This window comes from Battus philenor, unplaced genomic scaffold, assembly GCF_028537555.1.
Source record: "Battus philenor isolate CCGP_79_NKW_IND1 unplaced genomic scaffold, ilBatPhil1.0.hap1 SCAF_12, whole genome shotgun sequence".
NCBI lineage: Eukaryota > Metazoa > Arthropoda > Insecta > Lepidoptera > Papilionidae > Battus > Battus philenor.
In genome coordinates this window covers 10,765,143-10,821,059 of record NW_027181674.1, presented here as the reverse complement: position 1 = coordinate 10,821,059, position 55,917 = coordinate 10,765,143, and the positions used below count along the sequence as shown (strand labels likewise).

Genomic DNA, 55,917 nt, shown 5'->3' with positions numbered 1-55,917 from the left:
AGAACTTACGGCCTTATGTGATCGGCACATTAAAAGACGTCTGCGAGGAATTTTCAATTTAAAATTAGTTCCAACTGTCTGTAACAGTTTTTATTGCTTTCACGTTTCTCGTTGCCATCTGTCGCAATTTTATTACTGAAGTTTGATAGGAACCGCTGTTTTAAAGTTTTACATGAATTCCTCTCACGTGACTTTATTGTATCTGTAAAAATAAATCGTCGGTTCAACTCATAGGCGCCCACTCTAAAGCACAACAGGTCTACCCCAAAAATATCTATATCTAAGTTGGAACAAACCATGATCGCCACGCTTGGCAGGCGAGTGCGATAGCTGTGTCTACACAGAGGACGCTGCTGTCCATTCTCTGAAAACTTGTTTGTGAGCAGTGACAATCCTATATAAATAATGTACAAAGTTTGAGTTATATAAGATTGCAGCCCGTGAATTGAACCCGCGGGTTCGAATCTACGATCGCAAGTCTCACTCCTTTCCTACCCACCTACCTACCACTACTTCTCAACGCCGGGCTACCACGTCGCTCTACGGCTGGGCTACCACTGCTAACGAGGTAGAATTCAATAAAATTTAAAGAATCAATATTTCTTAGACAAGACAAACTGAAATGCGATGGACTAGTTCGTTCATCGTGTAATCGTGATTTTATGATAGGGGAAATTAATTGACAGCGAATGCCATTTACTTCTTTAAAACTTTTGTTCCTATAACCAGTCACTCTATAAATTATAATTTATTACTGCAATATTTGCTAGATTAGACCTTAACACAATAATATAAAAACGTTTGAAATTTACAAAAACAAACTCGATTAAGTTTATTATGGTCCTTTAAATGTTGAGGCCAGTTATCAATACAGTCATGCACCCTAATCATAACAAAATTCTATATTGCTAATGTTATGGTTTGTTACATGACCTCCAAGAAAACTTTAGCCAATCTGTTGCCAATATTAAGATCGGAACTAGGTGTGAGGCCATTCGTGGTTTTTGAAAAGTGTTGTTAACAAGCTTAATAATCTCTTCATCTTTATATATAACGTGACAACATTACGTTTTGACACTACTGACTGATTTTCAAGCTTAAAGATAATGCCATGTTAAAGTTCACGAACTTAACAGCTCGTCTTCACAACAGATAATCTCATCCTGACACGCGAAGTTAAAAACCTAAAAAATATTATGATAAAATACTATTCATTACTGCTTTAAAATTTAAACGGTATTACATCGTCATTTAGATATTTAATCGTTTGACATGTTATGTTTGTTTTTTATTTCGTGTATATTGTATTTCCTCCTTCAATAATTCAAAAAAAATAAGAGATATTTACGTTTAACTCATCCGGAATTATTGATTTTACACCATTAATTAGTTTATTTATAATTATTGTAAATTCTAATCATTTTATAACACACGGACAGATGTAAATGATAAAAGTATATTTATTTGAATAATAATGGGAGCTGGATTCAAGGTTACCGAATACCGATAAGTAAATTTATAAATAAATAGAAAACAGTAATACAAATAAACAGATAAGATATTTGTGTCGATTCACTCCTATAAAAAATAATGAAAAGGGGATTATTTGGCTCAAATCACTCTAAACACACATAATAGTCAATGAAGTAAACAAATCAGGATAAATTAATTTGTCACATGTGCAGCTGCTTCTGACTGTTGTACACTGTGACGGTTGATAGCTCGCTACATTGTCAAATGTGCGATCCGAAAGGGGCTACAAGATAAATTTTACACAGATTGGATCACTGACGAACTTGCGAAGCGATTTTAATGTACCTAAAGTGAAATACAGCTGGAAAAGGTCAGAGTGCCATAAGTACGCGTATTTACACGGCTTTTTAATATCTAGGCATTAAATTTTAATACCCACTATATTCCTATATAAAGTAAAAATATATTTCAATATGATTTAATGAATATTATTTATCGCACTTTATTATTTTCAATAAAATTACAGCGTTGTAACTCTAGCAACCCCACAATTTAATTGTCATTATTATAATCGATCTTGACGGCCGTTATTTGATTTTTAGTACCTGAACATGTACGAATTTATCAGTAAATGCCACGTTCTCGTTATTTAATGCGATAACCATTTCTTACAATACAGTCAACTATAAACATTATGGATTACGAAGACTATTATGAAATAACTTCTCAGGTAGATGCTAGAGAAATATTACGATACCTTAATAATTTGGGAATACACAACATAAGCGGCGAAGTCTTAAAATACTTCATAACTGGTAAAGAAATCTGTGATCATCAAGTTTAACAATATCATAGTACTTGTTTTAATAAAAAAATCTGATTTTCAGACTTAAAAAAATTAATCAAATATGACTTGCAGCAAAGAATTGAAAATGTAAACACAAAAAATTCCTTTGCGCTAGGCCCTGAAAGATTACATAGCGCTAGTACGTTCTCTTCTAGAAGCAGATCAAGGAGTGCAATTACTGATACATGCTGCTCTAAACAAAGTGGAAAACGGAGTATTAAACTTGACATCCGAAATATTCAGTCAGCACCTGACATTGCACATTCAAAACAATTTCTACAATCCAAAAGGTCATGTTCTTGTACAAGAAATGAAAATAAATTAGTTGCTGCAAATAAAGAACCTAGAAAAATAACACCAACACTTACAAATAATTGTAAGTTCAGTTTTAAATCCATGTATCAATTCCTTAACCTTTTGAAGTGATTCCTTTTATAGAGATGTGCTTTTTTACATACAACAGTTTTAAATATTTGACTTCTTCTGTTTGTGTTTTTATATGATCACTAAGGCAGCGGCGAAATCAATGGTTTATTACTTTTCCCATCAATCAGGATTATTATTGGTGACATCCATTAAAAATACTGGCATGAAGCACTTTCATGGAAACTAAATTGTTGACTGATATTTTTTTCAGTAATTAAGATACCAAAACAACCAATAAAGAAAAAATGTGATCCTGTTTCCTTATATCATTATTACACTTCTTTATGGGCAAAATTTAAACCAAACGTCCCCGGAGAAAATAATTGGTCAGAGCTTCGTTGGAGTATTAGACAAAAAATGGCAGGAAATTCATCTCAAGCTTTACTCAGCAATAAAGTAAGTATACAATATTTATCAAACAATTATTTAGTAATGAATTTTTACATTGTGGTATATATGGTGAATATATTCCACTATTACTACAATTCATTCAATAAACACAACATTTTATGGATTACTGCTGAATCTGGTAAATGTTGTCTTCTCAGTTGTTGCCATATATTGTGTTCACTAACTGCTTTTAACACAACAATTTAAATTACTAATGCACATGGATAAAAAGTATTATTTAAAACTTTATATGATGTTTCTTTTCATAGCTTTTCCATCTCATTTTTTCGTTTTATAATTTTGTATGTCTATTACTGAACTGATTTAATAACAACTGATTATTTTTTGTCAATCACTCTTGATTTTACTAAAAAAGGATAATAAGTACACTCTTTCCTTTAAAAAAAAAAAAAACAAATTGATAATTTCAATGCAATGTGACAAATTTTATTATAAAAATCTTGTAATTTACATTAAGGTGGGATTAGATGTGGATCTTCTATTGAGATAAATCAATGTGGATAACAAATATACAGTATCTGCAAACAAATAACAAACCAAGTATATACAAAAATTTTCATGGTGATCAGTTGAATAGCAGTATCTTCACTATCTGATGCAAGATACTATGATAGTGTTGACATTTAATTTTTTTTTTATATATACATGCTAATTTACTTAGATATTAATAAAATTATTGTTTATTGAGACAAATTCTGTTGTATTAATATCTTCCTATGTTATACAGGTTGTAAAACAACCAGTGTATCATGCATGGCTCAGGGGTGGTGGGCCTTAATATTTGTGATTTTTTTTAAATACCAGAGACTTTCATGGTCCTTCAGAAAACTTGATGATACAATGTAACTCTAAGGCCTGTGATAATGATTTTTTGTCTGAATTTAACTGAATACTAGGTTCTGTTGAACAAAAATCTCATATTTTTCCAGCCTATCTTTAAAACTACCAGGGTTCATTGTTAATAATACCTGAAAATTTCATTTTACCAGCAATACTTCTTGTTATAAATTGTAATTGAGTGAAGGAGCAGCAAAATTTAAACATGTTAATTATGCTCATTTATGGTAATTACCTACCCCCGGGCCACCTGTATGAGACATACCTCACAGATCATCTCTCTATATGTACAACTAGTATCTAGAGTTGTAAGAGCTGTCCTCAATTTTTTTTAAATTAAAATAGAAAACTTTGTGAATAGGAGAAGTATTACTCCTAAAGGCAAAGGCTTCACAGAGGCTTGTCTTTCCCAAATCTTAAGGATTTGGAAAGCCTCCTCTTTTCTAGTAGTAGTAGTGTGTTTATTTTTTGCCACAAGATGTACAAAGACCTCTTTGTAATTTGCAAACTGGTATAAAAAAAATTATATCATAATAATACCTTAATTGCCTTAATTAGATTCTGATTTTTATTTATTTATTGATATGGATTAATCATTTATTTTACAAATTGCAATAGTCACATTATGCTTTTTAATGAATGTTCTTAGTTGCAATTCTTCTTATCAATAATAATTTTTTACAGATAAATGACAAACATGTTGCACAAATTAAAAAGTAAAGGCGATGATCCAGTTCCACAATGAAGATTTGCCATTTATTTTTATAGATTTTAGTTTGTTTTAAACTCTAAAAATACATGCATGTATTAATTTAAAATACAAACTGACTAGAGATAATTAATTATTGTTTTTAATTATAATTATCATTTGTTTTGACCAATTGAATTTATTCTAAGATGTCAATAATAACAGTTTGGTTATTCTTTTGTATCCAAAAATCATTTTAATTTACCAATTGTGCTTTAGAAGAACATTATAAATTTACATCTGACTATATTATGACTGATGAATAAATGACATTATTTTAATGAAGTTGCAAGATATGTATGTAATAGATTTTTTTTTCAGTTCTAATCTTTGATAATGCAATAATGCTATGACTAACATAATGATAATGGTTTTTCTAAATTTTATCTCTTTCTGTAATAATTATTGTCAATATTTTCTTAGTCTAAATATATCAATATTATTAAGCAGATGTTAGTATAAGAATAACTTTTATAATGAATTTGATTGATATCATAATATCATAATGATAACACATAGCAGAATGAAATAATATATCCATTTTGTAAAAATGGCTTTAACACAGTCAGCTAAAAGGGCAAAACAATGCAAGGCTTGTGTGATGTAACTAAAATGACAATTGCAAAAGGATTTTGTTCCATCCAATAAAACAGTGTTTATAACATACATTTAATTACAAGTTGTACATATTACCTACAGATTATTAAAATCAGGTGTAACCTACACCTGATTTAATTTAAACTCGGCACTTTGGTCTCTAGTAATAGAATTAAGGTTATGCAATATTCTTTCTTCAATTTTTTCTGCAGCAGACATTGTCAGCACCAGTGTGTCATGTTTTAGCATTGAATAAACATTCAATCCATACACGGGCATGATGTTCACATGTGGAAGAGAATCAGTGGCAACAGTTATGTTTCTTGGAGCAATATCCGAACTGAAATTAAGAAAATTGTATGTTATTAGTTGACAATATAAATTGTATAAATAATGGTAGCCTATCATAAGTCTAGACTATAACAATAATTGAATTTGTTATGTTAACTTGTTATTCATTATTAAAACAATTGATAACATCAGTGGATGAATAAAATCATCTGGTATTTTTTTTGTAGCATTTGTATTCATCTTCCTTGCCATCATTATACTAATTTTTTTATGTTTATTTTTGATAAAAAGAAGCAATTGATAATTCTTCACTTTTTACCAACTTATGTAATCAGGATAAAAGAAAAAAGGGTATGCAACACTGCCATACATATTAGTTAATTTTTTATTTTATATAGAAATCCTGTATTAGGTATACAGGTTTTATTGTTAATTCAGAATCCACTTTAATGTAAATATATGTAGAATACGTTTTTAATGTGAAGTAAAGCACTTATTGGCATATGAACACAAAAGTATTGATTTTTTCACTGGTATTACATGTTATTTCTTTTTGTGTTTCTTGATATACAATAAAGATAATGAAATCAAACAGGAATACAGTGAAATACAATTATCAATAATATATTTGCTAATCATAAATTTAAGTAAAAAAATTAACTTACTCATCAACAATTAACACAGATGGACCCCAATTTCTTTGCTCAATCAAGTCGGCTAGGTAGTTAGGTTCGTCAGATGGTAACTCCAAATTATTGACTACATGTAAATCATCTTGTGCAAGTTTTGCTGACAGTGTTGATGTTAGACCTTGTATTCGAACATGAAATGGCAACATAAAGAAATGTGTTTTACCAGAACGAGGCCCGTGAGCCACTCCTCCGCCGCGCCATAGGGGTGACCGTATAGATCCATGACGGGCGCGACCTAATCCTTTTTGAGGCCATGGCTTTCTGCCGCCACCTCTCACTTCGGCTCTAGTTTTCGTATTCGCCCACGAAACCCACCTATATTTCCTCTGCCATATAACATTACGATGGATAATATCTATCCGAGGTAAAGCAGCGTACACCATCGGATGTAACTCAAATAAGCCTAATTTCTTTTCTTCGATTGAATCTAAATTTTCAATCCATACCTCTCGTGGTTTAGTATACGTAGGTGGAAACTTCCATTCTTTTTGGGTAATACTTAATGTATTAATCGGTGTAACTGCAGTTGTATATTTAGAATTCCAAATTTTCGGTGTTAACGTCAAATTAAGTTTTCTAAAGGCATTTATTAAAATGGACGTCATAACTTTACAATTTTAAAAACACATCGACAACAAAGACAGTCCTTTCTTAAAGGATATAATATAGGACTAATTATTGAAAAATTAAAATAACATAACCTAATAATTTATTGTCAATATGAAAGTTTTTTAAAGAATCTTGACAGAAGTTAGTGATTCATTGAGCCAATGTTTAAAAGATGGTATTTCTTACAATCGGAATAAACTAGAAACTATCTAGTAAGAATAAAGAAACCAAATTTATTTAAATGACTACAAGGGTATTTTAAATGACTACTAAGACTTAGTTTCAATTACACATACTTTGAATTTAGGCCGCCGGTAAATCTCAACCAACGCAAACTACAAATTACATTAAATCATTAATTTACAATTAGCTAAAAACATCACGGGAAAACAGAACAAATAGATTAGATGTTTGGTCTATTTTTTAATATAAGATTGTAACTTTGAGTTGTGATTGCCATAATGTTACCTACGTGTGTAGTACGGTTTTATGTGTGTAGTAAAATTACGAGGTGTACAATATTTAGTCTTCATATTAAGATCCTCTTTTATAAATATAAAATTAGGATATTCATAGAACCATGAATTAATACTTAGTTTTCTTAAAATCACATCGGCTTCGGTAACATAACGGTTACACAGATCCAAAAATTAAAAATTCTTCTAGTCAAGAAAATAATAATGTCCTCTTTTAGTTATTGAGATTAACAGAAGTATTGTCAATAATTCTTTACAATGGGTTAGTCGTAATTATTATTGATTCAGCTTTAGGACTACTGGACATAGGCCTTCCCCATAGAATTGCAATAGGACTTGTTGTAAGCATATTGAATCTAGCGTGTTCCAACGACTTTAACAAGTTCTACTTATATTTAGTCAAATTAATTAGATCTCTTCATTATTTATATAAATTTGATAGTGCGACGGTAAATTAGAATAAAAAAACCATATTAAAAATAACAGTTAAATTAAAGAGGGGCAACTTTTTAAATCAAATGCCATATCCTTATTTTTTCTCATTGAGAAAAATATTTTAGTACAAGCCTTTGGTTATTCTATAATTTTATCGCCAAGCTTTAGAACAAAGTGGATAATTCCATCAAAGTTTTTCATAAGCTTGTTCATTGAAAATTGTGATAAAAATTTGATATTTATGCATTAATAGCAGCAAAATGTAGAAGAAAGAACTTTATTTAAAAATAGATTATGGTAATACAAAAAAGTAAATATAACCAAAGTTAGGAATATTTTGTTAGCTTTAGTAGACTATGTTTAGTATTAAATGTGTAAAAGTAGAGGTAAGTAATGTTAAGGGCAAGGTAGAAAATGTTTGTAAAATTAATTAATATGGAATTAAATGGAAATGAAAGAGCACTGGGTCTCCATGCCAGCGAGAAAAGAAAAAAAGTATTATGTTGTTGTTTATTGTTAGTATAAGTGTAAAGACATTTTGATGAAGATAGACAATATTTTTATAGTTTCGATAGCACAATGTTTATTTAAGACTATATATGTATATATATATTCTAAGTGTATAATGACAGTCAAACCATTGATGGCATGAGTAATGAAATTAAAAATAACGAGTATCTAAAAAAGGTAATATTTAATAAGTTTTTTCTTATTTATTTTTACAAGTTTTGTTAAAACTTATTTTAACAACTAACTTTTAATTACTTAATAATTCTAAAACGGAAAAAAATAGTGTACAACTTATAGTATGCTAATAAAAGTAATATCATAGACTGTTAATGGCCTCGGACGTTCAGATACTAAATATAACTTAACTACCATTTGAAAACTCTATATATATACATATATGTATATAAATATATATACATAATATATGTGAAAAGAAGTCATAAAGTCGAAAGCGGTAAGTCTTCAGTCTTTATTATACTTAATACAATTGTGTGAATTATATGATGTACTGCAGAATGTAGCTCGTACCACAGCCAACTTTCTTCTTGCGCTCATCTTGAAAAGTGCAAAGTTCTCCGTTCAAGCCAGAACTACTAGCTTTTTGCGATGATGGAAAAAGGTCCACCTTCGTCAACAGCAAACACTAATGCCTAATGGACGAAATTAAAAGAACATATCACAACTGCGCTGGTCAATTTTAGATCCGTCAGAACATCCTGCCTCTGAAAGAGAAGAAAATCACTAAAGATGAAGAATTGTACCACTAAAGGCACCTAAGAACTTATTCAACAGAGGAAGAACGTGCAAATTGAAGAACTGCAAGATCTATAAACCGCCAACGAATACTCACTTTATGTAAACACAAGGAACGTACGGAGATTGAAAGATATGCTAATAAACTGCAATCCGCAGATCTCTGCGTTCGTTACCTAAATAGTTAAACCTATAGTTGAGCTTCCCCATACTTAAGCTTGGTTTTTTCTACATAGAAGTTGTAGCGGCCCGCAACACAAACGCAAACCACGTAATACGTATTACATATTTGGCGTACTGACAAATGACCAGATCATTGCACCGAATCTGCCATTACTTACTGCACAAAAAAGTTCAACGTACAATTGTGTTAACTATCGAACACTCACTCATATGTAATGCCAGTAAAACCTCTTGCGCCCTAAAACTCGAAGTCAATATGAGTCACAGAATGGCGAAAATGACATAACGACTTCGAGGTTCTTCAGCTGTCAAAAAGGTGTTCGACATGACACTTCTATTTAACGCAAGTATTCCTCACATTGATAAGAGTGGGAATAAAATTAGACAAACCGTGGATGGCTGGGAAGCAGGAGTATATCTGGGCCGTGACAAGATAACTTACCTGTGGTACGCAGATGATACCACCCTCCTAACAGACTCGAAACGCTTGCTGGATCGGTTGGAACGCATTCTGTCTAAACCTCCAAATTAACGAGGACTAAGTCTAGAGTGATGGTGGTAGACCGCACGGACAAGCATGAGCTCACTCAATCTTGAAACCGTTAACGACTCTCTATACTTGGGTTCTAGTATGTCAAACATTGGTTGCTGTGACATCTAAATTAGATATAGAATAGGAATGGCCAGATGTGCCATCCGCTAGTTTAAGATTTTATGAAAGGATAGAACCATTTGCGAAATAACCAAGCAGGAACTCCTGAAAACCTTAGTTTTCTTTATCTTACTCTATGGGGCCGAGATATAGTCCCTGAAATGTAATTATCGTAAACGCGAAGACAAACATCGCGAAGTAGTTCTGGAGGAGAATTCCTGAACTTCGCTTCCCCTGGACAGCTGTTCAAGGAACTCGAAGAGACAATGAGTCTTTCATATATTTGGCTACAAAGACTCCATGAGTATTTTGGTCACATTACCTGCAAAGACGGTGGGAACGTCAAGAAGCTGTTCATTACAAGCAAGATCGAGATAGAAGACCGCGGAGCAGAAATCCAATGTGCTGGACAGATCAAATTTACAGCGCAATAGATAGTAAAGTTTACGATGCTATATAGGTAATCAATAATAGCAACTGATGGCGCAGGTTCGTCAAAGAGAAAGTGATCCGTGGAGTGCGTTAGGACTCTAAGCGATAAGCATTACTTCGCCAGGAGGATATAATAGATGACACCAAGAAAATATAGTGAGGAAATTGAAAGTACTATATTTTACAACACTTCCTTAAATATACATTTAGGACAACAAATAAGTAAATTATTCGTAATCCGCACAAAATATAAAACTTACAGAACTTTGTCGATTAACCACGCACACAAAACTTGAACACAATAGGTCTTAAAGGTAAAAATGTAACGAGAGAAATCTTTGCAATTCGAGTCAGAGTACCAAACTTCCATTATGGACAGGGCGTATCATGTACCGTAAGGTGAACACTCGCTATGTATGTGAAATGACGTCTGTATTATTATAGTTTCTTTAAATTGCGCTGTAACCAACATAATGAACAATACAAACAGGTTAAATTAATTTGTTGATAATATTTACGATACGTCAACAACAAAACAAGTCCAATACTATAGCAGGCAACGGCTCATTTAAACGCATGTTGCTAAAGGTGAAACATGTCGACCGCGTACGAAAATAATTCAGCTGTTGCAAACTTCGTTGAATATTTGAGAATACCATCCGTTCAGCCGGACATCAATTACGGTAAGTTTTATTAATATTAGAGAGTTAATCGCTACTTTTTGGTACTATTTGTTGAACTATTTTAAAGTTCAATTTATAAACTGTTTTCACTTTGAGGTTAGAAAATTTGTTTTTCCACATTGCCTAAAAAATCCTACGTATACCAAAAATGCTTACAAGTTTTTATTATACACATAACAAAGTATTTTAACTGCAAACTAAAACGTGTACAATAACAACTTTGGGATTGTATCCTTTTTTTACGTATTATAATAGCACTGCCTCTTTTAAATAAATTATGCATTTTCTATTTACTTATCATCCTAATGATAAGGCTTGATATGGTATATGTAGTTAGTATGTTTTATTTTTCTTTTCCTGTACAAAATTTAAAATTTATTTTCAGGACGGTTCTTTATAAATAATTAAAACCTATATTAAAAAAAAAAAAACTTAATTCGTGAACTTTATCAAAAATAATATTATTTTTATTAAAAATTCATTGAAATTTGAGCGATTAAAGTTATTTAGATTTAGGTCATCAGGTATCAATTACAGACTTCATTTCGTTTTTTGAGGTACGAGTGTAAACAATAAATACAAAGAAAATGCAAACAAGTGGTCTCTTGTCTACGTTAGGGGCAAAAAATCTACATGCTAAATACTAAGAAAATTATAAATTGCTTTTTCGATTAATGTACAATAAATAATTTAAGAAATTAATATATTTTTATATACATGTAAAACAATTGCAGCAATAAGCAAACCATTGTTTTCTAAACTGAATATGGCTATTTATTAGTGATAATAATGCTTGCTTGAAGTTTTGGTGTTGCGAATTAGTTACACGAAAAATTAGTTCAGTTCAGATTAGATTTTAATTTGAAATGAACTTCACTTCGAGTAATTTGTTTAATAATAAAGGATCTTCTTACGAAGCTTCTGTACTTTAGAAATTAGATACTAAATTTTCATTCCCTTTATTTCTTGTTATAAAATTTTTGGCGTTAATAAGGATACGACAAATTTCCTCCTATTGCCGGCTGCGTTCGTCTCATTCGTAGGGAGGCCGTGATAACTAGAGGGTTCTCTAACAGCTTCCCGTCATTACTTTGAATACTATCAATTTAGCTCACTTCCATTGGATGCACTATTGCACAGCCTTGGTGATGATATGTCCCATTAAACAAGATTAAACTCTATTGGATCTGTTTCAGCCATTATTTTGAAATAAAAACAACGTTAAAATTAAAAAGTATTAAAACTAAAACAATTATGTATAAAACTTAAGTCATTAGATTGTCTTTTATATTAACAGAAAAATCCATATCTAAAACACCTTATGCCAAATTATTCACCACTCGTAAAGATCTGATATTGACAAAGAGTTACTATCTAACAATAAATTCGAGAAGTTTGTTAGATTTCTTAGCGATGTTACACGAAAATCTAATAAATATTAAAAGTCAATTAACATTAAATAATCTTTGATTGCTTCGAGATCTATAATTATATTTATTGTTTTCAATCTTACATTTCATATGTTGATTTTAGACGTAAAAGTCGTTTTGGAGACGTTTGGCGATTTGTGTAACGTCCGAGCCTTTTCGAACAACACAGTAATATAAATATGGAAGTCTATTATATCATCTTGTATCTTACAACTAGTAACATCATGATATATTCAGAAATTTTCACGTCTTTGGCATATGATAGAAATTGAAAACGTACAATACAAACCACAATAGGTTTGTACCTATTGTGGTTTGTATTGTACCGTCATTCGTAAAAATGAAACAAGCTAATACGATGTCCTTTGTGTAATGTAACAGTAATTTTTGTGTTTAGGAAAAACCCATACTTTATTATCTCTTATGTAATCGAACAATTATTCCATCGATTTTAGACGATAGTGTTGTTATCAACTACTTTTTAATTTATATCCTTTCGTTATAAAAATATTTTTATATCGTTAATACTTAATTTTTAAAATGTATCATTTACGCAATTTATTCTTTAAATTTCTCAATCTATTTAATTTTGTTACATTATTTTTCAATATTAGTAATGATCAATGGCTATGTACATTTTGTGTCGTTAAAAACTTTTTATAATTATGTTGTTCTTACACATGACGTAACATCAGCGGGTTTAAAAAATAAAGAACAAGTTAATTAAAGAGCTTTCAATACAATAAAAACATTCAAAATTTTAGTTCTGATAAAAAAAAAATCTCTTTCTATAGATGATGATAGTATAGGTAGATGAAGTGAAATCTATAGTAAAAATGGACTATAGATATCTGTAAGTTATAAATTCATTTTATAATATAATTTCACCCGTAACTTTTTCACATTTCTCCTAATTTATAATCTAACAAAAGGATTAATAGCTCTACTGCGTCTATTAGATTTATGAAGATATTTAAATAAAATATTAAAACGACTTATGAATTCACCAATACTAAACCATAAAGAATAAATTAAATAATTTAAAATTCTCGGGATTAATAAAATAATAAAGAAGTTATAACAATCACTATTTAGTGTCGTAAACTTTTCCCTTCCTTTACAGTTTCGTCGTATCTCATTTAAGCTAAATAGTTATAATGAAACACCTTTCCCTTATTACAGATGAATGCGTTAACTTTCTCAAGCGACAAGCTAATGAAATCGGGCTAGAATTTCAAATATACGAAGTGGTACCATTAAAACCAATTGTTGTGTTGACATGGCTGGGACAGGAACCCAACTTGCCATCCATATTGCTTAACTCACACATGGACGTAGTCCCTGTATTCGCAGTGAGTATTGGTTTGTATTGCGGACTGATAAGTTGAAGGGCCAGGCTACACACCGCACACACAGCACGGCAAACGTTGCATAGGACCTCCAAGATCAACGTGCCTAGACATCATTGTTAAAGTGGTCTGAAAACGCTGGATGCAGACCGCTTCCATCGGGTCTTATTAGAAATCTATCAATTATTATTGTGTCGATCAGGGACGTTCTAAGGCTGAATTGATAATGGGGTCGATTTACTTATATTTCAGTTGGAATCGGTCTTGTGCCAAGGTATTTTGACTTTTTTCCACTACAAACCTTGATAAAGTGAAAATTGACGTTGCCTAATCACATCATTAATCAGGGTGTCTGGTATTTTCACACATCTTCTGTCGAGTTTTACACACTGTTTAAAACGGAGTCTTGTGTTCTGCGCCACACGCTGGAGTAAACTTGGTTCAATTGACCTGATTTTTTTTTCTAAATTTCTCGTTACAATATTTGTTTTAAAATTTTCAAGACTTGATAGCCCAATCAAAATCCATTGGAGTTAAGTCGGGTGGCCACGTGATACCTACAAAAGAGCTGGTCATTTTTGGGGGAAAAACTTCTCGAAGCAAATTAATTGAAGTCCTAGCCATGTGTGCAGTACACCATCCTGCGTGTCTGATAAGAAAAATAGTTGAGCTCGCAGGTTCGGCAAAAAGAAATTCATAATCGTGCGTCGATAGTTCCCACTATTGACATTCGTCGTCTGGCCTCGAGCATTTTTGATAGAAATGGTTCAACTATCTATGTCGTGGACAGAACACACTAAACAGTTACCTTTGGACAATGTTATGGTTTTCTAAGTTTTAATCAAGAGTTGACTTGTTTAATTTATAATGTGCCACGTCGCTTCAAAATGATGTTTACAGTGCGAAAAGTTACAACTTCATTTAACCAAAAAATTTTCGTGAAACGGAGTAGCCTTTTTTTTCTAAAACATTTTAAATTTCAAAGGATGGAACTTCAATGTTTTTTTTTTTTTTTAAATTTCAAAGTCTTTGTGAGACTGCTCTTTTTCGCATTGAAAGTCGTAAATTTTCACGAAACTGCTTTCAATCGTATCAATGTTAAGAGAGTACTTGAAGATCGACTCGGCCCTGGCTGTGGAGTATTCACAGCCGAAGCAGCTGTCTCGATTCTCTTCACCCAGGAAAGAACTGAATTTGCACTCGACCCATCACTTATCCATCGAATACCGAAGTGTGAACAAAGTTATCGACGACTAATTCCATAAGAATCATTACCCTTAAAAATGCCTCTACGGTTTACGCGCGATGCTCACTTGAGCAACTTGTTAAGTGACATAACTACCTTTTCAAGAATGGTATCTTGATACACTTTTGCCGAAGTTTTGATAATTTTTTCACAAAAATATTTCTCAATCACTCCTTCATAACTAACACCCCACTAAACCATCACTGAAGTCGGATAATGCACACGTTTTACTCTGTTGACTAATAAGAAAGCTTCTTTAGAGCTTTTACCATAAATTTAATTTTCACATTCGTAAACAATTTTTTTCTAGGACTTTCCTTTGCGTACCGCATGAGTAGTTGTTTGGATTTTGGATGCAAGTCATTTTTTAAACTACGCGCCATTTATACTAATCTAGTCGTAGTAGTTTAGGCGCTATCTTCATATCTCGAGATAAAATCTTTTGCTTTCGGACAGGATTTCTTCGATTTTTTTACCTTACTGTTTGACAGCCTTTTTCGTGCGAATCAAGTAAACGGCCAGATCTTTTTTTTTGTCACAATCAGAGGAGATTTTATTATACCTATCAATAGTATAATATACAAATAAATAAAATATCAATAATATAATATACAAACATTTGACTAATACAAAGCGCATGGAAGATTTTAAAAATTATATTAGGCATCATACCTACTTTTTGTAATTCAATCACAGCGATGCGGTTCTTTTTATTACCTCACTCTTTTAATATCACAAAATATTTTACAATGAAAATACGAAATGATACATAATTGTCCACATATAAATAAAAGGTTCGAAATTCAAACGTAGTATTTTGTTTATTTTTAATCATAACAGTAATTATGACCAAAGTAAGTATACATACGAGTACAATTTAAGTTATCTTAACACCTTAAAAAATTATGATTCAATGACATAATACATATTATACTTAAGTTGTATATAATTTAAGGATAGCTGGACGTATCCACCATTTAGCGGGCACATTGACGAAGAAGGAAAAATTTTTGCCCGCGGCTCTCAAGACATGAAATGTGTTGGTATACAATATCTAGAAGCAATAAGAAGAATAAAAGGAGATGGTGTTCAGTTAAAACGAACATTGCATATTTCTTTTGTACCAGGTACGACCGTAATTACGAGAAAATTTTTATTTTACACTTTTCACCAATAATGTTTTGTATAACAAACCAATCACAACCATTTCGAAATTCTTAATCCTAATTTAAGGCAGATAAATCAAAACGTATTGAAATATATTAAATAGGACTTAGAATGGAAATGTGTTTATTTTTTTATAGACGAAGAGATCGGAGGTCATGATGGCATGAAAAAATTTGTTTTAACACAAGAATTTCGAGCACTGAATATCGGCTTTGCTTTGGACGAAGGAATGGCCAATCCTACTGACGAATTTGTAATATTCAATGGCGAGAGAAGTATTTGGCGTATGTCTTTTAAAGTTCATTTAGTTTAATTTTTTTATAAACATATAACCTACAAATCTAATGTACTGCTTTTAATAATTATTGCTCTCCTTCTGAAATCCGAATCTATAAGACTCTTCCGATTTAGTGTTTAGTGTTGTCAATAAATTAATTTTAAATTGAGCTAAGCTTCGACAAATTATTTTATTTGTATGCCACAGAAATACATATTCACTGCACTGGCCAACCCGGGCACGGTTCGCTGTTGATACCGAACACTGCAGGTGAAAAGGTACGACTTTGATGTTTTTCATTCATAATAAAAATAGAGTATTTTACTTAAAATCTGATATTAAAACGATTTCTCTTTTTATTTTATAGTGTTTATACTTTTTCACACCGTAAAGTAACAATTCAAACAGGACGTTTGCCTGGTCTTTTGTGCTTCGTCATAACTGCTTATAACTTTATAGGTAGTTACAGTACCTGTCGATAAATATTACATTGATTGTCTCTTTCCAAAGATCGATGTGCAATATTTATTGCCGGGTACTGTATTATTATAAATTGTAATACGGGTTGTTTTATCTAATGAAAAAAAGTCGTTTTAGAAACCTTCAGGTGTTCGCATATCGAAGAATACCTGGCTTAGTTGTAAGTTATTACACATAATCAATCGTCATTAATTTCAGCTACGATATATAATCGATAAGTTTATGGATATGCGTGAAAAAGAGAAGAAAAAATTAGAGAGTGACGGAAAATTAACTATCGGAGACGTCACCACTATCAACTTAACTCAAATATCAGTAAGTAGCAAATATTTGTTACATTTGTCTTCGACACCATTTTATATAATTACATTACAACGCGATAAGAACAATAAATATTACTTGCTACATTTTCTTTATCTATTACTATTATCATCCGTTTTTCATTGCTTCACAATAAATATAGTATGTAGACCGAAGAATATGTAAATAATTAAGATTACTCTTTAGTCAAACATTTGTCTTTGATAAATGTTTGCCCATAAAAACTTAAGTTTCATCGGGAACAAGGGACCGCGCTGATATTGCGTAGTATTAACTTCTTTACTGTAAGTTCGAGAATCATGTAAGAGACAAGATAACTTCGATCTGTACTTTGGACATACACGGGATTTGCAGCCGGTCAAACTCTTAGGTCGCGGTGGATGACGCTCCATGAAGTGATATCCCTCATTGAGTAAAAGCCCCCGACAGAGTACCTGTACTCGGATTGCTATTCAATGAGCTTTTAAAATTCTTATTCGTCGTTACCCGAGAGGGTCGACCAATAGCTCAATCTCTTGTTATTACCTTTAGCTACCCAGGAAACCCGTGTTAAAAGTGAGTCAGTACATATAACGTTTATGAATTTATGTTTGTCGAAACAAATAATGCATGTTTATGTAATGTCAGAATGCCTTAATTATATAAATAATTAGTGTTTGACTCAGCTATTAAATAATTTAAGCCATACATGTTGCTTAAATATTCTATATAAAAAGAAAATATCTATTAACACTAAACTGCTTCTATAAATAGGGAGGAGTTCAATCAAACGTAGTGCCTGAAAAACTTACCGTGGTATTTGACGTCCGATTAGCAGTTACAGTTGACTACGATGACTTCGAAAAGAAGGTATAATAATAAGTTACAAATACTTCAATATTTATGTTTCAAAAATGTTACTTTCAGATTTCCATCAATGAAAAACATATTTTTCATTACTACACCATAGTATATCTATGGATTTTTAGCTTTTTAGCTAACAACTTTCTGTGATATTATCATTATAGATTAAAATTGTAAATAAACAAATATATTTTACACATTTTTCAAAATATTATTCACGCAATAGTGATTTTCTGTCTAATAATAACTTGGTAACTTATTCATGAATATAATAAAAGTAAATATTTATTTTTAGATTAACCAATGGTGTAAAGAAGCAGGTGATGGTGTAACAATTGAGTTCGAACAGAAAAATCCAAAAGTCGAATGCACAAAAACAGATAATTCTAATCCGTACTGGGTTGCATTCAAAAGAGCTTGCGACGAAATGTGAGATACTTTTCTACAAATATATGTTTTTCTTTTTTTAATTATACTAGGTACAGGTAGCTCTACCTTTTTACCCAACGTTAAGTTTTATTAATAAACAAGATGGCTGCCTATAGCTGCAACAAGATGAATATATAGCTTTTATAAAGAAGAATGATTTGAAGATTAACTTTTGTAATTTTAAAATGGTTGTGTGATATTACACAATTTTACTAGAGATATGATATCAAACTATTATTTAGGAGATTTAGATGATTTTAGATAAAACTGTAAGCACAAATATACAAGTATATAGGTCTAATTAAAGTTTAAAATAAAGTAGAGAAGTAGTAAATAAAACAAATAAATAAAAACATAATATTTAATTAAACTTGATCATTTAATTCTAAATTGCTGTTTTTATTTTCTCAACAGGAATCTTAAACTCGACTGCAGAATATTCCCAGGTGGTACTGATAGCAGATACGTGCGCCGAGTGGGAATTCCAGCTATCGGTTTCTCGCCCATGAACAACACACCGGTTCTGCTGCACGATCACGACGAGTTTTTGAGTGCCGATATATATTTAAGAGGGATCGATATATACGAGAAATTAATACCGGCTATCGCTAATGTATAGAACGTAAAGCAATATTTACATTTGATATTTACCATTTCAAATACAAAAAATGTATGTTTAAAATTATTATAATCTTTTATACACCTATCTTTTTTTAAATATTTATAAAATATATCAATAATTTTGAACTGTTTTAATACTAAAATATCCTTTGCCTTTATTTCCTCGCCCAGACCACTACGGAATAAAGATCTATTTTTGGGCTGTGCGTGCCGCAATGGTTGAGCTAATGTCCACGCCGAAGTAAAACACTAAAAAAGCGGACTGGAGGCTTCACTCTTACGAAGTTGGCGTTGTACAAACTGGGCCAGTAGTTCCTTAAACATCTATCTCAGTTTGAACATCGCCAACTCCACTTTGATACCTTTTTGAAGGCTGCAGCTTCCGGAGAACTGGAGGTGTAGGTCCTAAAAAAAACTTAAACGGCTTTAAGCAGGCTTACTTATCATCCCCTCTGGATCCCCGTCCATTGGCAAAGCTTCTTCGGAGCATCTTCTTCCCCGACGACAGTGTGGAGGATCGCTTACTAAGAGGTCAGAGTGATGGTGGAGGACTCTTGTGGCATGGAATCATGATTATCGGTTGATCCACCACTTACTCTGGCTTAATTGAAGGAAGCCTCATGGTCCCACAATCCTTGGAAGAATACGGGACTTGATGCGTTCACAGCGCTGCCTCAAAATCGGTGGTAGAGCATCTCATTTTAGATATTGCCATCCGATGCCTGGTTCTGGGATATCTCTCGACACCTTAAAAGAGCAGTGGTAATTTTACTAAGGCCTGAGAAGTCGGACAGCCATTATCTCGAGTATTACCATCCCATAGGCCACATATCAATGATGCCTAAGGTCTTGGAAAAGATACGTCGGATTAAGTGGCATCCGCTGTCCATTTTAAATACAAAGCAGTTTGGATTTCATACCACAGCAAAGCACTGAGAACGCCGTCAGTAACGATGTTCATGTTCTTGTCTTTGCTAACTTTTGGTATTCTTGGGGACTAATATAATGTATCGAGTTTACCGCTAATAAAACGCTGGTCCGTATACTTGAGTGAAGAAACAAAAAGAACCAATTTCGTTGCACTGCCCACAAGCCAATGCTTTTCCTTCTAACGACACCTTATATTCCATATAATCATATGGGGGGCGAAACTGTCACAGTTGTCAAGATAAGTTCTACCGATTGACGGACCGTCTTTCGTTTAAGCTGCAATTGGCCAAAACGGGTCATTAAGCCACTAACATCTGCGGCGGATTTGTGAATGCAGCGACGACTCCATGAGGCAGGCCTCATTCTGTAGTTACTTCTGTAACAGAACTTAACAGCCTCGACTGCTCAGAGTTGGACTATTTTTTCAGACTATTACTCCGTCCTCTAGGCCGAAATGTGTGCCATCTCGAGATCTACCGGAGACATACTCAAAATGCCCGATCAAGCGGTCCAGATCCTTAGCGATCATCCCTTGGCCTCTTAAAGGACTTAACTTTACTCGATAGCCTTCGAAATCAGGCAAAAATTAACAGAGGTAGACGCATATAACTTTGTGTGGGAAAGTACAGGCCAACGAGTTGACAAAATAGGCAGCCCTAACTTTGAAGACCAAATTGGCCTACTATGGGGAGCTTTTTTCCCACGCTAAGCGCTTGATTAGAGAGGAGACGCCAGAGGTGTGGTAGAAGCGATACTCTAACGGCAAAACTGACAAAGTCACGAGGGCGTTTCTGCTAGGAGTCCTATAAGCGCGCCGGTCTATTAACTCTGATTTAAACTCAAATGCTAACAGGACATGACAGATTCTCCGCGTACTTGTACTTGGATAGGAAGAGTTATCGTTGCACCTTCGACCTTGGACTGACTGTGGAATACGACATGTGTACGTACGATTTGAATCATGTTAAACCTCGGCTGACTATCGGAGATTATCTTCGATGACAAACTATATCTGATATTCATCTCCCTTATTGATTGTCGTAAAAGAGGCGTTGGCCAGGAACAGCTGCAAGTCGTTACCTGTTAATAGTGGTATAGCTATCTCTATACCTATAAATCATATTTTGTGTACAAGAAGTTAGTTTTAAGCTCTTAAGGATAAGGAATAGAATAACATAAGGAATACATTTATTATAAACATAATGATAGAAACAAGAAATATGTTAATATAAACAAAATAAAAGCAATTGCTGGCATAGTTAATATCAATGGCCATATTGCATATGCCGTCTATTATTGAGAATAGGGAATAGATACATATGTATAGTATGTGGATTCAATTAATTAAAAAAATGAAAAAGAAAAATATTAAAAAACTATATTTACTAAGAATTATATAGAGATATAAAGCAAAACCATAGCGTACTTTAAACTGGAACAAAATATTTTTCTGCTCGGCGACTATGTACTTAAATGTTGATATCTGCCTTGATGACTCTCTAAGGATGAAAGCAGACAAAAATTTGTTGCAGATTTTAAGCCAGCAAACTTTACATATATTGAGAACCTAAGTATTGTATTGTATCTGTAGAAGTTTATGCTGTTAGCCTTGCGGCTTTTACAGCTTCATCTGTATGAGTTCACGGAACGGAGGGGTCCGTGAACTTAAAAAGAACCTAAGTTACTTCCGCTCCTTTAAGGGTTTAAAAAATATATCTAATTCAGTAGTTTTATCAGAATTTTATATTAAATTACCCAGTTTGTAAGTCTCAAATTTAAGCTCTATCATTATTATCTTATACAAGATATGTTAAATAATTGTCATATATAAATTAAACTTACATGATAGAATTTTTTATAATTTTTGGACTTTTAGGTACTCTGAGTTAAATTATTTAAATATTTAATAATATCTTACGATTGTAACACCTTGTGACAAATAGATTCAGAATACTGTAATTATATGTATTTGTATACCAATAAATGTTATTAAAAAATTAATTGTTTTGTAATCTCTAATAACTATTGAAACAAATGGATTGTCAAAATTAAAATGTAGATGGTGCTGAAAAACGTGTCTTTTTAATAAGCGTTCGCAAGTGCATTGAAGCCTAAACGTCAGTTTGTTGTTGGCCAAAAGATGACAAGAATTCGAATTCGATAAATAACAAATACCATAAACGTATTTTAACTATATCAAGTGAACGGATTTTACGATTATTGAGAAAATATCACAATTAACCTTTAACGATAGTTATTAATATTAACGCTTGAGCCGTGTTCACTAAACTATTAACAATTTTAATTCAGAGTAGTAAAAAATTTAAAAAAAAATGAATAATATTTGCCGGATATGTTTAAAAGGCGGTTTACTTTCTTCAGTTTTTATGAAAAATTATAATGTTTCTTTATGTGATATGATTGAATATTGCAGCAATGTAAAGGTAATTAAAATTCATACACTATCTACTATATTAAATTTTCGTACTTTTATTACCTACTTTTGAAACAAACTGTAAAACCCCCTTACGCTATAATGCTTTTATTTAAGTATTTGTGCGTTCTCATGTAAAAATAATCTTTAATGTTATCCGAATAACTAAAATTCACTAAATTTTTACGATATAGCCTGTAATTCACATAAAATTGAGGAAGTCCTCAATTTTATAGGAATTACAGGCGAAGTCGCAAAATAAATTTATTAATTTCAAATAGTGAGTTTTAGATTGGTTCACAAATATTATTTTCTATTTATAACCATGTATTCTTATCTAGGATTTAAAAAATGTGTAATAGTGTAATATAAGTGATTAACTATGTTTTATTTTAATTGCTAACTTTATTTTATTGCCTTTATAGTTTTAATCTATCATTTCTATTTTCAAAACTTATAGATAGATGAAAATGATGGTTTACCAGATCAAATTTGCAGCAACTGTGTTTATAAATTAGGAATTGCATATCACTTTAAACATTCTTGTGAGAGTTCAGATATCCGTCTGAGGCAGTATCATGGACTACAAAGCCATAACAGGTATGTGCTTTTAATTTCAAAGAGTATTTTTTCCATTACTATTATAAAACTAATAACTGCATTGCATTATATGCCACTTTTTTTATTTATAACAATATGTCTAATGAATGCCATTTTATGATAAATGTTGTTTAATTTTTATGTTATTTATTATTGTCTATTTTTTTAATCAACAAATTTTTCAGATTCAATGATGTTGCTGTTATGACGGATCCTATTGTATGTATGCAGTCATTTTATTTTTTAAAAATAAAATATTATATATCCTTGTACATCATTAACTTCAATATTTTTTCAGCTACAAACACATTCTTCAATTGTTAGAAAGTGGTAAGTTATTTCATGTTATGCAAAATATAAATAAGTATTATTATTTAGACAAGATTACATTTATAATTTAGATAAAATTTAAGAATTTTTCTGACTTTACTCTTTAAAACTCTACTTATCTTTTTCGGTAGTAAATGCAAGATAGTTCAGAAGAAAAACAGCACAAATTATAAAAGAAAACCAGAATCTGAAAAGAAGAAGCGAGGACCTAAGCCAAAACCTAAACAAATTCACTCGTGTTATCAATGCCAAAAGGAGTTCCGTTGCCAGGCACAACTAGAAATGCATGTTAGGTATATATATACAACTTTATGTCAAAAAGTTATTTTTTTTTGGCTTCATTTTGCATGGTGAATACAACCCTGTCATTTTACCATTCAACATCAGTCCTGGGCATATAATGCAATATTGGGAGGAAAATCTTTTATTTCATCTATTTGAAGTCTGCAAGCTCTGTTTACTTGTGGGGGCCCCCTGGGACAAAAGCAGTCACATTATCATGACACCACAATAGCAAAGAACTAAGTGCATTATTACATTGATTGCAATTACAAATATTTTTAATATAATTTATGATAAATTAAAGAAGACATAACACAATCTAATTTTGATCTAATTTTAAGTTTTTCTTGAACATAAAAAGTTAGGCTAAATGAGTTATTAAAATGTTAGTTGGTGTCAGGTTATCTTAGAATGTGGCTGAGGAATCCTGCAGTCCAAAAAATAACAAAATACACTCACTTGTTATTTGGAACATACTCAATATTTTAACATACACTTAAAAAATAAAAAGTTAGTGTATCTTATAACCAATAGTGGTGTAAGTTCAATTGCTAACTGTCATATGTTGTACCATTTACAGAACTCACACTGGTGAGCAGCCGTATGCCTGTTTGTATTGCTCTCGCCGGTTTACCCAAAAACATAATCTGACAATACATATGCGCATACATACCGGTGAGAAGCCTTTCCAATGTGAAGTATGCAGGTATTGGTTTATACCCTTTATATGTATTATAGTGCCCTTACCCAAATATTTTTAGAAACATGGAGCCTGGTAAAGACTCCTCATTAAAATTGGCAGTTTTTAATTAGATAAGCAAAAAGATAACCATCTATTTGTTGGAATACTAACACTTGCAGGGAAATCACCTAAAAATTAAATTATGAACTGTCAAACGTCTGCTACCTAATACTATAATATTACTTACTATAATATTGTTAAATGACAATGCATTCAACAATGGGTAACCACTTCGGTTAAGTAACCTTGGTGGTTGGCAATAGCGCTTGTTGTATGTGCATTACACTTAATTTACGCGCGATGTGGAAAAGGAACTCATCCAGTACGTTTTGATAAACACCAATGCTACAAATTATAATTATTCTATTTAAATTTTTTGTTAAGAAATATGTCTAGTTTTTTGATATCTTTTTAAAGATAACAACAAAAATATGACTATTCATTTTGTAATGTATAATTGTATTTTTATAGTACAATAGAATCGTAAAATATACCATTTACTAAAAAAGGAAGGTCTGTGTGATGTACTTGCGTGAGTGAACCTGAGCGTTCCAAAACGGAAATCCGTAACGCACCTTCAGTTATCCGCAGTGCTCGAAATGTACTGAGCTTTCTCGACATAAAACCTGAACAGGCGATCGCGCTGTTTGGGACTTGAACAGTAAAAGCTACCAGATTTATTATACATAGCTCTTACTGAGATAAAACAGCACAGATACACAAAATCTTAATGCCATACGCAAATTTACCTGCCTTGCTTGTACAGCATTGTTTTAAATAGATGATCATCAAGAAATGAAAATATTGTACATGTCATAGGACAAAATATCAAACAAATTCCTTCAATTCACGACTCGAAAGACATTATCTTAAATTTTTTTCATTAGTGTTATTAATTTTAATCACATACAATTAATTATTTCAGTAAAACATTTTCTGCTCAAAGTAACCTTCAAGCGCATTTAAAAATTCATACTGGTCAAAAAGATCATGTAAGTTTCCTTTAAAAAAAATTTGTCACTTTACACTGGATTAAACTTCATACTTATGTTTTTATACATCATCAATAAATATTGTTTGCAGGTATGTTCACTATGCTCCAAATCATTCATAACCTCAAGCGAGCTGACTCGGCACATGAGCAAACACAGTGGTGTAAAAAACTTCAAGTGTAACTCATGTAAAGCTGCCTATATTCACAGTAGAGATCTAGTAAGTGGATAAGAAGGAGGAAACAACCTCCTCTTTTAACATGTTATGTTCTATTTTAGTTAGACAACCAATGGTTAGGTTAAATGGTTAATTAGAAAATTCAATTACTAATATCACAGAACACAAGTATGTGATTATACTCTGATATTATTATATATACTCTGGACCTTTATGTTTCGACTGAATTTAGAAAAGTATATTACCTAATTTAATATAACTACATAAAAAAGGAATTATGTTTAGCTGTTGCCCTTAAATTATTATGAGTAATTAACATTTCAGGTAGCCTTTTTTGAATCAAGGATATACACATTAGCATAGCATAGATTGCATTACCTTAATTTTATACCTATTATTGTTGGCTATATTTAATGATTTGACATATCAATTAAAATCAATTATCTATATAATTTTTTAATTAAAATAAGGAGAGCATGGTTATTAAATAGGTGTTCGGATTTGAAATAAGTAGGAATATGTAAAGGGAGAATCATAGTCACCTAAATGATATTTTAGTTAAAATTATTTGACTTTACAAACAGAACCTATTAATACAAGTCTCAGTGAATTGATATGTTACCTAGAATAATAACTTGTTAATTTGGATTTAGCTTTTTAAAAACAAACATACATACTTGTTTATCCTATTGGTAGATTCTAAAATGATTAATTTTCAGAAGTTGCATAAGCTAAAGAAGCACCAAGGTGGAATGCAGAGTTCGAAAATGCAAAATGAAGGCTGTAATAACAATAGCCATATTGATATCATAGGTCTTGACGAAGGAAAGGATATACCAGAAAAAGAAATTGGTCATTTTGCCTCACTCTCAGCTGATGACAAAAGTTCGCGAAATCATAGTTTACTGGACTTGGAGAAAGAAATATTTCATCCCTATCCCACTAAAAATGTCAGTAATTCTTATATATGCAGTGTATGTGGTGAAGGCTTTACATTCATGACAGCCTTGGTGCAGCATTGTTTGAATCATCATAAGGGATATAATCTCACACAAACCAAATACTATGCCTAAAAACCAGTGTTAAATTTGTTCGTATAAACAACTAGTAACTGGGTCTACCACCGTAAATATAAGTGTTCATATTTATTTACAAAATGTTACAATAGCAAATTAAAATATCTAATAAAATGGGCTTTTTTTGAAATACAAAAGCATAAAACACCTCACAAGCTCATAACTAAACCTTATAATATCAATTTTTATAAGAGAAATAAACAGCTTCTTCCATACTGATCAAACAATAAGATTTATTTAAAACAGTTTGCACTAAAGTTATAGGGAATATTTTGAGGACTATCAGAAAAAAACTAAGAAAAATTCATTCATTATTTAATGCAGAGCAAAAGCAAAGGGGTAGGAAACATAGAGGTTAATTATTGTATATAATATAAAGCCACTGTATTATATACAATAAATAAATGGTTATTAACTAAAATTTACATGTTAAAAAAGATTTTTTTTGTTATTTCTTTGCAACCTTCTATTTTATAGCATCAATTGTAATCTAGTAACATGTGTTTAAATTGGTTCAAATGATTCAATGCCATATTAGAACATAGACACTATGTAGATGGCTAAAAATTAAATAATCAATGTATCTGTTTTATTTGTTGTACACAAATACTACTAAAGTTATTTTCGATTTCTATAACTGATATTTATCTTATTGGAACCCATGGTTCAAAGATATCAGCTATCTTCTTTCTCTCTGAAACAAGAAAGTGTTCACTTTTACCATTATAAATTAATATATGACTTAAATTTATCTTAACTAAGCTTAGCTATATAAACTTTAATAAAAATATCCATAGTAGATAATAAACAAGTTTACAAAAATGTGCACTATTCCAGGCTGCCATTTAAAACTTCCTTTGTTCTGTGAAAGATTTATTTTAAAATTTTCAAGAAGTGTGGTAAAGTAAACTCATCGCTACATGTTATGTTCCCTACAAATATTCAAGTAGACTGATTAACTTATTCAACCTTGTAAAGGTTAAAAAATAAAATTTCCTTGCTTAAGAAAATTATTATACTTAAAAATGGATACTATTTAAATGCCATTTTACAGAGAAACCTGTGTGAAGGTTTTAAGCTTATGGTGTATCAAGTGTACTGTTAAATACCATGAAACGATTAAGAAAAGATCAATCTTGTTATAGGCAAAGCACAACAGTTTTCAAGTTACTGTATGTACTTGTTACCTGTACATTGAATTGGCTAACTATTGAAACCCGTAGATCAAAATGTAGTAAATTTTTGCCTGGTGGCGGAAATGGCTTCCAAAGTATTGGTAGTTGTCAAGGCATTAACTATTTATTACCTGGAGTAGGGAAATCGTCAGGGTGTAACTCTACATAGTGGCGGTAAACAGCATCCTTTTCGGCATAGTATTCATTACGTTTGTTTTGCACAAAGTTAAGCAATGCGCACCAACCCCCTGCTGCAATAACGTGCTTGTGTATACCTGTCGAAAGGAAATATTATTAATTATTATTTAAAGATTGCTTTTACTCAATAATAAAAAATAACTGTATTTTTTATTATTGAGTAAAATAAAAAAACTTTTATATAGTACCTGTACTATATAAAAGTTTTTTATTTATTTATAAACAAATGTTAGGAGTTCTGTTATGTAATAAAACGTTACCACTGAATGCTGGTCGTCGGGAGCCAAAATTTATGAACATTCCTGTACCGACGCCTACAGTGACTCCTACAACATAGGGCCAAATTGTGTTTAAAAAAGGTTTTTGTCTATCTTCATCTCCTAATTTGAGAAGATCTATTGCAGACAAACTTGAAGACATTTTTATGTCGAACTAAGTCTTCTAAAATCAGATGTTGCTTATTTAATAGACATTCGATATTGACACTTTCAATATAATTTATTGCCAGATGCTGCATTTACTTTAATTATTCTTTCATTGAATTTTGCATATCTTTCTAACTAACATTAAAAGTAAACAGTAACGTTCTGTTTTCATAATAACATTTATATTTAAGACATTCAGATCTTTGCAGTCTAAAGAAAGTTGATAATGCAAAAGCAGTAGAATGGAATAATCTTCGTAGGTTATCCTTGAATATAAAAAATTAACATCTTTTATGTTTTCGTTTTCTATAATGGATAATCTCCTGTATATCGCTTAAGAAAAAATTGCTTTAAAGAAAAAAATAATGACACAAATCGATTATTTAATCTTTATAGCACAAAAAATATGTTGAACTACTTTAACAATGAATAACAAAAATAAGATACAATTTTAATATCTCATATCTTATTATTTATCAACAAATAATTTAAAGATCGAAAAGTCTACATGAACAAAAGTGTAAAAACTTGATTCCATTAATTTAAATAAATATGTGAAGTGTTTATTCAGTGCAATAAAAATACATACATCGATATATCAGAAAATATCTTATACAACCGATTTTTCGAAATAGTTATTTGAAGAGGTTTAATTAATTGATAAGCAAATATCGATGTTTACGATGCACTTGACTCTTATTTCCATAAACGTTTTTAATGTGGCATGGATAATTACTTACACAAGTGCATCACTAAACGTGAATTTGTCATGTGTTTAACCTAAAGTATTTGAGGTTAAGTTGTTTGGCAGTGACAACTATTAATGTTTATAAAAATATATACTTCCAGGCAAGGCGTATCTAAGCATAATGGTATGTATAATCATTGTTTAATTAAGCACTTACCCATTAGAATTATTAAATATGTTATAAAATTACAGGGTAAACAACGAAAAACCAGAAAAATAGTAGAAAAACGATTTGCAAAAATGAAAAAAATGATTAGTCCCAGTGATCCTCGTATTAATGCAAAACAGAGATCTGAACCAAAAAAGAAAAAGCGACCTGACCCACACGAGATTAAAATTCGTGAAGTTCCACAAGCCAGCTCAGCTTTGTTTTTTCAATATAACACACAACTAGGCCCTCCCTATCACATTCTTGTTGACACTAATTTTATTAACTTTTCAATAAAAAATAAATTGGATATTGTACAAAATATGATGGACTGCTTATATGCCAAATGTATTCCATATATCACAGACTGTGTTTTAGGAGAGTTAGAAAAATTAGGCAGAAAGTACCGTGTGGCTTTAAGAATAATAAAAGATCCCCGTTTTGAAAGAGTGGCTTGCCTTCACAAAGGAACATACGCTGATGATTGCATAGTTCAAAGAGTTACACAACACAAGTGTTATATTGTGGCCACTAATGACAAAGATTTAAAAAGACGGATAAGGAAAATACCTGGAGTGCCTATTATGTATGTTGCAGAACATAAGTACACAATTGAAAGAATGCCTGATGCTTATGGTGCACCCAAAGGTGCAGTATAATTGTTAATACATGTTTAAATAAATTTGTAAATTTATTGTGTTTGTACATTATTTCCTAATTATTAATCAGAGCAATTGTTTATAAACATAAATTAATTTCAATTTAAGTTAATGTCATATTTTATACTACAGAACTACAGACAGTATGTTGCTTTCTGATAAGGCAATGTATTCAAAACTTTTTTTTAAGACCGCTTTTTATATTACAGCTTAGTTTTTTGTAATAAAACGTGTGATTTTGTTAATATATAGTAAAAGATTTACTGTGTAAATGAAATAAGCAATACAGCTTGGACATGAGAATTGATACAAGACTGACTGACAAGCTGATCTCTATAAGCTGATTTATATTAAAAATTAAAGACCAAAACTTAAATATTTGTTTTACAAAAAAAATTGGGATAGTGTAAGGATATTTTTTGATATTTCATCAATGTAAAACAAGAAATAAAATACTTATAATTTTAAGATTTAATACAGCTTACATCTAAATTGTTATATAAGTTTTTAAATTGTACCAAGGTGTTTTGATAACATTATGTAAAGTTATAGATGCACTTGTTCTTTCTTATTTTATTTAAAGATATCTTTTAATAGGAAAAGATGTTGAAAGTTGCAAAAGGCACTTTCTAAGTGACTGTCGAACTGTACCTTGTTATTTAGGATTCATTTACTAGGTCAACACTTTTAAAATGTAAAAACTTAAAACCAAATCAATAATACCTTTAGACTAGTTTTCTGTATTAAAGCAACATTTTAGCAAATAAACACTAGTTTAGACAAGGCTGCCTAGAGAAAATTATCTAACACTTTAAATCATGTTTACATGAAAACCATAAATGGTGCAATGTTTATATTTTTTACATTTAAGTATTAATATTAAATACCATGTTTCAAAACTTATCATAACATTTGTTAGAAGAGTGTATATGAAACAAGTTAAATTTTTAAATACACTAAGTATCTTTCACAGACAACTTGTGCCTAAGTGAATATCAAGTAGATGCGGAAAAAAAATCAATTATTCTTTAAAAAAAATCCATTTTTGCTATTCTATATTTTTTTTTCTTATATTAAATTGAAATGATCAAATGTTTGACTAATTGTCCTGTTCACATGGTCAATACTTTTTTTACTTAACAATTAGAATAGCTGTGAAAACCTTTAATTTTTATTTATTTATTTTTGTATCAAAGATAACACATTATACAATTTCTCTCTTCTAACATTATTTGCATATGGACATGTGTTCAATAGCAAAGGCTGCATTACCAATTAACAGGTAGAATTTTTGAAAAAGGTAGTCAATGATTACACATAAGTATGCAACAACATTGCATTTACCAAAGCATCATATAAGTGGAGACCTATTTTTATAAAGCCCGATCCATGGCTCGGCAAAGACAATACTATATAGTGTTGTTAAGCGCGCTCGGAGAACCAACTACATCAATTATTTCTCCGAGGGGTTTTGCATCCGTATCTCCAGATGAATTGCAAATTGACGGTGGGATTGTTAATGTCTGTAATTAAATAGTTATTAAATGCAGGTAGGATACATCATAAATAAACTCAATATACTAAAAAAATTAGGAAAGTTTTTAATATCAATATTACCAAAAAGAAATTTGTCCAATGGAGTTTGTTTTGGCATAATTTCACTGAAGTCGTATTTCAAAATACATAAAAGGTTCCAGGATCCAGAAGAGTAATGTACAGTACATTGATAATAAATTACAAAAAGATCAACTGCTAATTTGGAACCTTACAAAACAAACAGAAATTAAATCCAAGAATAATTTACAAGAAGATTAATTACCTTGCCAGGATTTAGAGCCTCATATTGATGCCGCAAGGCTTGTAGTTCAAATTCACAAGAAGCTAATGCATTTTTCAAGTCCAATACCAAAGCAAGGTCAGAGCGTAATTCATTAAAATGTTTGCAAATTGACTCTGTTGGTGTTGGTGCAATATCTGAAATATATAAAACATTTAATTACAATTCATTTAAATGATTACTATAATCCTAAACTGTATATCATGGTAACAAATGGGAAATGATATAGGACAATGAAAAACTATATAGAACCCAGCACTAACATTAGGGATGTTTCAATAATTAATTTTTAGTTATTTAATTATGCATATCAATTTGATAAATCTAGTGACTATAAATAATAACAATATGTCTTGATTATCTTGTTTTGTCAGAAATTCCCTCATGCAATTTACAAACTTGCAAGAAGAGGAAAATAAATATTCACCGCACATAATATTGATTAATATTATTTGTCATAAAATGTATACCAATGCCCATGAGACGCAATTCTTGTTCAATGGCCTTGGTCTTCCTCTGACCAACTCCTGGAGGTAATTTCATCCGTTGTGATCTCAGCCATACCCCAGTACCTCGGGCTTCTGGGAACTTTATGCCCGACCATTCAACAGTCTGAAAATGTCAGAATGTTATATAAAATGAAGATCAATGTCAATGTAACACATTCAATAAAAATTGTAACCTTAGATAATTGAGTTCATTAAACCATTTACAAAATTATTTCAAACATGCTTTTCTTTAAAAGTTTTTTGTACCATGTGCAAGAGTATTTTGTATTTTGAATTCTGCAAGAATGGCAAATTAATATTTTTAAGTAACAAAAATACATACCACAGTTTCAACTGTTCTAATGGGTCTCTGTTGTGTTGCTAGTTTCTTCTTATGTAATTTCCTGTCGTGTTTTCTTGCAATGTTGGAAGATACAGCAGAAGGGGTGTTCATACCATCATTACTCATTGTCGATTGGTTCAAAGTTAAGCTGTTATTGTCAGCTCTTGAAATTAATTTCTGAAGATCTTGGGTTTTTCTTTCCCTCTCACGTTTTCTTGCTTCAATTTTCTTAAGTTCTGCAAGTAGTGTTTGTTCTTCATCTATCTGTCAGAAATGTCTTAATTTTAATTTACTTTGTAGTCATTATCTTTCTGTTAATTTAATAATATATTAAAGTAGTTATAGTAACAATTTTTGTGTCTTTTTACACAAATTCCCAGAGAAAATTTTGAAGTTTAATTATAGAAATATGATAACAATATGTTTTATTATTCAAATAAAACATATTGTTAGTTTGTTATAAATACTATTTACATAGCTTTCATATAAATGTAAGAAAAGTAAGACAACAATTAAAACTCTTAAAAAAAATGTTTTTTCACATGATTAAAATTTTATGTTTTCATTAGTGTAGTTCCCTACTTCAACTAAAAAATATGGTGATTTCTTGTTATTTTCACATATGTCAAATGTATGCTAGGATATTTACTTGTGGGTCTACAATTGTTTTTGTTATTAATACATCCTTATTCTAAATAAAATCAGAAAAGTTTTTTGGTTTTGGTGATGCATTATTTGTTTGCTTGTTGCTCCATTTTAGCTTTGTACAACAATAGATAGTTACAAAGTATACAATTTTTTAAAATTAATATTATGTTGTTGTTGTATTAATCTTGTTTGCCTTGAAGAATTTTGAATAAAAACTTATAGAATTTAACAGTAAACAAAAATAAAAGTTAATAATGAATGTGTAAATAGACAACCATACTTGTTCTTGTGTCCGGTCAAATAGCCTGCGCAATTGTTCTTTCCTTTTTCTCTCATGTTCAGCATCGTAATGGTAAATGCGCTTCTCTCCATTTACCGTAGTTGTTGTGTTGGACCATGGATTAGTTTTAACCTTTAAATTAAATTTGAGAAAAATTTAACAATGAGTTATGGCAGACTTGGAAGTTTCATTGAAATGGTGTAATTAACAAAAAACTGTTTTCATGACCTCTATACTAATACTGAATCTGTGAACCACCACAAATGCTTTTTGTCTATTGTTAAATTAAACCGATCTTTTACTTTACATTCTATGGAATAAAAATTGTAATATGCAAAAAAAATTATAAAAGGAGGTAAGAACATTAGTTATAGAGAAAAATATTGATTTACTTTGCTCAAGATGCCACAAATATTATAATACCGCTCCTTTAAGTCTTCAATACTTCTGTCTCTGAAGGCAGCACGATCCCACCTGTCATGGATGACAATAAACCGGAGATCAAAACGTTGACACAAATCCATCAAGTGGTCAGTTTCTGCTTGACTCCAATCTTCTGATTTTAAGTATTGATTATACTCTGATTCCGAATATGATGGTATTGAGACTTGCTAAAATAAAAAATAATTTAATTGTTATAGTATAATACATTGATTTTTCTTAACTAAAGGGACAGACAATCCATTCATATAGGTTTACGGAAAGATTGAAACTTTTGAAAAAATGGTATTTCATTTTCTCCATAATATAAACTATCTTACCTTATTAAATTGAGCAAAAGGATATTCTTTGCTTTCATCAGTTTTTCTTTTCCAGTGGTAAAAAACGGCATTATCTTTACGGGCGGGGTTGGTGAATGGAGCCCAGACCCATTTTCTGACTTTTCTCATACCAAGTTTTGCTTTTGTTTGCTTATATGCTTTACCTTCAAATTAAAAAATACAACAGGTAAAAAAAGAAAATTGAGAAATATGGAAAACTTAGAGGTAAGCAGTGTCTTTTAAACCTTAGCACATGAGACCATTTTTGCTTGGAACTACCAGCAACTCAGAACGTTTTGCAGTACTTTTGGTGAATTTCTTACCACTAACTTAAAATGATTATACACATAGTCTTTTGCAAAGTTAAACAACCAAGTTTGCCATATTGAATATGGTGATAGCATCCTGTTTTGTAGCTTTGTTCTGGTGTAGTTATTTGTTTCCTTAACTATTTCATTTACGAGTTCATCAGTAAAAAACAGTTTGAAAAAATCCCACAGCTCCTTCATCTGTGCAGGTACATGCGGTCCTACAGGAGCGTCTCTGGCTATGAATGGTATTCTTTAGGGTATCTCTTTGGATTCTGTACAACTAATCCATTCATAATTATCAGAATGTGGGTCTTCTGCAGTATCACTGTTACTTTCACTTGTAATTATTGTGATCTTTCGTGGTCTTACTTCTTCACTATCATCACTGCTGCTTGCGGTCGCACCATCGCTAGGCTCTCTAGCTATACTTGGATAACAATACAGTACAATATAAGGATACATATGTACGCAAATTATCAATCGCCACATGAAACAAATAGTTTACTCATAGCATAGCATGTCCACACCAAACAAAGTGGTGAGCGAGCATCACCATTCGAGATGCAGATTGAAAATCATGTGGTGTGGAAAGTCACTGCTAGAGTTGCAGCATGAAATCATGTGGTGAGCGTGACTCACCCCTCGAGTGCAAAGGGTTAATTCTTTTAGAAATAGTTATCAATAATCATTGGTATTAAATAGTTTTGAACATTTTTCATGATGGTCTTAACAACATTATTCTGAACCATGTGCTGAATATGGATGCCCAAGGACTTGCCTTCCTTTGCTTAATTATTCTAATAATTTATCTAACAATCTAGTAATTTACTGACATGGGTAGGCCACATACACAGATGATCTCAGGGACCTTAAAGTTCTTGAGTGCAGACCAAGAATTATCAAACGCAGTGCATGATCTTCCCTTAAGGTACAGAGATGACCTTGTTATGGTTATCATAAGACATTGGATGCAAGTTGCTTTCATCCTATCCTGCAGGAAATACACTAGGGTAGCTTAAGCCAGCCCAGCAGTGGTTGCTCTGTGACTGAAATGTTGACGATGATGGACAAAACTAGTTAAAATTGGATGATAACTAGAATAATAACTTTAGTAACGTAGTATGTATTGTTTACTCAATTAGCTTACCTGTATCGGTTGGTAATAAGGGAGGTAAATCTTTATTATCATTGTACAGTAGTGCAAAAACTTCACGGTGCATGCCTTCAGGTCTTCGAACTGCTTTAGTAGCTACATATTTTTTCTTCATTTTATCTCCATGTAAAATGCTGTCTCTGGTAATTTCTGCAGCTCCTGGTTGTTCTATGTCTAATATATCAAGGATGTCTGCCATTTTGTCAAATTTTAAAAATAATTGTGAGAACAATCAACCAGTCTGTTTAATTGAAATCAAAACAGTAATATTGAGAAAACGAATCTAGTTTGACAATTGATATTATAAACTGAGCTGCACAGATTATAGTTTCTGTTTTTAAGAGAGTTGCTCGATATAGAAAAAGGCATCGAAAATCCGATGTTTAGCGATTTCGAAAATAAATAATTTATGCTACATAAATATTATAAAGAGCATATTTATTTTCAAAATATATTTTAGAGAATACATATGGAGCTGCCAAACTTTCACACTCATCTTTATATTTTGTCGACCGAATTGTAAACCCGCAAGTCGCTACTGACGACATATTTTAAGCGAGGAGAATCTTGTTAACAAACGATGAGTTTCTATTAATATTTAAAGTACAACAGGACTGTAAGTCATGTGCTGCGCTTTTGTGGGAATCATTCACGATATGATTCCCGCAGATGTATAAATATATAAAAAGCTGCACAGATTTTAGGAAATCTATATATCTTTTTCTATGTAATTTAGTTATATTTAATTAGTTATATAAAATCAATCAATAATATTTAAGTGATTTAGTATTACAACAAGCTATGTAAATGTATGGAACTCGTTGTATTTTACATTTTATTTATTTCTCTTCGTAATCTTTCTTAGAAATAATTAATATTCTTTCAATTTTAATTTGCGTCATTTAGCGTTCAGTGGTCGTACTATACAGTTCCTTGTTGTTGTATGATTTATATTACCATAAACATGGATCTCTACTACATAATTATTAATATTTTTTTTGTAAATAATAAATTTTATAACGAAGGTGTAAAACCTAAATATCATACATGTAGCGTTTATCAGCCAGTAAATGGTTAGTTACATGGAGTGAATGCATACATTAATTCATTATAGATAGTTTTTAGTTTTTCCATAATGGGAATTAATCGAAAAATTATTTATTATAAAGGCCGAACCATACCGATAACTTTTTTAGGTATTAGAGATAGCAGTAATAAATTGTAGGAAAAAAAATATCAAAGCGACGTTTCAATCATTTAATAATATCTTTGCTTAAATGAAATCTCAAGTTATCTATTTATATCTATTTTGTTTTGTTTTACTTTTCAGCCTATATACGCCCACTACAAGATGTATTGTATTTAATACAATCTTTTAAAAAATTACAACTTATAATTTACATGACCCAAAAGCAGCTCCTACATCACTAATGGCGTTTGAATTCAATGAAATTTAAAATCGAACGTGGTAGCCTAAAGAGGTGTCTTTAAAAGTTAAAAGAATTTGAATATCAGTCAAATCATATTTGGTTATTAGTCACATCTGTGAATTATAAAAATATGTGACTAGCACAACGGCAACTAAAGATAGTAATTTTATGACAATGAATATACGTGCATAATTAATTTATGTCCGGAAACTTAAACCAAGCTTGTCACTTATATTTGACATGTACGTCGTATCATTCTGATTGTAGATCAATATGAGTTGAGAGTTTGAGTTATGTTTATTAATTCCGTGTAAAAATAAATAATACTAGTATTAAAAATAATCATATAATTTAACGTGTAACATACTTTGAACTGTAATTATAATTATTAAAAAATATATTATGATATACTTGTAATTCCACTTGTCTTATATATCGAAGGACAAAACAATTTTATAATTTACTTAATAAAAATATTTTTATCGAGTCGAACTTTATCAACATTCATTACTACGCAGTTGCTAAATTGTAAACTATGCCTTAATTTCATTATAATTACATAAAGTGTTTTTCGATTTCTCAATGAAAATCTTAGAAAAGGATTTTACGAACAGTGATATCGAATTTCTATACCAGTTATTTGATCCATTATTATAATTTGACCGAGTTTAAAAATAGATTCGCAAATCAGCCGTGCATTAAAGATACTAAAAGTTATTTATTTTTTGTGTTTATAAAATAGATTAGAATTTAAACTTTTGCGGATATAAAAAAATAGGAAAAAGCTATGAAAAAGATACAATTTTAAATAAAAATGGAGCCTAAAATATTCATAAAATGCAAACAAAGTCCCAAGCCATAGGAAGCCCACTGTTGAACATGGGTATCTAATAATGAGTATTTATTAAATACAAAGGAATGATTATTTGCGGTTTGTGTCAATTGATCACGTAATCAATAATAAAAATTTCCACGGAATTTATTTTATTGTTTTATTATTTGACATTCGTACATCTTTTTAAATAAAATCCAATAATTTTATAGAAGGTTCTCATAAATAAATTACGCCAAAACAGGAAAATTCTGAAAATGTTATGACTATTAAAACTACGTATTTATGAGATCGCTGCAAATTTATATTTAGTTTAGCAGCTGCATCGGTCAGTGTTTATCTGTATTATTTATACGCAATGAGTCCATTTTCGGGCAATGAAAACTATCCCCGTGACCTAACTTATATTTTAAGGTAACAAAAAGTCACACGGTGGCATCGTGGTAAAATGGTTCAACCCAAGACCCAAGGTTTTCACCGGTGCACTTTAGGAAATTCATTGTCATGAGTATGAGGTGCGCGGGCGAATTAAGGATGCCTGGCGTGAGACAATCCCCCTGACGTTATGGTGGTTTAGTAGAATTATATTCTACATTTCACAACTTAATCTACAGGGGTTCAGCACAACTTCTCGTACATGATTCGCCGATTTTGTGAAAACAATTTTTATCCTGTAGATAGTTTTCTTCGGTTACAGCAGTCTAAGGACGATCACTTCTTTTTCTATCAAATGTCAATAACCGCTTTTAAACCTGTTTTAGCAAAGGCACATCATTGTTTCAGGAATCGTCTTGGTAACAAAATAATTCGAGGGATTAATAATTCATAAGGTGTCAAGATGGGCTTGTTGACCTAAAAAATTATAAACACCGTGCAAATTTTTTTTAACCATGCATATCCATTATTCTATAAATATATTATTATTAAATGTAATCTTCTAATAATAATAGAAACTTATTAAATCACAATTTCACAAGTTCAGTTAAATTACATACACATTATATTATTTTTAATTTATTTAAACTGTCAGAATATTATTCAATGAAACATTTAGGAGAAATATTTTCTCTCTTTCGCATAAAATTAAAATTAGGACAAATTAAAAAAAATAGGATAGCTTTTTAAAAAGGATACACCATTGTATTAAACTATTAGTGAAGTCGAGAAAAGAAGAATATTGAATGTAGTTTCTATAAAGTTGACTCTGATATTTTGAACTTAGACGATGGCCTACCTTCGGCAGTGGACGGAGAGAATAACTGTCACTTATTTATCAACTTTTTTACAACTAATCCGTGTTTATACCGCGACAAATATCTTGAACACATATCTTTAAATATTGCCTATAAGACGTTAAGTCCTTAATTACACAATGTATAAAAGATTAAATAAGTAAATGGATATTCAATGTATCAAATATGTGAATATCAAAGTATGATTTACATTTTTTTTTTATTAATTATGTTTATTTAGACCTTTTATTTTATTTTAATTAGACCTATTCATTGGGTAGTAGATGTAAAACATAAACAATCGCTTTATAGTGCCGAGACCGCCGATTCTGGATGGTGCCATAATGGCTTCGCTTGTGTAATAAATGTGCCTGATATAGATTTTAATACAGTGAAATTGTTTGTATGTCGTATTTTTTTAATTATTTAATATTATTTTAAATTGGATTTGTATTGTGCATAAATTAAATTTTCATCAACTATTGTAATACCGGAATACCTACCGGTATTTTGACATAAATACCGGTTTTGAATACCGGACAAAAAACGTCGGGGATTCCGGTATTCAGGATCCCGGAATCCCGGTATTGTAAGCCCTAACCTTAACCCATTAGAATTTTATAGTCTTTAAAGTTTAGGTTTGTAGCAGTAACAGTGGCCAAGTTTTTTTAAATATTATTTGCTTAAATTGGTAGTTGGAGTCAAGCCAACACTTTAGCTTACGAATTGAGAATGAAAAATAGGCATTTTTAGGTCTCGGCAACGTAGTCCTGTTGACCCCTGAGGGTCCACCTGGAGCTCTTTGGAAGCTGAGAGGTTACACAATAAGTTAATAAAGTTATTAAATGAGTTATAATATGTACATAAATCTTCTGACATTTTTTTGTTTAAGTATAGATAATGATAATTGTAAAAGTAATTTTAATACGTGTGTAGAACTTAACTGTCAGGTGTTGATAATTAATTTGTGCTTATAAGCTTGTTTGCAAAACTCAAGTATAACCTACAAAGCCATATTTACTGATTTAGAAAAATATGTAATGTAATACCAAGGTGAGTCAAATAAGGCATTAAGCACACTGAGTTGCGCAGAAGTAATTAAAAAAATATTGAAAAACATCCTTAAAATTTGAAAAAGTTGCTAAGTATCAGGATTTAAAGTAACTTGATTCGATATTATGTTTTTTTATTATCTATAAACTTTTTCAAATTTAAGTTATATCTTTTAAAAACTTTCCATAATAGAATTTTCAAAAAAAAATTGTTCTTAAAATTTTTGTGGTGGGCGATGGATGCAATTTCTTTAAAAAAGAATAAAAAAATATTTCTAAAAATGTAAAAAATGTACTGTAGTAATAATGTCTCTCGTAATTAAACTTCTTAACGATGTAGTTGAAAAAATAAGTGCATTCTGTTTTGTTAAAAGACATATAAACAGGGTGTTATAGTCGTCATAATATATAAATCGGCTGTTGTAAATTGTCGTTAATAATAATTTTGAAGTTTTTATAATGTCACACTCGTTTCTAATTCTACCATAGATTGACGAAGACCTTTCAACTTGCATGTAGTTTTATTGACCATATTTTTTATGTTTACTTAATGTTAGTTTTAATTCCACATTTACATTTTCACTAATTTATTATTTATTGCCTTTTTCATTAGCTATGTGCCTAACCCAAGTAACGTTTAAAATTATACAGTTTAAAATTACTTACACTTACTCCAATTAACTAAACTTACGTAACTTTAGCTTCATTGTGCATGCATGCAATCTATATTCCAGATTTAGATCGTAATTGGCATATTTTTATTCCTTATTTGGCTACTGCTTTAATACTTACTACATTATTTTTATTCCTAATCTGAGACCTAATCGAATATGGCACTTGACCCTATAGCAGAGGGCTCTATACTTCCGCCACCATACGACGTGCTATCATTCCTCACTAACGGGTCTTTCAATATCACACATAAAGCGAGCGTAAAGGCGGTCTCAGTTTTTAATTGTTGTTGCATTGAGAATTCGTCTTGCAGAGGTTCGTTGCCTAATTTTTGATATTTGCTTTCTGCTATAAGTACCTATTGATATTATTGATCGTATAAGATATGCTATCTAACGTACCCAAGGACCAACCTGAAGGAACATTTTTAGATGAAACTATTTGTTAATATATATTAATCTGTTTTTCCAATCAACACCTACGTAGACAAAAGGTTATTGAAAAAAAATGGAAAATAAAAATGTGTCTTCCGGGTGCCGTAATAAGCACATGTACTATGAAGTAATCCAGTTCGAAGTAAGTCTACGATTTACGTAAAATAATATAAGTATATTATTAGATTTTTAATAAATAGTGTCTAAACGTCATAAAGTTTTATAACTTTATTTATCTTTGTTCGTCTCTCCTGCCAAAAGTACAATTATTTAAAATTATCTAGCGTGATCTTTAACCTTGAAAGGTGTCAGAAATTTCTTCTGACAACTGTTTCGTTTAATGTATATGTAAGATGTGTACTGTATTAACAATCACTTTGCAAAGAAAAATTCCTTAATAATATTGGTTTAATTAAGGCATAAAAATTAAAATAAAAAAATAACTTTCATCGTTTACAGCTTAAAAGATTATCGATCAATGTTAAGAGCATTTGAAAATGGAATGATTTGTGAATGAACTGAAATCGGTTTTTAATTTGAAGAGCTAGGAATAATTAATGATAAAAGTGCTGCAATCAATGAATACAGAAAAATTTAAATTAACTTGTTATCTTGGAACACGCGAAGAGATTTTCTAAGCGTATTTGTCATTATCTCAATTTCCGACCTCATATCTCAAAGAATATCTACAATCCATATGTATTAATACTGATAACTTACGGCACTGTCTCTCACCAAACGGGCATGATAGATAAACTCGCAGTAGTAGCAGCAAGCTATGGAGAAGGTTATGCTATGTGTTTTTCTACGATATCGAGACAGGAGTCAGATATTCAAATGAAAAACGATAATACCCACCATATGCTAGCGGTTGAAGTGGCAGTTGGAACACTGTCTAGCGTGAAAAACAGGCGGTCGTTGGTGCCCTGTAGTTCTGGAGTGAAGACAACAGACTTGTTAACATTGACATAATAAGTTTGATGAAAGCTGCTTCCAAACGAACCTATTGGAAATCTATGGTGAAGGCCTACATCCGACAATATTAATATTTTTGATATAAAATTATTGATATAAAAAATCTAGTAAAATTATTCTATGAAGAGTTTTTTTTTTTAAACCGGACTGTTACTGTTGCCCAAATAGCATTTGCTGTTTTCAATAATACCTTGGCATTCAGACACAAGACCGATCGAGAGGGCAGGATCTAGGCTTGCCTGGTTGCTATTGCCTGGCTAATATCACTACTATTACTTTGGAAAGCATTGGCGCTGGGAGAAGTGGCAGAAGAAACTCCAAGAAACTTTCTATCTAGTATGATTGGGGGTTCGCGGCCCTTGTCATATATCCGACCTCGTTTTCGATGAGTTCGATTGATTATAGAATATTTAATGGATTCAGGCGTTACATTGCGGAAGTCCATCCTAAATAAGAAAGGACCAATATCTAGCCACCTCCGCACATGCAGTGGTTGTCGTGCATGAAAGTGCACCGCCCGCCAGCCCGCTCGTAAATGCGCATGCGACAGACAATGCAAACTACACAACCGCCACCGTAAATTCACTCAACACGTGTTTCACCCCTCCACGGGGCATCTTCAGGAGTTGTTACACAGATTAGTGCTAAACTACCTTTAAAGCCTTTTCAACTAAAACCAATCTCCCTTTACAATAATAAGTATGTTAATAATGATAGTTTTGCTTTAGAATTAAATTTTTTTAACTAATATTTACCTTTTTAATGGTGGTGTTTAAAAATGCGTTAACAATAATAAAGGTTTTAACTATTTGAGAAATATTAAAGACAGAAATAAAAAAAAATTTAGTTTTTACTTAATAAAAGAAATATATATATACCCATCGTTATTAAAACAGGTTTTTTACCTACACACAAAAACCATCTTCTACAGTTTATTTTTTTAGTTTTATCCAACAAGACAACAGTACACAGAGAGTGACAGTAGACAGAGAAAAGTAAATAACCAAGTATTTAAAGAATATTTAATTTATTACCACTTTTACATTTTTTTTATGAAACATTAAATCAATACGAAGTTATGTCTCGAAGAACGGCAAGCATTCCTTCGGGATTATCTCTTGGAGACTGAAAAAAAATGATTATAAATTGTCAGTAAATCTGTAATAAATTGTTTTTCATCAAAGATGTTATGAAATCTAATAAATGGTAAGAAGTCTAATATACCCAAATTATTTATTTCGCCAGAGTGCACAGGACATTATTTTTAAAACTTAATAACCTCGGAATACCTCTGGTTTTTGGATCACTTGTAACTTGCAGCGAATAACGTACGTTTATGAAAACACAACAACACCCATATTAAATGTCAAAAAATAATTTTTTTGCAGTATGTTAATTTGTTTACCCAGGAGCTAACGAGCTTTAGCTAACGTAGAAATGTGAGCGACTAAATGTTACTTTGTGGCACTTTACTACTACCTGTGCCGTAATTAATACCTACCATGTGGCCTGCATTCATTGCGTAGAAATTGAAGTTTCCGTAGCCCTTGTAATATCCTTGAAGCCTATTATTTTCCCAAATCGGCTGTCGAGGAGATTTCTTATATTGTTCCGCTCCCGCCCATTTCAGCCGCGAAATCCAAGCTATTTGTGCTGTAATATATCAACGTGGAATACAGTGACTCTATATACATCAGACAAAATGAAATCTAATAAAGTACTACATGTCAATTGTACTGTACTAGCTAAAATTGCCTATCATGTTAATGTTGAGCGCAATACATAAAGATATAAAATATAGGCATAAGTTTAATCTTGTTCAAAGTATAAGTTAACTTTTTTTGACCTGAATTACACTGCCCAAGCGTCGCTTGCAGATTCCGTGGGTTCCCGAGGGCAGGGCGCAAAGTGTGCTTAGCCTAAAACCTCGGTGTGCTGCTAGCGAATGCTTTCTTTGTAGGTCTGGCACGTGCCGCTATATATTATAGAGCTTCAGATCTTGAGGGATCACTCGTCGATAATATCGATTAAGCATTTTGACTCAAGGATGCCCGGCAGTGCTAAATCTTGACTTAGTCGGTTGCTTATATGTAGCTTAGATTAGAGCCAATTAGGAAAGCCTTAGTGCTGGGAGAAAAGTGGCATACCCTCCCTAACTTATTTCTAATTTGTTAATTATACTGTTCCCCAAGCTTCTAACCTTTTGGTTATATCAATAGGCATAGTACTCATGCCCTAAGGCAAGGACATATTTACGATAAGTCTAGCTTCCACTATCTCTGACAGCAGTACTCTTTGATGTAAGTGCCGCGTGCGCGAACGACTCTTCAAGCAGGCGATGGAGTTGTAATACTCACTTCTCGTACGTCACCAAAAACAAACTAACAATTAAATATTCATTTAAGAGGGTAGGTAAGGTGGCTCCCATATTGTTTGGCCATATTATTTTTTGTGTGATTCAAAGACTGTGTATGGCATGCGGATTGTCATGTGTGAAGAACGGTCTTGCATATGTGAGAATACGTCCGATTATATCTTTATAAAGTGTCACTTTATAAGACAGAGACATTTTTTACCAGGTGGTAAGTTAAGGATGGAGCTGGTCGAAAATAAAACCCGCCATTGATCGCGGGTTAGCGGGTGCGTACTAAAGTTTAGATGGTCACCTAGCATATAGGGATCGAATTATTTGTACACGGTTCCAATCTGCCTGACTTTATCAAACGCTTTAGCAATGTCATGACTTAACACTACTTATTTTAACTAGGTATAACCGCAGAAAGTGATTGTTTCTTTATTACCTGGGGTGTTGCAGAGTAAGCCGTAGTTACCGTTGACCGTCGAAATAACAATGTTAGTTTCGTTCAACAACTTTTCGACTAAAAATAATAAATAAAGTAATTTAACAACGTTAAAATAGCAAAAATAGAAAACAGGTTTGAGCTATAGATGTTAGGGAGATCGGAAAGTAATGTCGTTTCTGCGCATGTCGATATTTGATTGTCATTTGGTAGCTCATTACGTACAAATAGTATACAAATACTAGATGGTAAGAGGTTGTTGATAATAAAGGTAATAAATTGTTAATCAGGAATAAATTGTTAGAAGGAATATATTGTTAATTAAAACTTGTTAAAAATATAGTCGTGTGAATTTAACTTAAGAAAGCGACATTACTTTCCGGTTCCCCTAATAATAGTTTCAAAGATATTTATATTTTGAAGTTTTGGATTATTTAGATATAATGAATAAAAAAAAGTTTATCCGCTAAATATACGTACTGCTATCAGTAGCGGGTTTCATGAAGTCGACCTTTTGAGCATCAAAAACGGCATCAGATGATCTAGTCCAAACAAGTTCTTCGGGAATGTTAAACATTTTCTTAACTTGAGTATTCATGAGAATATCCAGTGGGTCAGCATTATCCCTCATATTAGATCTACCAACGATGTTTCGCCTTCCTTCTAGAATATTTTACATATGCTATTTAAATCTCAAAGCGTTAGTTAAAAATAAACAGTTTTTATAAAGTCTGCAAATACGATAACTAGACACTTACTTTTCGTGCCATATGATTTAAATAAATTTAACTTAAAAGCCCATTATGCCTCCATGCGAAAAAAGAAACTAAATAACAGCTATAATATTAAATTTAACTAAATTAATAAATATAAATAATTGTAAGTACTTCTTGTATCAGGTATTGATGTTGCAGAAGTCGCAAAGATGTGCTGGTAAACCATTCCACCAGTAATATTGGCCACAAGATTCAATGTGGTCAAGCGGTGATCCGTTGATTCAACGTATTGGCCGTTATTAAATAGCCGCACGGTTTCGTTAGCTGATTCTTGAATATTTTCAAAGCCATCGTCTTCAACAAGCGCAATGGCCTTAAGTAGGGGAGGCCAAGATAAAACGGCGTCCACGGGAGAGTTCCACGTACTTGCCATGACGAGGCCGACGAGATTTGACTTCATTGTGCCTTCTTTTACAGCCTGTGAATACACGAAATGCAATAAAGTTAAACGAATGGAAATTTATCATATAATATAAAAAAATATCTATCGGCTTCTAGTACATTTACGTTTGCTTCTAAGATATACATGTTGTTTTCATGTAATTTTCATGGTTGTAAAAATTTAAAGAATATTATGCGTACCTTATTTAATTCTATTGCAAGGTCGACGGCTATTTTCGCTGAATAAGAATATCCATAAAGGTAAACAGGTACTGCTTCAAATTCAGGGTTTGAGCGATAAAATCCTCGCAAAAATACCATTAAGTCGCTCACTGTAAACCAAACAAAAATTTAATTATGTTAATATAATATGTATTTAAGAAATATTATACAATGTAATTTATGATAAATTACCGATTTCCGCACTCGTTTTAGTTAATAATTTCGTATCTTCGACATAACTATAACCAGTACCAACTGGGCTGTCAACGAACATCAAATTGACGCTTTTAATCTGAAATAAAGACATGATCTTGTCAATAAGATGGTTATATTATATTTTCAAACTTAAATAAAAAATGTAATATTTTGCATATAGTTTTGATTAAAGCATTAAACAGTAGAATAGAAAAAAAGCGGATTTCATTTTTTAAACAATTCGTGTGTGTCATCCATATGTCCTCCGTCGAGTTCACACACTTTGCAAAACGAAGCCTTGTGTACTGTACCAGACCCAGCAGTAAACTTCAATTGAGCTAATTTCTCGGCGAATACTTCCTTTTAAATTTACAAGAGCACTGAGACTTTAATTATAAATTCTATTTTTGAGGCAGCCCCATAAAAATCCATTGGAGTTAAGTCGGGTGACCTCGGCGCTCACGTTATATCCCTCAGCGACTGATCAGTTTTTGGAGTAAATCTTCCCAGAGTAAAACCGGAGAGTCAGTAATTCTATCAGAGCCACCTACTACTTTGGAATATTTGCATTTATAAACAAATCTGCTACCAGGAACTGTGTTATCCGTTGGCTAAGGTTGTGTCCGCGTCGTGGAAGCAAGTCTATGTTGAAATTCAAATTAATGATAAAAAAATATGAATAGTAAATCAGGCCAAAATGACCAAGATTTTGCCTAATTATTTACCTATTTTTGTTTTTGTCTACAATTGTGTAATAATAATAAGCTAGAAAGAATAACGTGTTATACAGTAATAAAATTAAAGTGAAAAAGGATCGTGTAATGTGTAAACCAGGTACTCACCCATGTTTCGTTTCTTTCCTGTAAATCTATGGTAAGCGGTCCTATCATATCAAAGATTGCCTCTCCTGTAGAAGAAGCGCCAACTCCTCCTTGCAGCCATATCAAGAGAGGGCGTTCCGTGTAATTCTGGACAGGAGCCGTTGTATGCAACAACCAGTAAAAGATATGCGCGCCCTCGCGTACAGTTATGTATTCACCTTTTTGTTTGTAGTTCTCAAGTTGTCCTGAAACGTTGGTTGATTCAAATTATAAAATATATAAGTTGTTATTATTATGTCATTATCATTTACACCCACATCGCGCTTGAAATTAAAACTGATTTATAAAATATTTATATATATCAAGCGCAATGAAATGCAAAGATTTCACTTAAAGGAGATTACACAATTAAATGCCTAAATATTTAATGACATAATTTTATACAGTTTATCTCTTTATAATTGTAAGTAATTATTCTTACACTCGTATAAAGAAAAATGCTGATAACAAATTCGTGCGTAACTTAAGCGCAAAGCTTACGATTACGCTAAAAGCTATTTTTTATAAGTTCGGAGAAATGTACGTGAAATAAAGATCTTCATATTATTGTATAGCTTACCATGAGTATATTGAGTTGCCAAAAGTATGACTAAAAAAATGTTGAACAACATCTTTGGAAGTTGAATAAAAAAGTGAATGCGAAAATGATGGTGACCAGGTTTTTAAATACCTTCATTTGATAGCATATCATCATTATCTAATATTTCTGATTATCTATAACATTAATCAAGTTAATGTAGGCTTGAACCTTATCAAGGAAGCCGCATCTTGATTTTTTCTTCTTATCTATTCTTTCTATTCTGACAAAAAATATTTTTAAATATTTGGGTAGGGAAGGATATACATATTTAATTTAGATAAAAAAATGTAATTGAAAAAGTCATAAAAATGTTAACCTAGTGGTAAAATTAACTGCATCCAGTTTTATGGTTTTTATTAATGAAAATAAACATAAGTAGGATTCAGTAGCGATGCTATAATGATAGTCGGCTGTTGTAACGTACTGTGAGTAATTATTGAGGATAAGCTTTGAGCTTACCTCTAAAATCTTATGCATCAGATGCGTGATAATAGTAGGACGCAAGTATCTTTTGTTTGTAGATTTAGGTAGCAATTGGTGACTGTTATGCTACGGTTGTACTCTAGAAGATCTGTGGTAATTGGGTGACTTTTTATTGGTTTAAATTATGTAAACGAGTACATGTAGGGTAATGGGTGGTGATGGTTATAGGTGTAGAAGATTTAAAAGCTTTTTACTGACAAATGTGGTTTACGTTTATCCATTGAAAGCTGTTACACTAATTAGTCTTTATGTATAAATCTGAGTGGTGGTAGCCCAGCGGTAGAGGACTTAGACTTTTGGTCGCAGGTCGCGATTTCGATTCCTGCGATACAGTCTTATATAATTCACACTCTGTGCTTTAATTTTATATGATTCTTATTCGCTGCCCCTACAAGTTTCGTGAGGAAGGATCTACCGCGTACCATGATACTACACTGCGATCGCCGACCCACCTACCAACCGTAACGATTATGGAATAATATAGCCCATAGATATTTACGGGGAGTCATCTATGGACTGAAACGTCGACTATGTAGCAATAATATTCTTTAACGTTTTTTTAGGAAGGTTCGGTTTTAAAAAACAAGCGTAAGCTCGGAAAAAACATTTCATTTTCGGTTTATACATGTAATTTCAAGTTATATATCAAACTATTTAGAAAACTATTTTCGCGATACTTTAGATAATTTTCGCTTCTCGTTAAATCATTTATTTTTTAATGTACTCTCGGTGTATAGTATAACCATTGCACTGTTGGATGATTATAAAATCTTAAATACATAGACATGTATTGTGTGGATCACGGTTACAAAAAATATATATATATTTCTTTTGATTATTATAAAATACCGAACCACGGCCAATTACTTATCTTGTTAATTGATATGTCACCTATTTAGAGATTTAACTTGATTTTATTGGCGATATGTTTGATTATCCCCACCTTAAAGATCGATTCGATAGAGCGATTTGAATATAATTCGGAACTCTCTTTACGGAACATCAATGCTGCGTAAGTTGAAGAATGACGAAGATTACGTCAACAATTATTAAAACCGCTGCTATTTTATTGATAGCAGTAGGTTTGATAGAGAGTGAGGCCTTCGAAACAATAAGTAAGTTATGTTCACTTAATTTATATCTGTTACTTAATTATAAACAATAGATTTCGTTGTTAATATACGTCGCGTTTAATAGAAGTGAATGTTTGCATCCTTTATTGAAATTTTTTTAAAAGATTTATTCTAGTTGTAAGCGTTACATTGTACATAATTACGACTAAAGATTTGCTTGTCGTGATTAGGTATAATTATCGCTGTTCTATACTGGCATTAGATTTCCTTGCAAGTTCCGTAAAGGCTTCAGTCTATAAATATGTAGTGTGGATAGCATTCCCTAGATGTCCAAATAGTGGGAAAAAATGAATACGAGAAACCTGTAGTAACATTGCTTTAATTATATGTGTTAGGAGTTCCGTCCGTATAATACACTTGTCATTATTGAATAACACATTACATTGAATTACATTTTTTCTAGAGCTTGAAGGCAAAGGATTTGATGGCATTGACCACACAGCAGCGTTTACGAGGATATCAGGCGTTGGGGACATATTCTGGTTATTTTGGCCAACCCTGGCGAGTGACCCTACCACCCGGCCTTTAATTCTGTGGCTGGATGGAGTAACTGGTGTTTCGCCAAGTCTTCGTACAAATTTTGAATATGCTGGACCAATAGACACTGATATAACCAGAGTAGAAGAATCATGGGTATTTTTTTTATGACAAAACCATACATATATAGATTAATTATTAAACCATACATAATAGATTAAAATATTAGGTTGTACTTAAATAAACAATTACGTTATTTATTTAAGATAAAATAATAATTATGACACAAATAATATATAGAGGTACGGAATTTTCGCAAAAAAAAAATCACCAATTTCGCATTTATATTTTTCAAAATTTGCAAATTTCGCATAAATTTCGCATTTATACTTTAAAATTATAAAATTTGGGTAAATTAGGCATTTATTAAACAAAAATTTTTGTTTAGTAATTTTATTGCTAGATATGAAAGTAAAATTTAACAAAATTTTAAAGTACAAGTCTTAACATCAAACAGTTTTAATTAATTAAAAGATAACATTGTAAAAAATAAAGATTCGACTTTTTAAATGTCGTTTTTTGGTCTGTACGACGAAATTTTATATGCAGAAGAAGCGTTAAGCGTCCACGCTGTTAATTGCACTATGTAATGCTGCTTCAGCCAAAAAACGAAAAGTTGCATTTGACGGCCAACAATATGTCCTGCACATTGGGGTTTTTATTTATATTAATGGACCGAAGAATAATTAGCGTATGACAGTGTGCATATTCATTAATTAGCTCATTTTGAGGAAGACCCTGGAAAAAAGAAAAATACCATACATTTCGCATTTATTCGCATTTATGAGTAATTTTCGCATTTATTCGCATCTATTTCGTAAATACGAAATTTCCGTACCCCTAATAATATATCTTGTCAGAGCCGTGATGGTATGATTAAGTGATTTGATTATTCGGATCACTGACTGTCTGTAGTAAACAAATAATTTATTTAATTTTTATTTTCTTAGATTTTAAAACAAAAAAATATTAACAATCCGGGCTTTTCAGAGTAATTACTTCAACTTGCTGCTGGTAGATTCGCCTGTAGGTACTGGATATAGCAGAGCTGAAAACGCAGCGAACATTTCTAAAAATTTTGACGATCATGGTACGTATTTCAATAATTTAACGTTTTTAAGGAAATAGTTTTTAACTTTTTTAATTTAGGAAAATTTTTTAAAAATAAAAAAAAAACATTTTTCCGATTAAGAGGGCTATACAATATTTAAATTACATTGAGTGTTTATTTTAGTATGAAAAAAAAATGTTTTTAATTAAATTTATATATTATATAAAACATTTTTATGTAGACATGAAATAATAGAGAATATATGTTTGATTGCAGTTGATAACCTGGTAAATGTTGTGCAATCTTTCTACGAACTACATAAAGAATACGCAAATACGCCCCTTCACATTTTCGGTCAAGCGCACGGAGCACAACTGGCCGTTGCATTGGGAATTCGTCTTGCTGAGGTTCGTTGCATTTTCATTTTTGATATTTAATTCCTGGTGTAAGTATCGTTTGATATTAGAGATGGTGATAGATTTGCAATCTAACATTCCCAAAGTCGTGCGCAAAGCCAGGACACAACATTTTAAAGTAAAAAATATTTGGTTAATATCTATTAATCAGGTTTTATAATCAGCACCTATATAGATAAAAGGTCACGAGAAATGGTAAAGGAAAATGTGTCTTCTAAATGTCACAAAAATCCCCTCTACCATGATGATTTACTGATGATTTTCGTAAATTAAAAATATATAATATAATGTGATACATAAACGAAAAAGTTGTCAGAAACATTTTCTAAGTTTAGCTTTTTATATGTAATATCTATGATATAAGTTTAAATTAAGTATAAAATATATTTTTGCTATGTAATAGATTGCATTTCGCACATGAAATATTAATAGCTTTCATTGTTTACAGCTCAAGACCTTATCAGTCAATATCAAGAGCGTAGCATTAGGAAATGGAATGATATCACCTGATTTACCGTTAACTCAAATCGGTTTTTACCTTGAAGAGCTAGGAATAATTGATGCTGAAGGCCGTGCTGCAATCGAGGAATATACGAGAAACTTAAATAAACTTGTTGCCGATGGACGCTACGAAGAGGCTTTCGACGCGTATATGTCATTGTCTCAGTTTATTAACGAGGAGGGTCATGCATTTGCTATTGATTTAACAGATATAGGACAAAAGGTGCCCCGTGAAGTGCGAGGTAATAATACAATTTACATTAAACTTACACTAAAAAGGGTTATGCTTTTCTGGCTTTTGGAAAGCCTAAAAACCTTTGCGCTTGAGTTGAACGAATTTTATGGATGTTTCCTTTTAATAACTTGAATTGACGTCTATGAACTAATAATTAGTTTGACCAAAGTATACACTTTTACCGAATGGTTCAACATCTGACATACCCTTGCAGTGCCTTTAAAAAATTGTTAATTTTAGATTTCTTCGGAGGGGAAAAGATTAGCGCAGAGAATTTTAAATTAATGGAGGAGACAGTTCCTCCGCTGATAGGCTTATCCAGTGATGTAAAATACGACGAACAACGTGAAGCTGCAATAAAAGCTTTCAGAAATTCTTTGATGAAACCGTCTGTCGACAAAGGTAAGACTACAAGTTTTTTGCGTTAACTAATGTTGTTAAATATCGATCGTAAAAATCAATTTGTTGTTAGAAAAGTATAACTGTCTACAGATTTTAGTTTGGAATGTAATAAAAGGTAAAACCTGTAAGTTTTTTTATACCAGCGGAAGTTTAAAATAATGTTAATCTTAAAGTGGTCTACATTACTATACGTCCTGTTTTGTGAACTTTGTTTTACAAATTAATCCGTTGAAGCTTGTGATAAAAATTTACAAAAGAAAAATTTACAGGATCGTTGACTATCATTGATCGTATTGTTAAGAACTTGTAACAGATAAAGTAACTGTATCTTAGTCCTTAATACTGGATGTATATAATACTTGACAAGATAATAATAATCGAGGGGTGCAATTATTTCAGTGGAATATCTTCTTCAAAACACAAATGTTACTGTGGCTATTTACAACGGGAATAAAGACGCCATTCTGAATACACAAGGTTAGTAAAAACTTTTATCGAGATTAAACAGGAAATAAAAACATAATTATCCTCAGCTATTTATCTTCTTAAAATTCGAAATTCGAATTGAATAGCTCCACCGTGTCCCTATTGTTCCTTCTCCTGATGAATTATGAAGTCAGCAATGAACTTTAATCAATTATTATCAAGTTAGGAGTAATAACCGTAGTTTCGTATATTATTTCTGTGCTAACACCATTAAAGCACAAATCCCTTGACGATAAAAGATACTCCAGCTATGCAACAATTAATACGATTCGAATCTAAAATACAATTGAAACTACAACAAGGTTTCAGTTTTTTTTTCCCTACGACTATATTTATTTTATTTAACGAATAAATATTTCAGGGCAATTAATGTGGGTACAAAACTTAAAATGGTCCGGCCAAGAGAACTTCTTAAACACTCCCCGCGAGACGCTCGTTCGTGATGGCGCCGTCATGGGATATTTCCGCAAGACGCCAAAATTGCAATTTTACTGGTTGAGCAACGTTGGTCAAATGGTAAATTTAACAACAATAATTAATTTACAGCATATTAGTGCAATTTTAACTACCATATAGTTTTTGAGAAACTTTAAAATAGATTTTGATCTTCACGTGTATCCAAAAGTCATGTTCGATATTATTATTCATTGTCATTGTTATAAGTTGAATTATTTTAAAAAGTGATAATTGATTATCTTAATTAAGGAAGCGATATTCTTTAACTTATTAAAAATTATAATATATGTAAAATAATGTTTTGGTTCCAGGTCTTATACTATGCTTATGGCGCAATTACGCGAGTCGCACAAATTATAACAAACACTCCATATTAACAGTAATTCTTCAGTCTTTTGTTTGTCTTATTTCATTGTATTATGGCATAAATATTTTCCAACAATGTAAAGTAAACGCAGTCAGCCAATCTCATGACAATGGTAATTAATACGGCCCTTTACCGCACACCAATGCGCGCTGTGGATAGCAATTCATACATCTTGGTGTAACATAGTTCAGCTATGCACGTGCCAAGCTGATACATAAATGTTGACAAAAATGAAATTTTATAATAAGTCATTATGCCTTCAATAAGCAAAACAAATCACGTAAAATAAATGTAATAAAACAGAAATAGGAGTTTTATTTATTTTTAATAAAATTTTCCTTAACTTTTCTCCGGCAGTAAAAAAGTTTTTTTTTTGAAAAAGATTGTTTTTCTGGATAACCACTTTGGTGACTATTACTTCAATATAAGAAATTAAACATCTTACGACTCAATAATACTACATCTACAGTAACAAATAGCTTCAATCTTAAATTGGAAATTTTAACGTAAGATTTTCTTAAGCTTTTGAAGCTAGATTGAAAACGCTACAATGAAGACTTGTATGATTATATATATCTTAAATGATTTTTCACTTTTATATAAAAAGTGGTTATATGTAACAGAGGAATAAACGCAGTTTTAAAATGAGGAAAACATAAATTTCCAATTCGTATAATGAAATGGCTCACTTTGAAAGTACTTTGAAATCACAGGTTTTTATGATGTTTGAGAATTTGGCTCAAAAATTGCAATACGTTCTTTATATTCACAAACGATAGAGTGTATCTTTGCAAGAAGGAAAATTCGCCATACAGCTGCATTGATACCTAAGAAGAACCTTGCGAGCACATCATTGTCAAATCTTTTTTAAATAGAGCATTTACTTTTGCCCCTTATATTTTATACAACGTTCGATTTAATGAATGTGAACCTTTTGGGGGGTGTACTTACCCATCTTCGTTTAGGTTCATCAATCAACACTTATGCAAATTAAATTTAAAAAAAATCTTTATGATTGTTTTTAAACTTTTTGAAATGTTTTACGTTTGGTTACAAATTTTACTATTGTGCTAACTTTGATGCAAATATTTAGTATTTAATTAAATTATTAGAAATCTTCACCGTTGAAGGTGGGGTGGGATATTGGAAATAATTTTATTCGAAAGCGAAAGTGTTTCCATAGCAACGCTTTAGTAATTACTGAACTTATTTTAATCTTGTATTGCTATCACCGCCCGTATATAGATAATACCTTAACAATCTACATTTTTTTTTTTAATTTAGTTCGACTATAACTTTTTTATCACACTGAGTTTTCCGTTCTAATATTACAAATCAAAAATATCTCTTATATTTTTAAAATATGCCATTATTTCCTGGACTATTACAAAGTGGACCATAGTTACAGTAGACTATCGCCAGAACAATGCT

At 31.4% G+C, this 55,917-nt stretch overlaps 9 protein-coding genes across 9 annotated transcripts; 5 read left to right on the top strand and 4 right to left on the bottom strand.

Moving 5' to 3' along the window:
- Positions 1–2,083: 2,083 nt before the first annotated feature.
- On the top strand, positions 2,084–4,999 carry Hyls1 (Hyls1 centriolar and ciliogenesis associated). The gene is made up of 4 exons (XM_068776644.1): positions 2,084–2,288; positions 2,361–2,696; positions 2,958–3,142; positions 4,679–4,999. The coding sequence occupies exons 1-4, from the start codon at positions 2,168–2,170 to the stop codon at positions 4,712–4,714; spliced, it is 678 nt and encodes a 225-aa protein (XP_068632745.1). The 5' UTR covers positions 2,084–2,167; the 3' UTR covers positions 4,715–4,999.
- A 336-nt stretch (positions 5,000–5,335) lies between these two features.
- On the bottom strand, positions 5,336–7,022 carry mRpL4 (mitochondrial ribosomal protein L4). Its single transcript, XM_068776516.1, has 2 exons — positions 6,296–7,022; positions 5,336–5,679 (listed from the first exon to the last, which is right to left on the bottom strand). The coding sequence occupies exons 1-2, from the start codon at positions 6,925–6,927 to the stop codon at positions 5,463–5,465; spliced, it is 849 nt and encodes a 282-aa protein (XP_068632617.1). The 5' UTR covers positions 6,928–7,022; the 3' UTR covers positions 5,336–5,462.
- Positions 7,023–10,758: 3,736 nt separating this feature from the next.
- Positions 10,759–19,319, top strand: LOC137933098 (aminoacylase-1-like). The gene is made up of 9 exons (XM_068776883.1): positions 10,759–11,055; positions 13,668–13,837; positions 16,036–16,207; positions 16,385–16,531; positions 16,732–16,802; positions 17,203–17,319; positions 18,079–18,174; positions 18,464–18,597; positions 19,012–19,319. Exons 1-9 carry the CDS (start codon positions 10,968–10,970, stop codon positions 19,214–19,216), a joined length of 1,200 nt encoding a protein of 399 aa, XP_068632984.1. The 5' UTR covers positions 10,759–10,967; the 3' UTR covers positions 19,217–19,319.
- Positions 19,320–22,365: 3,046 nt separating this feature from the next.
- LOC137932835 (zinc finger protein 501-like) lies at positions 22,366–26,925 on the top strand. Its single transcript, XM_068776509.1, has 9 exons — positions 22,366–22,592; positions 23,043–23,182; positions 23,368–23,401; positions 23,481–23,512; positions 23,644–23,805; positions 24,375–24,500; positions 25,462–25,528; positions 25,620–25,748; positions 26,426–26,925. The coding sequence occupies exons 1-9, from the start codon at positions 22,482–22,484 to the stop codon at positions 26,777–26,779; spliced, it is 1,155 nt and encodes a 384-aa protein (XP_068632610.1). The 5' UTR covers positions 22,366–22,481; the 3' UTR covers positions 26,780–26,925.
- A 179-nt stretch (positions 26,926–27,104) lies between these two features.
- On the bottom strand, positions 27,105–28,650 carry ND-B14.5B (NADH dehydrogenase (ubiquinone) B14.5 B subunit). Its single transcript, XM_068776651.1, has 3 exons — positions 28,416–28,650; positions 28,089–28,232; positions 27,105–27,476 (listed from the first exon to the last, which is right to left on the bottom strand). The coding sequence occupies exons 1-3, from the start codon at positions 28,573–28,575 to the stop codon at positions 27,427–27,429; spliced, it is 354 nt and encodes a 117-aa protein (XP_068632752.1). The 5' UTR covers positions 28,576–28,650; the 3' UTR covers positions 27,105–27,426.
- Positions 28,651–29,320: 670 nt separating this feature from the next.
- Bka (FCF1 rRNA-processing protein Bka) lies at positions 29,321–30,170 on the top strand. The gene is made up of 2 exons (XM_068776224.1): positions 29,321–29,452; positions 29,521–30,170. Exons 1-2 carry the CDS (start codon positions 29,450–29,452, stop codon positions 30,133–30,135), a joined length of 618 nt encoding a protein of 205 aa, XP_068632325.1. The 5' UTR covers positions 29,321–29,449; the 3' UTR covers positions 30,136–30,170.
- A 422-nt stretch (positions 30,171–30,592) lies between these two features.
- DMAP1 (DNA methyltransferase 1 associated protein 1) lies at positions 30,593–36,237 on the bottom strand. The gene is made up of 8 exons (XM_068776223.1): positions 35,951–36,237; positions 34,493–34,656; positions 34,124–34,342; positions 33,732–33,863; positions 32,804–33,067; positions 32,443–32,584; positions 31,955–32,109; positions 30,593–31,658 (listed from the first exon to the last, which is right to left on the bottom strand). The coding sequence occupies exons 1-8, from the start codon at positions 36,153–36,155 to the stop codon at positions 31,545–31,547; spliced, it is 1,395 nt and encodes a 464-aa protein (XP_068632324.1). The 5' UTR covers positions 36,156–36,237; the 3' UTR covers positions 30,593–31,544.
- A 7,354-nt stretch (positions 36,238–43,591) lies between these two features.
- LOC137932992 (retinoid-inducible serine carboxypeptidase-like) lies at positions 43,592–48,479 on the bottom strand. The gene is made up of 9 exons (XM_068776715.1): positions 48,399–48,479; positions 47,801–48,024; positions 46,956–47,055; positions 46,743–46,873; positions 46,272–46,578; positions 45,865–46,047; positions 45,385–45,462; positions 44,085–44,236; positions 43,592–43,708 (listed from the first exon to the last, which is right to left on the bottom strand). The coding sequence occupies exons 1-9, from the start codon at positions 48,448–48,450 to the stop codon at positions 43,649–43,651; spliced, it is 1,287 nt and encodes a 428-aa protein (XP_068632816.1). The 5' UTR covers positions 48,451–48,479; the 3' UTR covers positions 43,592–43,648.
- Positions 48,480–49,924: 1,445 nt separating this feature from the next.
- On the top strand, positions 49,925–54,792 carry LOC137932977 (retinoid-inducible serine carboxypeptidase-like). Its single transcript, XM_068776672.1, has 9 exons — positions 49,925–50,017; positions 50,439–50,668; positions 51,563–51,662; positions 51,900–52,030; positions 52,488–52,782; positions 53,016–53,177; positions 53,577–53,654; positions 54,025–54,179; positions 54,431–54,792. Exons 1-9 carry the CDS (start codon positions 49,927–49,929, stop codon positions 54,494–54,496), a joined length of 1,308 nt encoding a protein of 435 aa, XP_068632773.1. The 5' UTR covers positions 49,925–49,926; the 3' UTR covers positions 54,497–54,792.
- Positions 54,793–55,917: the final 1,125 nt, after the last annotated feature.

Excerpts from the sequence above, each read along its gene's own strand:
- Hyls1 (XM_068776644.1), top strand. The coding sequence starts at position 2,168 with ATGGATTACGAAGACTATTATGAAATAACTTCTCAGGTAGATGCTAGA. Across the intron at positions 2,289-2,360 it reads CTTAAAATACTTCATAACTG|ACTTAAAAAAATTAATCAAA; the intron begins GTAAAGAAATCT and ends TCTGATTTTCAG. Across the intron at positions 3,143-4,678 it reads AAGCTTTACTCAGCAATAAA|ATAAATGACAAACATGTTGC; the intron begins GTAAGTATACAA and ends AATTTTTTACAG.
- mRpL4 (XM_068776516.1), bottom strand. The coding sequence starts at position 6,927 with ATGACGTCCATTTTAATAAATGCCTTTAGAAAACTTAATTTGACGTTA. Across the intron at positions 5,680-6,295 it reads TCTGTGTTAATTGTTGATGA|TTCGGATATTGCTCCAAGAA; the intron begins GTAAGTTAATTT and ends TCTTAATTTCAG.
- LOC137933098 (XM_068776883.1), top strand. The coding sequence starts at position 10,968 with ATGTCGACCGCGTACGAAAATAATTCAGCTGTTGCAAACTTCGTTGAA. Across the intron at positions 11,056-13,667 it reads TCAGCCGGACATCAATTACG|ATGAATGCGTTAACTTTCTC; the intron begins GTAAGTTTTATT and ends CCCTTATTACAG. Across the intron at positions 18,598-19,011 it reads AAAAGAGCTTGCGACGAAAT|GAATCTTAAACTCGACTGCA; the intron begins GTGAGATACTTT and ends TTTTCTCAACAG.
- LOC137932835 (XM_068776509.1), top strand. The coding sequence starts at position 22,482 with ATGAATAATATTTGCCGGATATGTTTAAAAGGCGGTTTACTTTCTTCA. Across the intron at positions 25,529-25,619 it reads ATACTGGTCAAAAAGATCAT|GTATGTTCACTATGCTCCAA; the intron begins GTAAGTTTCCTT and ends TATTGTTTGCAG. Across the intron at positions 25,749-26,425 it reads ATATTCACAGTAGAGATCTA|AAGTTGCATAAGCTAAAGAA; the intron begins GTAAGTGGATAA and ends ATTAATTTTCAG.
- ND-B14.5B (XM_068776651.1), bottom strand. The coding sequence starts at position 28,575 with ATGTCTTCAAGTTTGTCTGCAATAGATCTTCTCAAATTAGGAGATGAA. Across the intron at positions 28,233-28,415 it reads CCGACGACCAGCATTCAGTG|GTATACACAAGCACGTTATT; the intron begins GTAACGTTTTAT and ends TCCTTTCGACAG. Across the intron at positions 27,477-28,088 it reads TGACGATTTCCCTACTCCAG|AGAGAAAGAAGATAGCTGAT; the intron begins GTAATAAATAGT and ends TTCTTGTTTCAG.
- DMAP1 (XM_068776223.1), bottom strand. The coding sequence starts at position 36,155 with ATGGCAGACATCCTTGATATATTAGACATAGAACAACCAGGAGCTGCA. Across the intron at positions 33,864-34,123 it reads TTTGTGGCATCTTGAGCAAA|GTTAAAACTAATCCATGGTC; the intron begins GTAAATCAATAT and ends TTTAATTTAAAG. Across the intron at positions 33,068-33,731 it reads TTGACCGGACACAAGAACAA|ATAGATGAAGAACAAACACT; the intron begins GTATGGTTGTCT and ends CATTTCTGACAG.
- LOC137932992 (XM_068776715.1), bottom strand. The coding sequence starts at position 48,450 with ATGTTGTTCAACATTTTTTTAGTCATACTTTTGGCAACTCAATATACT. Across the intron at positions 48,025-48,398 it reads GGCAACTCAATATACTCATG|GACAACTTGAGAACTACAAA; the intron begins GTAAGCTATACA and ends CCAACGTTTCAG. Across the intron at positions 47,056-47,800 it reads AGGAAAGAAACGAAACATGG|ATTAAAAGCGTCAATTTGAT; the intron begins GTGAGTACCTGG and ends TCTTTATTTCAG.
- LOC137932977 (XM_068776672.1), top strand. The coding sequence starts at position 49,927 with ATGACGAAGATTACGTCAACAATTATTAAAACCGCTGCTATTTTATTG. Across the intron at positions 51,663-51,899 it reads TAAAAATTTTGACGATCATG|TTGATAACCTGGTAAATGTT; the intron begins GTACGTATTTCA and ends GTTTGATTGCAG. Across the intron at positions 52,031-52,487 it reads TGGGAATTCGTCTTGCTGAG|CTCAAGACCTTATCAGTCAA; the intron begins GTTCGTTGCATT and ends CATTGTTTACAG.